Below are 72,089 nucleotides of genomic sequence, written 5' to 3'. Positions count from 1 at the left end.
GCTATGAGAAAAAGGATAGAGAAATGAATTTAGAAAGATCCTTTAAATCCAAATCTGTGGGTTCTTGTTTAACAAGGTTGGCCTTAATCCTATAGGTTGTAACAGTTCTTATGTGTTTCTTTCTTTCTTTTTTTTTTTTTTTGAGACAGAGTCTCTTTCTGTTGCCCAAGCTGGAATGCAGTGGCTTGATCTCGGCGCACTGCAAGCTCCGCCTCCCGGGTTCGCACCATTCTCCTGCCACAGCCTCCCAAGTAGCTGGGACTACAGACGTCCGCCACCACCCCCGGCTAATTTTTTGTATTTTTAGTAGAGAAGGGGTTTCAACGTGTTAGCCAGGATGGTCTCGATCTCCTGACCTTGTGATCCGCTGGCCTTAGCCTCCCAAAGTGCTGGGATTACAGGCGTGAGCCACTGCACCTGGCCTTATGTGTTTCTTAAATAGAGGGTAGATAGCACCAGAGTTGTACTTGAGGAAAATTTATCTGGTAGTGATGAATAAGATAAATTGTCCAAATGAGAGGGGCTATCTTTTTTTACATACAACATGCTCCTACTCCAATTTTTTTTTTCATGGGGAATCCTGTGAATCAGATAGTATCACCACCTTCATCTCCTACACACACATACACAGCAAATTAGTTAAAATCCTTGGCATTTCTTCTTATGAACAAACTACATCAGGCAGTACCTTGCTTATGTTAATTATGTTAGCATTTAATGAATTAATGTACGAATGTTTTTCCATAAGGCCTGGCACATAACAATTGCTCAGTAATGTTTATTACTGCTGTTAACATTTGTTAGTTTTTGAAAATTTTTCTACTCCCCAAAATAAAGCTTAAAACTGTCTGTTCCCTACTTCTGCTACCATAGCCTTGGTTTTGGTTCTTGTTGCCTTTTAGAGGGACTGGTGCACTAGTGTGCCTATCGGTTTTTCTAAGCCTCACCTTGACCTTTCAGCCCATCCTCGACACCAGAGGCTAAGGCCAAGAACTTGGTGTCCTTCACTTCTCTTTTTCTTTCCCACTCTACATCGTATACACCTGAAATATCTTCTGGTTCTATATTCCAAAGTATATCCGGAATCACGCTGTCTCTCACTAACTGAGCCACAACCACCATGATCCATACTGTAGATTTCTCCTTCCAGGATTACTGGGATGTGCTCCTAATAGAACTCCCCACTTTAACCCTTCACCCTCAAAGTCGATTCTCAATACAACAGCCAGAAGGAATGTTTAAATCATAAGTTAGATAACGTCATTACTTCACACAGCACAAAAGACCCCTTTGCATTCATAGGGAAAGTTAAAGTTCCTAAAATAGCCAACAACATCCTAGGACACTCTAACCACCACTATCCCCAACTACACACAAATAACTTCCCAATTTCCTCCTCGTGTTCTCTCCACTGCACTGACACTCTCCAGTCACACAAGCCTCCTTGCTGCTTCTGGAAAGAACAGGCCTTCTCTCCACTTTAAGGCAGTTCTCTCTGCCTGCAATGACCCCCCATATATTGTGACACATCTCCTTGACCTGTACAAGATCTGCTGTGAACACCTTTAAAATTTCAACCTTCCCTGATTCTGTAGCTACTGATCACCTTCACTCTCTTCTATGTTTCACCTTGTGTTACACTGGGATGCTTAAAAATATATTATATTTAACAGTTTGTCTTTTTTTTTTTTTTTTTTTTTTTGAGTCAGAGTCTCTCTCTGTTGCCCAGGCTGGAGTGTAGTGACGTGATCTCGGCTCACTACAAGCTCCGACTCCCGGGTCCACGTCATGCCATTCTCCTGTCTTAGCCTCCCGAGTAGCTGGGACTACAGGCGCCTGCCACCATGCCCGGCTAATTTTTTTTTTTTTTTTTTTTTTTTTTTTTTTTTAGTAGGGACTGGGTCTCACCATGTTAGCCAGTGTGGTCTCGATCTCCTGATCTCATGATCCGCCCACCTCGGCCTTCCAAAGTGCAACAGTTTATCTCTCACTTCTAGAATGTAAGTTCCATCAGAATGAGGATTTTTGTTGTTTTTCTGTTAAATGATACACACCAAATATTTACAGCATTCCCTAGGATATATTGGGTCTTTGCTGAATAAATATTTGTTGGATTAATAAATTAACTTAGGCTTACTCTGTGAAATAAATATACAACGATATTGAAAAGAAAGTCTTTGGGAGGTATTGAATTCCCGTGACAGAAAAATTCAGCCTGGGCTGGTTACTCTAATTGGACAGTTTTGGGTGATGCTAACATTGAAAAGATAATCGGGTTCAATGACTGTGAAGTCTTCCCACTTGTTAATTATGTGATCCTTGAAGTGCAGTCAAGGAGAATTGATGTTGTGAAGATGGGAAAAGCATTCACAGAATAAAATAATTATAAAAATATGTATTCAGTAACTATTATGTGCCGTTCAGGCTGCTGCAATTGGGCTACAGAAGAGGAACAAGACAGACAGATCCTACTCACATAAAGATTAAATCTAGAGAGAAGACAGGCAATAGACAATTAAATGAGCATTTAATTAATATAAGCATGAAATTAAATTATACTTTCAGGTAGTTTTGATTGCTGTTAAAACAGGTAAGATGATGGAAAGCAAATCAACAGTATTGAAGCTAACTAGATAGTGTGGTGAGGAAATACGACTTGAGCTAAATCCTGAATGTGGAGAAGTCACCAGAGCAAATACCGAGGGAGAGACACAGGAGAGAAGAACGGCAAGTACACAAAGGTCCTGAGAGTGGCATGGCCTATTTGGGGTACAAAGAGAACGCCTGTGGCAAGAGTGAGGAACATGGCGAGGGGTTGAGGAGGAGAGCAGGGCTGGGGCTGTGGAGGTCACTGGAGGTGTCTCATTAATTTTGGATCATTATTTTGTTGCATCTATGAAAGAAACACTTCATTTAGACAACTATATATGTTTAATAACACACTTGCAGCCATTATGAAGCTTAGGTATAATTAATATTTTCTTGTTATACTTTTATTTTTGACATGTTTTTCTTCACTTCTGAAATAAAATAGGCTTACTCAACTTTGCATATTTTTTTCTTAAGCTAAATTTACCTCTCTGGGGCTAAAAGGTTCTCCTTCATTTGATATTTTCTGCCTAAATGTAGTAAGAAAGCCAATCCTTTACTGCATGTAACTATTTTTCTGAGGTTTCAAAAGAAGACATTATTCTCTTATACTCTGAAGATTTATTTGTAAAACTTCTACAAGGAAGGAAGGGAAACCACAGAAAATTTTGCAGCAGGAGATGAAAAGTAAACACAGTAGCTTGTTGAAATACGGTTAGCTAATGAAGAGGCAGGCTGTAGAAAAAGAACTAAGAATTCTCTTCAGACCTGGAAAGTTGTTGGAGTTAAGAACCCATGAACTGATAAAGTCAGGGTGAGAATGTTTCAGTTAAAGTCAAATAAATAGATTCCAAGAGAAAAGGAAAATTGTGAATCTATCCAATCATTGAATAATCAAAAACATGTTTTTTTTATCTTTATATTTTGTTTTTTAAAAATATAATTCAAAATTAATTTAAAAACAATATTAAAATTGAGCTTTTGCTCTCTATATTATTAAATTATACAAGATGATCATAATAGTTAAGAGTATTCTGTTGACCCTTTATTTTCTAGAAATATTATCGTGGGTTATAAAACACTTATTTTTATTAAAAAGGACAAGAGAAATGAGACTTCTTTTGTTCTTTTTTAAGAAAAGTAACTGTCTGGCTATTTTATATCTGTAGTTTAGTTCTTCAAAAATAAAGCTGACATTTTAGTTTTTGTTAAAAAAATCTATGTATGGAAGATTTTGAGTCTAATTTTTTATGAAAGTATTTTAGAACATAACTTTAAAAATAAAATAGAAGTACTATATACATCTAGAAATATATTTCAACAACTCATGTATCTGTCTAAGATATATTCATATAAATTAGGGCACAGCAAGACAAACTGTGTGTATCTACATAATAAACCTGGATAATTTATGTAATAATCTCTATTTTGAACAGTTTAAATGCATTTTTTAAAGTAATTTTTTTAAATCCCAGTATCTTTCTCTCATTTGTTCTTAAATTACCGAGCCCAGTAAAAATATTGAAACCTATGTTTGGCACATATATGATGCAAATTTTAGCAGTAGTTACCTTTAGGGCTTGGGAAAGGTGGAGGGAGATTTAAGGGTGGAGGCAGTTGGAGAAGGGGAAACTCTCATATTTTATCCTTTATATTCTAGATTGATTAAATTTATTATTATTTATTAAGTATGTATTAAAATGTTAGATTTTTAAGAACAAGTAAAAATCTTGCTGTAAAGAACTAAGAAACAGAATCTGCCTACAGATGTTTATTGAAGCTTTATTTACAATTGCCCAAACTTGGAAGCATCCTAGATGACCTTTGGTAGGCGAGTGGATAATTAAACTGTAGTACATCCAGACCATGGGAAGAAATGAGCTATCAAGCCATGAAGAAACATGGAGGAAAATTAAGGGCACATTATTAAGCGAAATAAGACATCTAGAAAGGCAACATATTGTATGACTGCAACTATATGACATTACTGAAAGGGCAAAACTTTGCAGACAGTGGAGACAGTGGTTGACAGGGACTTGTGGGGAAGGAGGTATGAATAGGAAGAACACAGATGATCTTTAAAGCAGTGAAAATATTCCATATGATACTATGATAGATACATGTTATTATACGTTTGTTCAAAGCCACAGAATGTACAACACCAACATCAAACCTTAATGTAAACTCTGGGGTTTGGGTGATATATGTTGAGGCAGCTCCATTGATGGTGACTAATGTACCACTCTGCTGAAAGGTGTCGAAAATGCAGAAGGCTATGCATGAATTGGGACAGGGGTGTATGAGAAATATCTGTTCCTCTCAATTTCGCTGTGAACTTAAAACTGCTCCAAAAAATTAAATCTTACAAAAACAGAAACAAAGAATACCTTTAAAAGGAGCTCACAGGATATTTGCAAACTGCTTTAATCTTTGAACATAATATAACTTTTTAAAATGTTAACATAAAGACTTAAAAGCACTCTAACATGGAGAAAAATCATCATTTAACATCTCTTAGAAAAATTTCTACAAAGATGTGCATTTTTCTCAACATACACAATGATTAAATCCCCAAAGAAAAGAAACCTCTTTACTGGGGCTAATTCTTTTTGGAATGTGTGGAAGTACATTATAAGGACTTCATGGTGATTTTGTGACAATAATGATGCAATGATCAAATGAAGCGCAAGATTTTTCCAATAAAACCCACAGTGGATCTGGCCTCTGTACAGAAAATAAATATCTCAGGCATCTACAATTAGCAAGCCCTTTTTTAAAAACATAGAATTAGACCCTGACATACAACCATGACTGGTAAGATAAACTGTAGACACAAGGTTTTTTTTGCTGATAGCGGTAATGTTTTTGAATTCTTGAAATTTGTGTCTGAATTAGAATGCCTCGTGTGTTTACCTATTGATTTTTAAAAGATTTATTAATATCCAATACTTACACTCTGTTATGATTCTAAATACTGAGTAATCATTCTGAAGGGGCTTATAAATCTCTTAACAATTGAAAAAAATCCACTGTATATTTAGTTTTTCCCCACTACAAAATAAAAGACTGTAAATTATTTAAGTTATAATAAGTATTATGGCAGCCTGTAATATTTTACATTCTTTGACTTTAGGTAAATGTGGATTAGTATCTATGTTTCAAGCCATTCCTGTGATCATGAGGCAATATTTATACCTAAGACAATTCTTATCTTTGGAGTTTTGTGGGATGGCCACATGTGGGCAAATAGGATTAGGAAACTTGGTGGCATGTAGTAAAGCTCATGAGGCTTTCCCTTTAACCAATATAAGCTCTCCTACCCACTTTCTGATTACTAGCAGTATCCTAAATGAGTTCAAGTTTGATTAGAAACCCTTAGATCAATGTGTATGCAAATATTCAAACCCATGGTTTCTCTGTCATTGAAGGCAGAGTAAACGTAATCTTAAAAATTTCCCCAAATATGACATGTATTTATTTGAAAATTGTGTGTGGGAGTGTGAGTGTGTGGAGGTGGCAGGGGGGTGAGGAGGGTTAAGGTATCATTCTAAGAAGGAGTAAAAAGAGAAACTAAATTTAATTATTGAATTGTGTTAAAAATGTACATTCTCTGTAAGTGCTACCAAGTACAGTAAAAAAAAATGAAAATTTCCAAATATTATTTTTGCTGATACACTCAAAATGTATTTATTTATTTTAATTTTTATATTATTATGGATACATAATAGGTTAGTATATTGATGCGGTACATGTGATTTTTTTGATACAGGCATAGAAAGTGTAATGATCAAATCAGGGTAGCTGGGAGTATCCATCACCTCAAGCATTTGTCATTCTTTGTGTTAGGAACATTCTAATTCCACTCCTTCAGTTATTTTAAAATATATAATATGTTATTGTTAAGTATGGTCACCCAAGTATTCTTAGGAGTATTTTTCCAAAACCAAGCAGGGAGAGCAAATTTCCATGGCCATTATGATGGTATAAAGATATGAAACTATGAAAGCGTACAAACTTGATAGGAATCATGTAATAAGGGCCATATGGTCACTCGTTTTTAACCAATTAGAGTTAAGAAACAAATGAGATGGTCAGGGTCTATGTATTTTTTCTGTGAACATTTACTCATTCATTTCACAAATATGTGTGAGATGAAAATACAGTGAAGAAGAAAGTTGAGGTTCTGATGCCTGGGAGCTTAGACTCTAGGACTCTAACATAGAGCCAGGTTAATAATATCATTTGTATCGAACTACTGTTTACATTTAGGTGATTTATTTCCAAGACTCTGTGGCAACTTCCACTTTTTAGTAAAGGGACATTTGTTTGGAATTTTTTTTTTTTTTAATTTTTGAAACAGAAGACATTATGGGAAAATCCTAAGTAGAAGCCTCTTCTGCCTCCACTTGGGTTCATCTTCAAGAAGGTACCCTCACATATGATTAAAAGGGCAGGAAACAACTTCCTGAGCACCTTTCATAAGAAACTCTTCCCTAGCTATCAATGGAAGGAGAAGAAGGGATGCAGAACACCAGCAAATCTCTTACTCTGTGATTCCCTAGCTTTATGGGAGCCCATTTTTATTTATATTAAAATATCTTAACAGAGAAGTTAGGATGGGAGATAATTTTCATTTTTTAAGACTCCAAATTATATTAAATTTCTATTCAAAAGTTCATTGCTGAACCACTGCCTGGGAGTCAGAGTATTTGTTCCAAATTATTGATTTGGTTAAAGAGATCCACAAAGATGAGCAATTTATTGATTTCATGAAAATATCTTTGGTTCTAATATTTCATATTTTTTTCACATTGATAGAAAACAGGGACTTGGGACATATGTATGTTTTTCCATCTACCTTTCTGTAAGACTCAAGACTCTCCTAATACATATGCTCTACTTTCTACTTACAATCTTTTTCTTTGGAAAATATCTTTACAATATCAACTAAATGAGATTGGAAACAAGTTATCAAATTCATCAGGAACTCCATACAGAATAGGTAAGAGTCTGCTTTCTTATACCAATAATGTTGGTGCCCAACTCAGTAGAAACAAATAAATAGGGTAAGTGTCCAGTAATTTACTTTTCAATAGTTATTTGTATTTCAGATCTTTACCCTGGCTCTTTCATAAGCAGCTTTCACATCAACATAGCTGAAATTCTTATCTAAAATCCATAAAGCCCCTGGGAGAATGAAGGTTAAGGAAAACGATTTTAAGGGAAACCACATCTTGCTCTTGAACGTGATTGTACTCTTAAGAGTTTTACATAAATAACTCAATCAAAAGTTCGCCTGTTTGAAGGTTTTTTTTTCAAGGCACAAATATAAGATTAATGTCATATGTTTTATTTATTTTCATTTACTTGTTTACCTATCATTTTCTAAGTGCCCCAAATATATTCACCTCTCAAGGCTTGCTGCTTTCTTGCTGCTTGCTACACAGGTATGTACAGAGAAGTCAAACAGTAAGTATATTGCACCTACAAGAAATTGGCTCTTGATTAGCTCTTTGTAACTATATCGTTGGCAACCTCCCAAAAAGGAGAAATGTAAACTCTGTTTTGCTCTATATTTCAATGTATCCTCTAATTAGATGTAATTAGTCAAAAGGCCAAGAAGTTTTAGACCTATCTCCAACATGAATGAACACAACATTTTGAGTACATTATGAATGGAATGCGTGTGTATGAAATGTAGGTAGATGGAACTTATTTTAAAATCGCTAGTCATATTTAAACTTTAAGATAGTAATATTCTCATTATACAACATATTACCTAATAGATGTTACGACTCTTAGTTTTTAGAAGAGGTTACAGAAAATATCAACCAAAGGAAATAGGAAAAAAGTTAATATTTTATGTTTACACTGGTTAGCATACTTGTCCCAGAGAAACAAGGCATATTTGAAGTTCTTCAAGCAGATCAGCAGGCCCAATATTTTAGGAAGGCTGGGTTTTGGCTTGGGGTGCTTTACCTCTCTTGAGACACAGAGCTTCTTGAAATTTACAAGGAGTGTTATTCCCCCTACTCAGGAAAATGTATGTATATATACACAAAGTACTTGACAGACTTCGTGAAACTCAGATTATCTGGTTTAGAAAAAAGATGAAATTGGAATCAGATGCACATAATGCTTTCTAATGCACATGGTCTATTTGTACATCTAAAGACAATGTTAATTTTAATATTAAAATCATGGGATTCGCTAAATATTTACTGTTTTTATATTAATGAAGAAACCTAAAATTTGAAAAACATTTCAAGTTTAAAAATTGATCAACTATTTTGGAAAGCAATTTGCAAATGGGGATCAATAACTTTTGAATGAGCATGCCTGCTTTCAGAAACGTGTTTTAGAAGAATAATCTTAAATGCAGACTCATGTACAAAAATCACAACAGTAGTACATTATATATCAGAGAGTATGTATTTAGTATTTCCTGTATGCTAAGTTCTTTCTTCTCTATGTGTTTTACTCATTTAATCAATAGCAATTGCCATGTAGATGCTATTACCTACTATTTTAAGATAAAAAACCTGACGCTTCAGGTGTTAATAACTAGCCCCACATTTCAAATGCTAATTGTCATAGTTGAGACATGAATCTAGGTCTACCTGTGCTTTTGCTCTTACAGTACACTTTTTAGAACATGGTTTATATTAAAAAAAATCAGAAGCAGCATAATTGTCCAATATTAATGGGAAGTTTAGGCACCATGTAACTGTAGCTATAAAATGGAATACTTTTAAAAAGATAAAATAGATTTAATCAAATATTTTAATGCTATGAAAATTCTTAGGTCATAAAATTAAGCACATTAAAACAAACTCAAAAATATATGTGTACTGTGAACATAGTTTTATGAGACTGACAACATTTGTCAAATAGTAAAAATTGCTTTTGGATTTTTCTTCTTTTTTCCTGTACATCAAATTGTCTATAAAAAAATCATGCAGTGCCCTTCTAATAATAAATATAAACCTTTTAACTATTTTTGTAATTGTTACTGATTTCAAAATTCTTTAACCATCAAAGAGGGCCCTTAAATTTGAAACTGACAGCAGAACTAAGTGCTATGTCCCTGATAAGAAAGCTGAATGTGCCCCCTAGTGGCCAAAAGTTTTCTGCTGCATCTACTCCCTGTGAAGGATTCGTATTTACCTTCATCTGCTATGTGATGGTGGTGGGAAGGAACGGGGCATCACAAGACTGGGATAAACTGTCTTTGTTTTCTAACTAGGAAATAAGTTGTTTGGAGCACTTTATTTGTACATCTCCTTGGGGAAAATTTAAAATCAGATCAATCCATTTATACATAAATATTTAGCAACATTCAAAATTGTACTAACTTCTCTATTTTGTCTGCTTGTATTTTAACACATCTTTGTTTTGAGGACAACTTAGCTTTTTTGCTACACAAACTAAATTCAGTGCTATTTATAGTACTTTATTTCTGAAGCCAATCTATATTTCAGGCTAAAACATGGTTCAATGAAATGATGAAAAGAGCTGTGAAGTGATGATATATAAAAACATATGTAGGCTGGTCATGGTTGTTCACGCCTGTAATCCCAGCACTTTTGAGATGTTGAGGCTGGAGGATGGTTTGAGGCCAGGAGTTCTAGACCAGCCTGGGCAACAGAGTGAGGCCCTGTCTGTACAAAAAGTAACAGTAAAATTAAAATATTAGCCAGGCATGACACCTGTAGTCTTAGTTACCCAGGAGGCTGAGGTAGGGAGATCACTGTTGCATCTATCTTCTGTTCCAAGCTATAGTGAGCTATGATCGCACCACTGCACCCCACCCTGGGTGACAGAGTGAGACCCTGTCTTTAAAAAATAGACACAAATATCTAAATGGTGAGTAAATGCATGTGCATATTATAGAAAACCACAATACTTAATAGCATATATTACATTATGATGAATATAATTATATAATTACTTGAACACAAGAAGAGATACATAGATGTACTCTTGGTTGGGAAGATTTATATTATAAAGCTATTATTATCCCCAAATTCAAATCAAAAGATAATATATGTCTTATTAAAATCAAATAGGAAACAAGGCTTAGGTTTAGGTTGAGGGCTTTGAAGCCTGGCTTGAAGTCTTAGTTTTAATGCCCACTTGCTGTATAACTCTGGAAACATAACAGTTCTGAGTCACAATATTCTTGTTTCTGTAATATTGATAATAACAATATAATGTTTACTTTGGAAAATTATGAGATTTAAATGAATTCCAGGAATACTTGGCACAAAGAAGAAACTCAGTAAACAGTAAAACAATTATTAATTTTAATTCATTTGCATTCAGAATTCTAATAAAGTTAATTTGTTTTCTTGAAAATTAATAGTAAAATTTATCTTGAAGAATAAGTACTTAGAATAGGTAAGATATTCCTTAAAAAGAATGAAAATGGAGGAAACTTGTCCTTCCCAATAAATTTATGTACATAAAGAATCAGTGAATGCATCTTCAAATCTATGAACTAGAGTAATATTTTGCTGATAAAAAGGTAGGTGGAAATGTACAATACAGTTGTATCTTAGCAGAGAGTTAGGTTCTAAAGCCAATGTGTCATTCTAAATTTACTTATAATGAAACTTATCTGTAAAAATCTCTCAGGAATGTGTTGCGTTGGAAACAACAGCTCTGAGTAAATTAATTTCTATATAAGGACAGTGTTTTTACAAAACATACATTCTTCAACTACTAGACCAAACTTAATGTTGGAAGTTTGGCACTAAAAATGGCTCTGAGTGGTCTTATGAACTGAGACCAACAGAGGAAACAAAGAAAATGGAAAGGCATTTATTGTCTACTCTGAGTCAGAAACATTCTGCTGATTGAGCAGAAATGCCAGAGTTGTTTATATATTTTCCTCACTTTTGTTCTTCCAAGTTATGTATATTTCATGTTCAAACAGTTAAATGCATGTATAGTGGAGAGGGATCTTTGAAAAAGATGCAGAACCATATTATAATATGCTCTTTTAAAAATACTGGTAGTGAAGACAAAGGGCATATAATCTTGGGAGTTCTAGGACCTGCCCACTGCTGGTTCCTCCCATACTGCCACAGCTGATGCTCTCTGGAAAGTGCCACCTCCTGGCAGGAGGCCAACCAGAACAAAAATAGAGCATTAAACCGCCAAAGCTAAGAACCCTCACAGAGTCCATTGCACCCACTTCCCTGCCACCTCGACCAGAACAGGCATTGATATCCAAGGCTGAGAGACCCATAGATGGTTCACATCACAGGACTCTGTGCAGACAGCCCCCTGTACCAGCCCAGAGCTGGGTAGACTCTCGGGGTGGCTAGGCCCAGAAGAGAAACAACAATCACTGCAGTTCAGCTCACAGGAAGCCACATCCATAGGAAAAGGGGGAGAGTGCTGCATCAATGGAACACCCTGGGGGACAAAAGAATCTGAACAACAGCCCTTAGCCCTAGACGTTCCCTCTGACAGAGCCTACCCAAATGAGAAGGAACCAGAAAACCAACCCTGGCAATATGACAAAACAAGACTCTTCAACACCCTCAAAAAAATCACACTAGTTCACCAGCAATGGATCCAAACCAAGAAGAAATTCCTGATTTACCTGAAATAGAATTCAGGAGGTTAGTTATTGAGCTAATCAGGGAGGAACCAGAGAAAGGCCAAGCCCAATGCAAGGAAATCCAAAATATAATACAAGAAGTGAAGGGAGAAATATTCAAGGAAATAGATAGCCTAAAGGAAAAACAATCAAAAGTTCAGGTAACTTTGGACACATTTTTAGAAATGTGAAATGCTCTGGAAAGTCTCAGCAATAGAACTGAACAAGTAGGAGAAAGAAATTCAGAGCTCGAAGACAGGGTCTTCGAATTAACCTAATCCAACAAAGACAAAGAATAAAGAATAAAAAAATATGAACAAAGCCTCCAAGAAGTCTGGGATTATGTTAAATGACCAAACCTAAGAAGAATCAGTGTTCCTGAGGAAGAAGAGAATTCTAAAAGCTTGGAAAATATGTTTGGGGGAATAATCAAGGAAAACTTCCCCAGCCTTGCTAGAGACTTAGACATCCACAAAGAATAAGCACAATGAACACCCGGGAAATTCATCACAAAATGATCTTTGCCTAGGCACACTGTCATCAGGTTATCCAAAGTAAAGATGAAGAAAAGAATCTTAATAGCTGTGAGACAGAAGCACCATGTAATCTATAAAGGAAAACCTATCAGATTAACAGCAGATTTCTCAGCAGAAACCCTACAAGCTAGAAAGGATTGGGGCCCTATCTTTAACAAACAAAATAATTATAAGCCAAGAATTTTGTATCCAGTGAAACTAAGCATAATATATGAAGGAAAGATACAGTCTTTTTCAGACAAACAAATGCTGAAATAATTTGCCATTACCAAACCAACAGTACAAGAACTGCTAAAAGAAGCTCTAAATCTTGAAACAAATCCTGGAAACACAACAAAACAGAACCTGTTTAAAGCATAAATCACACAGGACGTATAAAACAAAAATAAAAGTTACAAAACAAAAACAAATAACAAAAAAACCCAAAGTACACAGGCAACAAAGAGCACAATGAATACAAAGGTACATCACATTTCAGTACTAACGTTGAGTGTAAGCGGCCTAAATGCTTACTTAAAAGATACAGAATCGCAGAATGGATAAGAACTCCCCAAGCAACTATCTGGTGCCTTCAGGGGACTCACCTAATACATAAGGACTCACATAAACTTAAAGTAAAGGGGTAGAAAAAGGCATTTCATGCAAATGGACACCAAAAACGAGCTGGGGTAGCTATTCTTATATTAGAAAAAAACAAACTTTAAAGCAACAGCAGTTAAAAGAGACAAAGAGAGACATTATATAATGGTAAAAGGCCTTGTCCAACAGGAAAATACCACAAATCCTAAACATATATGCAGCTAACACTGGAGTTCCCAAATTTATAAAACAATTAGTAATAGAGCTAAGAAATGAGATAGACAGCAACACAATAATAGTGGCGGACTTCAATACTCCACTGACAGCACTAGACAAGTCATCAAGGCAGAAAGTTAAAAAAGAAACAATGGATTTAAACCATACTTGGAACAAATGGACTTAACAGATATATACAGGACATTTCATCCAACAACCACAGAATACACATTCTGTTTAAAGTGCATGGAACTTTCTCCAAGATAGACCATATGATAGGCCATAAAACGAGTCTCAATAAATTTAAGAAAATTGAAATTATATCAATGCTCTCTCAGACCACAGTGGAATATAACTGAAAATCAACTCCAAAGCCATGTAAATACATGGAAATTAAATAACCTGCTCCTAAATGAGCATTGGGTCAAAAATGAAATCAAAATGGAAATTAAAAAATTCTTTGAACTGGACAACAATAATGACACAACCTATCAAAACCTCTGAGATACAGCAAAGGCAGTGCTAACAGGAACGTTCATAGCCCTAAATGCCTACATAGAAAACACTGAAACAAACTGACATTCTAAGGTCACACCTCAAGGAACTAGGGACACAAGAACAAACCAAACCCAAACCCAGCAGAAGAAAGGAAATAACTAAAATCAGAGCAGAGCTAAATGAAATTGAAACAAAAAAGTACAAATGATAAATGAAACAAAAAGATGTTTATTTGAAAAGATAAATAAAACTGATAGACCATTAGCAGGATTAGCCAAGAAAAGAAGAGAGAAAATCCAAATAACCTCACTAAGAAATGAGACAGAAGATATTACAACTGACGCCACTGAAATTCAAAAGATCATTCTAGGCTACTATGACCACGTTTATGAACATAAACTACAAAACCTAGAAAAGATGGATATATTCCTGGAAAAAGACAACCCTCCTAGCTTAAATCAGAAAGAATTAGATACCCTCAAAAGACCAATAACAAGCAGCAAGATTGAAATGGTAATTTAAAAACTACCAACAAAAAAAAGTCCAGGACCAGATGGATTCACAGCAGAATTCTACCAGACATTCAAAAAAGAATTGGTACCAATCCTTTTGACACTATTCCACAAGACCGAGAAAGACAGAACCCTCCCTAATTCATTCTAGCAAGCTTAGCATCACGCTAATACCAAAACCAGGAAAGGACATAACCAAAAAAGAAAACTGCAGACCAATATCCTTGATGAACATAGATGCTAAAATCCTTAACAAAATATTAGCTAACCGAATCCAACAACATATCAAAGAGATAATCCACCATGATCAAGTGGGCTTCATATCAGGGATGCAGGGATGGTTTAACATACACAAGTCAATAATTGTGATATACCACATAAACAGAACTAAAAACAAAAATCACATGATCATTTCAACAGATGCAGAAAAAGCATTTGACAAAATCCAGCATCCCTGTATGATTAAAATTCTCAGCAAAATTGGCATACAAGAGACTTACCTTAATGTAATAAAAGCCATCTATGACAAACCCACAGCCAACATAATACTGAATGGGGAAAAGATGAAAGCATTCCCACTGAAAATTGGAACAAAACAAGGATGCCCACTCTCACCACTCCTCTTCAACGTAGTACTAGAAGTCCTAGCCAGAGCAAGGCGAGAGAAAGAAATAAAGGGCATCCAAATCAGTAAAGAGGAAGTCAAATTGTCACTGTTTGCTTACAATATGTTCGCTTACCTTGAAAACCCTAAGGACTCCTCCAGAAAGCTCCTAGAACTGATAAAAGAATTCATCAGACTTTCCAGATACAGGATTAATGTACACATATCAGTAGCTCTTCTATACACAAACAGCAACCAAGCAGAGAATCAAATCAAGAACTCCACCCCTTTTAAAATAGAATCAATATTGTGAAAATGACCATACTGCCAAAAGCAATCTACAAATTCAATACAATCCCCACCAAAATACCGCCATCATTCTTCACAGACTTATGCAAAACAATTCTAAAATTCATACAGAACCAGAAAACATCCCACATAGCCAAAGCAAGACTAAGCAAAAAGAACAAATCTGGAGACATCACACTACGTGATTTCAAACTATACTAGTTTGTCACCAAAACAGCATGCTACTGGTATAAAAGTAGGTACATAGACTAATGGAACAAAATAGAGAACCCAGAAATAAACCCAAATGCTTACAGCCAACTGACCTTTGACAAAGCAAACAAAAACATAAAGTGGAGAAAGGACACCCTTTTCAACGAATGGTGCTGCTGTAAGTGACTAGCCACATGTAGGAGAATGAAACTGAATAGAACATGAATAGACAGTTCTCAAAAGAACATATACAAATGGCCAACAAACATATGAAAAAATGGTCAACATCACTAATGATCAGGGAAATGCAAATAAAAACCACAATGCAATATCACCTTTCTACTGCAAGAATGACCATATTCAAAAAATCAAAAAACAGATGTTGTCATGGATATGGTGAACAGAGGACATTTCTACATGCTGGTGTGAATGCAAACTAGTACAACCACTATGGAAAACAGTGTGGTGGTTCCTTAAAGAACTAAAAGTAGAACTACTACTTGATCCAGCAATCCCATTACTGGGTATCTACCCAGAGGGGAAGAAAAGTCATTATTTGAAAAAGATACTTTCACACGCGTGTTTATAGCAGCACAATTCACAATTGCAAAATTATGGAACCAACCCAAATGCCCATCAATCAATGAGTGGATAAAGAAACTGTGGTGTATATATATGATAGAATACTACTCAGCCATAAAAAAGAATGAATTAACAGCATTTGCCATGACCTGGATGAGATTGGAGACTATTATTCTAAGTGAAGTAACACAGGAATGGAAAACAAAACATCGTAGGTTCTTACTGATATATGGGATCTAAGTTATGAGGATGCAAAGGCATAAGAATGATAAAATGGACTTTGGGAATTTAGGGTTAAGAGTTTGGGGGGCAAGAGATAAAATACTACAAGTATGGTGCAGTGTATACTGCTCGGGTGATGGGTGCACCAAAATCTCACAAATCATCACTAAAGAATTTACCCATGTAACCAAACACCACCTGAACCCCAATAACTTATGGAAAAACAAACTTAGAAAAAATAAATTAATTAATAAAAAAATACACATACACACACTCATACAATGTTTTCACCTTTATAAAAATAGAGCAACCATATACAAAACAGTATAATGCATCTATTTATATATTTAATGGGTTTAAAGTTTATAAATGATAATTTGAAATGATATAAACCAAGCTCCTAATTGTGGTTATTTCCATGGAAAAAAATTTGGGTAGAAGGAGAGATTTTCTTTATATCTTTAAATGGTCAAGGAGCATGAATTACTTTTGTAATAAAGGAACATATATTAACATATATATGTTAAATGAATAGAATAAAGAGAGAGACCACCATTAAAATAAAACTTTAGGAACATTTTTTAAAATATGTGGCTTAAAACAAATTAGGGAGTAGGTAAAGATGGAATAACAAGGCAGAAAAATTGCCATTGCTCAGACGAACAACTGCATTCAAATATTGCATAACGAAAGCTATAAATGTATATTTCTGTGCCTCTCTGTGTATATATCACAGTTGTTCATTTCTATCCAATTTGCTTCCCAGTTGTTTCTGGAATCCACCGCTGCCTCTCCACCATTGCTGTCATTACCCTAGTTGAGTCAAGGAAAAACAAATTGATTGTCTTTGAGAAAGATCAAATGTACAGGCATAATTTGTCTAAACCAGATATAGCTTTTAAATTTTTAAATTAACTACCAATTCATATAATTGTAAGATTATTATTTTGGGCTCCTACTATAGGATTAGAAGATCTAGAATATTGCCACATTCCTACAAAGCAATGAGCTTCAGGAACTGAGTAGATGCCATCTCCTTTAGATATGATATATGCCCTCAGTTTTCCATAGTTCTTATCAGTCCTGTTTCATTAAGTAAACTGCCTGACCATTGATATTAACTGGCATAAATATGTCTCTCCAAAGTATTATGATGGCCTCTGTGATGGTTAATATTGAGGGTCAACTTGATTGAAGGATGCAAAGTTTTGTTCCTGGTGTGTCTGTGAGGGTGTTGCCAAAGGAGATTAATATTTGAGTCAATGGGCTGGGAGAGACAGACCTACCTTCAATGAGGTGTGTGTGTGGGGCGGGGGGGGTGGGTGGGCACCATCTAATCAGCTGCCAGCATGGCCAGAATAAAGCAGGTAGAACAAAGTGGAATGAACAGACTTACTGAGTCTTTCAGCCTTCATCTTTCTCCCGTGCTGGATGATTTCTGCCCTCGAACATCTCACTCCAAGGTTCTTCAGCTTTTGGACTCTTGGTATTACATCAGTGGTTTTCCAGGTGCTCTTGGGCCTTTGGCCACAGACTGAAGGCTGCACTGTTGGCATCCTGTCTTTTGAGGTTTTAGGAATGCGCGTGGCTTCCTTGCTCCTCAGCTTGCAGATGGCTTATGGTGGGGCTTCACCTTGTGATCATGTGAGTCAGTACTCCTTAGTAAACTCTCCTTCATATACATGTCTATCCTATCCTATTAGATCTGTCAGTCTAGAGAACTCTGACTAATACAGCCTCAAAACTGGTCTGGAATTACTCCAAGCTGCCAATTCTATTTCTGTTAACCAAAGATAATGTCACTCTTGGGTGTAAATGAGGCACTTACAAACCTGCCATCATTCCTTCATCACTTTACTTTCTGTCTTTTTTCTTAGTCTCTCTCTGTCACCCAATAGTCTCTCTCTGTCACCCAAGCTGGAGTGCACTGGCATGATCTCGGCTTACTGCAACCTCTGCCCCCTGAATTCAAGCAATTCTCATGCCTCGACCTCCCCAGTAGCTGGGACTACAGGCTCATGCCACCATGCCTGGCTAATCTTTTGTATTTTTAGTGGAGACGGAATCTCACCATGTTGGGCGGGCTGATCTTAAACTCCTGATCTCAAGTGATCACCCTCCTTGGCTTCCCAAAGTGCTGGGATTACAGGCATGAGCCACCGCGCCCGGCCCCTTCATCACTTTACTTTCCTTGCATTTCCTTTGCTTTATTTAGAGTTCCTGGTTTCTTTCATTGCTCTTACCTAGACTCCAAATACACATCTCTTATTCAATGAAGTTAGTGTTTACTGAGTACAAGCCGCATGCCAGGCTCTGTGTCAGGGTCTATGGATATAAAGTTCAGAGGCCAGCAGGATAGAAAATTAAATTATCAATTTCAATAATTGATGAAAATAGATCACTGAAAAAGACCAACTAGCTTTGCCTCTAGAAGGGTAAGTCAAAGAAAGCTTAATTGTTGGAGATAAGTTGGGATATGAGCTGAGTATACGATATTCATAATATATGGATTGACTTTCTCTTGAGTGATACCTAGTCAGGTAAATACTAGGTGTACTTAAAAAATTCATAGTAAAACAACCATTGGATATTTTTAAATGTGTTTCATTTTCAAAATGTACAACATAGTAATATTAACATCATTAAGGCACAAATGTTGTTGAAATTGATAAAGATTCTTTGCTTGACCAAACTTTAGTCAGGCTTCTAGACCTTTTCTTAGCCCCGTATGTGCACTTACTTCCTTGTAAAATCCAGTTTTAGCAAGAACCCTGTTAAGTCATTTTAGCAAGAATACCCTGCCTTTAGTATCCGATCACCCTCAATGTCTAATCAGATTCCTCATCCTTCACCATCCTCCAGGTAAGTTCTAATCACCTTGGCCTATAATCAGCAAGAATCCTGTTAGATTAGTTTCAAGAATCCCCCTTGCCCCTGATATTTCCTCTTGGAAATTTTCCTTCCCCTGACTCCCACACAGCTCCTTGGCCATAAATTCCCACTTGCTCATACTGTATCCAGAGTAGAGCCCAATTTCTTCTCCCCCACTACAAAATCCCATTGCAATGATTCCTATACCTGTCGCATAGATCCTGAATAAAGTTGTCCTTGCTGTGCTGTAACAAATGTCATTGATTTTTATTTTTAATAAGATATATGTAATCACTAATAATCTCTGTTTACTAATAATGCAGTTTTTTAAAAAAAGATTGAATATAACCTATGCATTAATTTGGAAATGACAGATTCCTATGTTGCATGCATAATACACTTATATAAGTTGAAGTTTCAGGAAATAGGAAAAATATGTGTTTGTGTATCTGGAATCCCCAATTACTTCAAAGGCAGCAATAGAAAGTGCCTGAAGAAGGAAGAGTAATGAATACTAATAAGTTCTATACCTCCATCTGCTGCTTCATCTTATTATTGCATATTATTAATACTTTTTATAAATACTATGAATTTTATGAAATTCCAATTTTGCATGGAAAAAAGTCCTAATTCTACTAAATATTTCATAGAATGTTTAATACCAAGGTAGTAATATGTGGTTAAATATTCTCAAATAATAAGGTAAATCAAGGAAACTGGCACTCATCAGTTATCAGAACCTTCTCAAATATAAAATATATTTTAAACTAAATTAAGATTATATGTATTATATATTGTCATTGATAAAATATTTATATATTTCATTATATATTATAGATTTATATATAGATGAAACCTATATATTTCATAAATATATGTGCATACATAAATAAGTATATGTACACATTATTTTCTAAGTCAATACATATTGTTGTTTTCAAATTCTATATTATGCCATGCTTTCGAAATGAGAAGAGTAGCTCAAAGAATGAAGAAGGATTTTGTTTTTTCTTTTGAGACACGGGCTTGTTCTGTCACCCAGCCTGGAGTACTGTGGTGTGATCATGGTTTACTGCAGCCTCAGCCTCTGGAGTAGAGTAGCTGGGACCACAGGCGTGTACCACCACACCTGGTTAATTTTTGTGTTTTTTGTAGAGATAGGGTTTCACCATGTTGCCTAGACTGATCACCAACTTGTGGTCTCAAGAGATCTGCCTGCCTCGACCTCCCAAAGTGCTGGGACTACAGGTGTGAGCCACCATGCCAGCCAGGGATTCTTTACACCTTGAGAATCAACAATAGCCTAAGGAGAAAAATAGGAGGAAACATACCAGGCAAAGAGAATTGATTAGGCAAGATATGGAAAGTGGGCATACAAAATATAATTGCAGTAAGTAATTTAGAGCATCTGAAGCATCATTTTCATGTAAAAATGTAGGGAGAAAAAGAGAGCAATGAAGTGACAGTGTGTATCTGATGGGTCCTACATATCTAACCAAGGAGTTAGTTCATGTCTATGTGGGAAAAAAAGTACTCATAAAAACTTTTAGGTGCTGTAATGGATTATGTGCATATAATATTATTGGGAGTAGGCTTTCTAGAGGCAGTGAGTCCAATTTGTAGGCTATTGAAGGGGCAAATGGAGAAATTATAATATCTAAATGGAGTGGGGTAGCAATGGCCATGAAAATGGAAAAAAGTGCTGGATGTTGTGAATTTAAGGTCTGTTTCTGCTATTTTTTTTTCTTCTGTGACACTTCTCCTTCCCTCAGGGATTGTCCAATTCGATTTTTAGAGAGGTTGTGGGTGGGGGAATGAAATAATGCATTGTTATACACAGTACATTACATATGTGTAAGGCATGACATCTTTCATGTTGGCGGATGATATGCTACAGCTGAAAGAACAAGTTCACTGGAGCTAAGCACACCTGAATTTGAATCCTCAATATAACTTGGGCATGTTTGTTGATTTTCTGAGGCTCAGTCTCTTGTCTAGGGAAGGTTTAAGTCTCTACCATTTCCCTACATACATCTACAAGTCAGGGCTTCCAGACCTTCCCTGTTATCACTAGCTGCTCCCCAAGCAGACTTGGTAGCCAGGATGCTGGGCTCGGTCCTCCCCACTGGAGGCTACCTCACTCTTCAGAATGTGTCCCACTATGCAATCTCTCCCTCCACATGCACCATCCATGTCTTCTTTCTGTTAGAATCTCTCTTATATACTTTGTTCTTACATAGATATTTCAGAATTTATGTCTAGGTCTGCACATCATGTTTCTCAATGTATGAGTACTTGATTTATATTAGTTTTTCTATTTATTTATACACTATTATTTATGATTGCATCCTCACCATAAACAATGATGAAACTAATATATTGTCTTTCCCCTCCACCTCTTCCCTCTCTGAACATTCCAATTTTAGTTAATTATGTTGATTGCTTGGTCACCTTTTTAACTTCAATTGTCTCATATATGACTTAATTGATGTTTAACCCTTGCAATAAAACATAAGGGAAATCATCTCATTCCACTTCTACCTTCCTTCCTTTCCTTCCTTTATTTCTTATTTATATAATTTGTACATAATCTGGGCTTATAACATTTACAGTCTGTTCTGTATGTATAATCCTAACTTATGTTAGGAAATTGCTATAGTTAAAAAGACGTCAATTCTCAATTCACTTCTCTCCATGAAGGAGTAGCCAGGACTTGTGTTGCATACCTATCTTGAAAAAAAATAAAAGAATCAGCTGAAATATACAATCTAATTTTTGGTCTGACACATTGGACAACAGACAGCACAGAATAGTGATCCTTGAGAGAAGGGGAGCAAGGTCAACCCTGGGATTGCCACAGCTCACTGTCTGGAACTTCTGTCCATGGTACAGACAGGTGGAACCTAAACAAAACCTGGTGATCTGGGTTGAAGAGATACCCAGAGTGGAGGTCAGTGTGGCTAGAATTTACAGGGCAGGGAAACAGGAGAGAGCAACCAGAAAAAGGCAGAGCTAAACACCCTTTTTTGAGATTATTTCAACACAGAACATCATGCTTAGTGGAGGAGTCCTTCAAGCTCATTAAACTATTGCAGAAGTTTTATTAGACTGTTATATAATGATATGTTTGCAAATGCCAGAGCATTTAAATTAGACTTAACATTTAATTTCCTTCCTCTTCTTAATACAATGTTTTATTGAAGGGCTCTAATCAGACAGCTGCAACGATAGAAAGAGATTGTATTTTCTGGGAGAATAGACAGTGTGGTAGTGGCAGATAAGGATAGGAAGAGGAAGTAGAGTTTGAGCACCCGATGGCCAGATGTGGGTACACTGTGTTAATAAGCCATTTCGTCAACATTAACAGCCTTCTGTTATAGAGCAGAAGATTTTTTGAGGTTAAGGAAGTTTCCTCCAAACACTGAAGCGGATGGAAAGCTGCTTGAATATAACTTCACCAGCTGCACACAGTTGGACATCCTCATTTGGGCAGAAGAAAAGGGACAAGGAGAACAAATGCAAGTAAGATGATTTTGCTGCTTGCTGCATTATGCCTAAATAAAGTCTTCTGTCTGACACTGGAATCGTGTGTCTTCCGCAAGCATCCACAACACAGTAACAAGCTAACTTAGTTGGTAAGCAGGATAAAACCCAAGACTCTGACCATTTTGACAAGGATGAAATGTTGGCACAGACAGAACTTTCTGGGAGGGGAAAGACAAGAGCTGACCTAGACTGGGTTTGAAGCTATAAGACTCCCTAGAATCAGTTAATAAATACTTTTGCCTCAGAGGTGGGTGAGGAATACTAGTAAAACCGCCTGCTCTTATATCTGTGAATGAATCTGAGCAGCAAGAAATGGGATTGAAATGTCACTTAAATGGCTCATGCTTTTCCAGGCAGGAGGAAGAAGGATGTTTTCACAACAGGGAAGTGGACCTATGGCTAAAGGAAATGGTTTCAGCAAGTTGGACTTAGAACTTTAAATGCACAGAAAATATTAAAAGACTGTTGATCCTGGGAGACCAAGGGTACAGTTCCTTAAAACTGTAAGTAAATGCTAAGTCTAGTCAAGTCTGGAGCAAAGCTGCTTTCCCCTTCCATGCACCCTTACATGTCCCTTTCTCTCCTTTGTACTGACCTCTCCTGCTTCAGGAAAAATGCTGAGTATGCTAAGGAACACTGGGAAGAAGAAGCACTCACAATTTTAAAGCAATTTTGAATACACGCACACAAGTCACTATTCTAGTTGAGTTCCTCGAGAGGGTGTGCTAAACATAGAGGTGGCCATAGGGCCAAGAACTTTGGGGAGGAACCATAAAGGGTGGAAAGTGAAGTGGCAGAAAAGGATCCCCAGACCCAAGTTTGGAGGTACGCTTAAGAGGAGAAAATGCTTAACCTGAAGCTAGGCACTGTAGGGAAGAAAACATCACTTCTTTCCTTTCCCTTTTTAGATTCTTAGTTGAGACACTCTCCTAAAAACAAACATCAAATTAATAAATGAAAAACAAGCAGAAGCTTATTCACAAATGCTGTACCCATGATTTGGAGAAGCTTCAGTTCAAACGTATTTCTCTCTGAAAGCACTGGCTTGGGCCTTGGTTAAATAGCATTTCAACAAAGAGGCGTAAATCCTATAGAGTGACAAGACAAAAAAAAAAAAAAAAGAGAGAGCAGTTGTAGTCTTTCAAAAAGTGAAAAAATGTGGGAAGACAGTAAATCTGTTTCCAGATTTTTCTGGTGCCTGCTGGTGCCTTCTCTGGCCTGATAAGTGCTGTCTGCAGTAAGGAAGGACTGATGTCTGGCCATCAGGCAAACAGAGGTTGAGGCAGAGTGCTTTCTTGTGTCCTTAATGTTTTTAACTTAACAATCCTCAATATTTCAGGGGAAAATACTTGTATTTCCTTCAGGACAGAGAAAGAAAAATAGTTTCCTCTATGACCTCTTCCCACATCTTAGTCCCTCATGGCCTTACTTCCCTGATTCCTATACTTCTGTGTTAGAGGATAGTATAATCTCCCAGTGGCTATGGCTATAGCCCCTGACCAGTATAGTTAAACACTTTGGTCTATGCGCTTGAGGAGTAAAAATGTACTTGGACTCAACTAATAGATTTAGGAAAATTGCAGTGGAAAAGGAAAATTAAAGCGACCTCAGGGAGGGGAGGGGGCAGCCTTTGGGGCTATTCAATGTACGTTGTAGTTTCCACTATTGGATGTATAATTGGAATTAATGTGCTATGTGCTTGTACTGTAAGTGCTCATAAAATCTAGAGTTAATTTTTCTATGCAGGTACTGTGCCATGTAGAGTGGTGATTCCTGTCTCCCCCTATGTGGTCCAACAAAAACAAAATAGAATCTAGGAGGGAGAAGAAAAGAGGAAAATCACAGCCTTCATGATCATTTAGCTGACAGTTGCTGTGGGAACACTAGGAGTGGCAATTTCCCAGTACAAGGGCGCCACCTGCTTGAAGCAAGTAAATTCCTTCTAAATAGAAGAGAGCGTTTGTCCTAATGAAACTGAGCAGCAGCAAGCTGGAGGGGCTGAGCCCTCCCATATTAGGGTGGATCAATCAGACTCCATGACTGACAAGAAAAGAGACCAGCAATCCTTGCGAATCAAATGTAAATGATATAGCTGGCTTGGCCCTCGTGGCATCTCGGTTTTACATGAAGTGGTTGCACCTACCCTTTTAGGGGAAATTTCATTTCTCATCCTGCTGTCTGGATCAAAGCTGCAAGCTCAATGGGGGCCTTGATTTATGGAGTTTCCTTTAAAGGCTTGGACCTGATTCCTTGATGATTCAGCTGAGTTAATAGCTGATGGTGTCCACTTGGCGGCATCCCCAGTCTTTCCCCAACAATAACTCTGGAAGACCAACTGCAGTAAGTTTCAGAACGCAGGACTGAATTGAAAGCCATCACATCACCCTTGCCTTAGATAATACTTTTAAAGACTATATAATACTTTAAAATAATAATTTTAAAGTCAAAATGTTTGATTTTGACTTTCTCTTAGACAATTGCCAATAGCATACCCATCTCCACTGCCACTTGGAGAACTGGCGAACTGTGGCAATAAACCACAGCTGCCTATCGGATGTATGAGTTAGTTAAATACCCATACTAATAACCTGTTCTCTGATAAGACCAGCTGAAATCCAGCTCCTAATCAAACCTGCACTGCCTAGACTACCGTGACTGCCAACTAGCTGCAGCATTAAACAGCACATGACAATTCATCCAACATTAGAGACTGGGCACAAAAGAAGACTTTATGTTTTGATATGTTACTGTTGCTTATCAGACTTTCGACTCCTGCTGAAAGATAGCCATTGGTCCAGTGGTAAAGAAGGCCACAGGATGTACAGCCTACAGTGACCCCACCTGCTCCTGACAGATTGACTACATTGGACTTTGACCTCCTCTCAGGGTTATCAATGATGCCTCACTCATTGCTGTTGACACTTTATCAAGTTACATTATTGCTCTTCTAGTCCAATTGGCCAATTCCAGCCACACTACTACGGCCCTTGAAACTAATCTGTGTCACCTTTTCAGGTTTCTGGGCCATTTGCATCAGAAAATACAGTGTATTTTATCATAAAAGCCAGTTAACAATGGACCAGTAGTCAAGAAATGTCACAGATATTCCATATTCCCTACCTTCCATAGACATCTGATATTACCAGGTGTGGAAACAGCCTCCTCAAAATCCAGCTCAAAAATTTCTGACTCTATCTCCTTCTTCCCCTATGAGTCCATATACTTAGTAAGGCAGTTTGGGCATAAAATAGTCATCTTTTTCAATGGATCATCTCCTCTTAGCTATTTCGTGAGTAATGCTCAGGACAAATGGGGTGGACGGTTATACAGACCTATATTAAAGATTCAGGTTCTGCACTGACAGTACTTGGGTTTGATGCCTTCTTCATTCCCTTGACAACCACCTCTTAAGGTTGGTAAATCTCTGGGTGGGAGCTGAGCCAAAACGGGGTTTGAGCACTCAAACTTAATTCTAATTGAGCTATTTCGATTCTTGGAACAAAATAAATATCATGACCACTTTCGTGAGCAACCTCGTCTTCCTGCATTCAGTCTCCCTTAGTGACCCATGCAGGCCAACGTGGGAGATAAAATAGATACAATGCCCTTGTCCTTTATGTGCCTGACCCTTCTAGATAAAGATCTGGGTGTGAATAGGAGATGACTGGAGAAAAGTTGAATGTATAGCCATTGAAATGGGCCATGTGGATTTTTTAGTAGTGGAGGAAGAAAAATCCTGGCACATAGGGAACACCTGAGCTCCAGGAGATTCAGGAAAGAGCAGAACAATTAATGGTCCCTTTTCCCCATAGGTCTACCACCACCGTGTGGTTAATCAAGAGGCAACTACACCTGACAATCTGACTCACTTCTGTGTTTGTCCGGGGCATCCATGTGCTCTGAAAACAGAAAAACTCACGTGTATATGGTTTGTCCTCTACCACTCTGCTGTTCTTGATGCCCTAATAGCAGCTCTGGAGCATGGAGCCTCATTATCTATACACAAACCTATGGATCTGCACAAACTTGTCTTAATCTGAATGCTACAAAACCGTATGTTTCTCCTGAGGCCCAACCAGCCCTGCATAACACCATGTATGATCATCAAGACTGAAGCTTCTTGGTGATTCTGCCTATTTACTTACCCAAATCAAGGTTATGTGATCCAAGTCAAGTTTAACAACAAATCCTGAAATGGAATAACCAGTGTCCCTTTATGGCCCATCTATTGCTTGCTGTAATTATTGACAATGACAGCAAAGATCAACAAATCAATCTTAAGTCCCCTGCAGGGCTCTCCATGTGTTGAAATTTATATCATATTCTGTAACCCTTCTTCTAAGGCTTTACAGTAAGAGCCTTTTTGTTTCCAGGTGTAACATTTGTATCAAAAAAAAAAAAAAATGATACAAGTTCAAATCTACTCTTTTCAGAAATCTAATTTGAAAATCATAGTTGAACATTTAATTTTTTGTTCTATCACAGTATTCCCTGTCCTGGGAAATTAAGCAAACCTTTCAAGAAGTAAATTAGTGCATCACATCACTGATTCATTGATGGAGCACTGCAGGGCAAAATGATTTACCGAGATTTTTGTTTTAAGGCGTGAGTTTTCTCCCTTCTGTCAGTATTGCTGATTAGATTTTCAGAGGGAACCTCTCCTTCAGAACAACTGAGACAGGCTTTTTGAGCCACTGCTATCTTCAAGCAACCCATTAAAAGGATTAGGGGAGATAACTGTAGGGATCTGGGGACTGGGTAATAGGATAACACTCAGGGTATATGTGCCCAGAAGCACAACTACCAAGGTGCTGGTGTCCTGGACCCTGCCCCAGCAGTAAAAATGGAGCACAGTATCCACTCTGTGCAGCATAACAAATCAAATTCAGTAGATAAAATTACTTTGGGAAAACTGATTAACAATATGATGACAAATAAAGTTGCTTGTTTACCCTCTTACCTTTGAGAAAGTTATTCCAAGATTGTTTAAAATCAAATGAGAGATAAATGATAAGTAAAATAAATAAAAGAGGAAGTATTTTTTAAACATGTCAGAAACCACCAACCAGGCCAGGTGCGGTGGCTCACATCTGTAGTCCCAGCACTTTGGGAGGCCAAGGTAGGCAGATTGCTTGAGGCCAGGATTTCAAGAACAGCCTGGCAAAAAAAAAAAAAAAACAAAAAAAAACATATATATATATATATATATATATATATATATATATATATATATAAATTAGCTGGGCATGGTGATGTGTGCCTGTAATCCCAGTTACCTGAGAGGCTGAGGCACGGGAATCACTTGAACCCGGGAGGCGGAGGTTGCAGTGAGCCAAGACTGTGCCACTGCACTCCAGCCCAGAGGACAGAGTGAGACTCTGTCTCAAAAAAAAAAAAAAAAAAAAAAAAAGATTATTGCCAGAATCGAGTTAATTCAACATGGGTATCTAGCATATAAGGTGAAGTACTGAAAATCAATATAAAAATTTAAAAACCTATTTGGAAAAATATAGATAAAAATATAAATCTATTTTTCATGGAAGAGAAAATAAGGATTGCCAAGAAGTATGTTTAGGGTGCTCAACTTCACTGGTAATGATAAAAATGAAAGTAAAGAAACAAGGAAAAATCACCTGACACACATTATGTAGGCAAAGAATACAATACTGGTTAAGCCAATGTTTATGAGGATGAAGTGTAAACTTGGGAACATTCTAGAGTGCAGTCTTGAACTAAAGTTGTGTATATCCCATGGTCCTATAATATCTCTTCTAAAAAAGATTTCACCAGAGAAATATTTGGATAGATGCATTAAAAGACATGTATAGACACTTTATTCAGTATGGTGTGTGTTTAATTGCAGGATCTGTTGCTGTCTATTGCCAGGCATTTATGAATACAATTTGGTGAATGCATAAGAAAGAATATTATATAGCCACAATATTAAAAGCATCAATGTGGGTATACATAAAGCAATATGGATGGCTCTTAGAAGAATTTTGAGTCTGAAAATAGCAACAGAATATGATTCATAACTATTTATGGAAATTGAAACATATACACAATACATCATTGTTTCTTTTTCAGGGTTAGTACTATATCAATCACATTATAATGAGCCCCTATTGCAGGAAGAAGAGAAGGCATGAGCAATGGGAGGAAATGAAATAATATAAAATAAGAAAAAGGCCCAGTACAGACCAACAATAATTGCTTTTTATGAACCAATGAGTTGTGAACTAAATTCAACTCTACTTGAGACCCAGCTATGGGTGGCGATAGGTCCCCATCCAAAAGCCTCTCCAAAATTCTTAAATTTTTAAGAGATATGTTAACAGAAGCATTCAATGAGTTAATTCAAATGGTTGACTAATTTGGGGACTTTAGGATACTAAAGTGAACCAAGCGAGGAAGTCTTTTTGTTTGTTTGTTTGTTTGTTGAGACAGAGTCTCGCTCTGTTGCCCAGGCTGGAGTGCAGTGGTGCCATCTTGGCTCACTGCAACCTCTGCCTCCCGGGTTCAAGCCATTCTCCTGCCTCAGTTTCTAGAGTAGCTGGTATCACAGGCATCCACCACTATGCCTGGCTAATTTTTGTATTTTTAGTAGAGACAGGATTTCACCAAGTTGTCCAGGTTGGTCTCGAACTCCTGACCTCTGGTCATCCACCCACTTCTGCCTCCCAAAGTGCTGGGATTACAGGCATGAGCCACCACGCCTGGCCAGGAGGAAATTTTTTAGTGTTTTCAAGCATATAACTCTCTCAGAGCTGACAAATCAATACTCATTAAGTGGCAAGTTCTGTTCCAGTGAGCTCTGGAATATTTTAAAAGATGCCTTAGAGGCTAAGTGAATGAAGCTTTGGTCTCCTCTTTCAAGAAAGCAATTTTTTATATATTTGCTTTAGTAACATTTAATTTGGCACAAGAATCTATCATAAAAAATTATTTCCATTTTATATTTCATTAAAAACAACCTTGAACCATAACTGAATTTAATACTCTGACTGGATTACATATAATGCTTTTGCTATACATAAATGTTACCTTTATAATATCTTCCTATTTTATTTCATCAAGAAAATAATGGCAGATGTCAGCAGTTATTCTTTGATTTGTGCTAAAAATGGAACACAACTTAGTACTACTTATTTTAAAAAGCAAAGAATTATGCAAGGAAGTTATGTTTGAATATTATGATAATTTTGTTTTAATGTTTTAGCATTTCATGCAGAAATATGAATCATCTGATCTGATTAAAAACATAGTTAAAATCATTACATTTTAAAATCATTTTTAGATTTTTAATATGGCAAATAACAAATTTAGATAGTAATTCAATTTTATTACATTATTTCCTTTTAGTACATGTACTATAACTCTTATCATGTCTTTCTTTTCTTTGATGATAATACTGAAATTGGAAAAGTTGTTTCAATAGGAATATAGTGAAAGATATATAAAAACTTTAAAAATTAAATTATTAAATTTAAGATATAGATGGTGGGGATGATCAATTTTATCAGATATTGAGAATGGGGAGTATTCATTAAACTGACCCAGCAAAATTCTTGCTAAAACTGGACTAAGTGTGCCAAGGACAGAGGCCAAGGTTGAAACCTCGTTGAGAAGAGGGCTCAGAGGAACCTGACTCGAGTTTGGTCAAGGATAGAATCTTTGTCAGTGATAAGTGATTAGAAACTGATTTGTTTTATGGTGTCCAGGTAAAATGGAACAGTGACTCATTCATGCAAAGAAAGTTTTCTGCTTAGAAAACAGAAACTTAATGCTGCAGTCTTCGCAAGACAGTCTTGGTGCCAGCATGGTCAAGCGTGAGGACCCTTTTCTGGGTTGCGGACTGCCAGCTTCTTGTTCCTCGTGTGGTGGGCAGCAGAGCACATCAAGCTCTTTCCTGACTCTAATGTGGGCATAATACCATTTCTGGCGTGTCTGCCCTCAAGATCTCATCTAATACTAACGATCATCCAAAGGCCCTACCTCCTAATATCATCACATTGGGAGAAGAGTTTGAACTATGAATTTTGGGGAGACACAAATATTCAGTCCATAACAGAAATGAAATATACTGTAGCTCCTACAACACAGGTCCTGCTGCTTTGGATAACATAGTCCTCATATATTAATTCCTTTTCTGGTTCTGGCAAATCACTTCTATGTTCATCTATCAAAAAGACAATTTCCATTGAGGTTTTTTTAGCTAAAAAAATTTAGGTAGAAAACATTAGATTGAACCCTATGAAGTTTCCAGTAATTGACACATTTTGGCCTATATATAACAAGAAATTTTATAGGTTTCAATTTAATACACATGTCCATTGTATAAAACTGGGAAAATAAGGACATGTGGACAACAATATTTTTCAGTAATTTTATCTTTTGGTTATAATCACTAAAAATATTTAAGTATATCTCTTCAGACTCTTTTTATAGATTTGAGATTATAAGTTACATTATAAACTACTTTTTCTAGTTCATAAATATCTTACATATCTTTTTAAAAGTGTCCCTGAATGCTTCTAGATAGTGAGAAAATATTCCACTGATAGATGTAATGTTGGAGGTTTAGGTTGTTTCCAATATTTTTGCCATTGTCAATGATGCTTCTATAAATCATTTTTATATAAACTGCTTAATGATTATCCATATTATTGATCAAATTACTTTTTATATGGTGTCAATTTAAGCTCTCAGGAACAAGATTTCAGAAAATTCAACTTATTGTACTTATACAACATGAAATGCTACTTGTAACTTGGTAAAATGTTAAGTGATATTAGAACCTAATTGATGCTTGAATATGCATTGTCATAATTTCTAATGAAAATAAACTTTTGCCGGGAACGGTGGCTCACGCCTGTAATCCCAGCACTTTGAGAGGCAAGGCTGAGGTGGGCGGATCATGAAGTCAGGAGATTGAGACCATTCTGTCCAACATAGTGAAACCCTGCCTCTCCTGAAAATACAAAAATTAGCTGGGCATGGTGACACAAGCCTGTAGTCCCAGCTACTTGGGAGGCTGAGGCAGGAGAATCACATGAACCCAGGAGGTGGAGGTTACAGTGAGCCGAGATTGTGCCACTGCACTCCAGCTTGGTGACAGAGTGAGACTCCATCTCAAAAAATAAAAAATAAAGAGCAATATGGTATAGTAGAGGGAAAGAAAATAGATTTTGGAATTAAACTGGCCTATGTTTAAACTGGTCGTATGACCTCAAGTAAGTTAATGAAGGTCTTTAAGATTCAATTTTATGTATCCATAAAATCCTGTCTCCAGGATTGTTATGAAAATTTTTAGAACAATGTAAACTTTATACCAATAATTATTAATTAAAGAAGTTCAAGCCTTTCTATGTAAATATCCTGCTCACTTTATCCTAGAGTGCTCACAGCAACATTTTTCCCCCAGTTTATGCTTGTTCAAAGTGTTAAGGTGTCCAAGTGCGTGCTGAAGTTAGAAAGACAAAAGCATGAAAATACAGTGGGTGAACCTAGGGGAAGACTGCCAAGACTGTGCTGGCTTCATGTTATCCCACGCTCTGAGATCTGGCCCTTGGCCTCCCAGTCCAGCAATAACTTCATTGCAACACTCAGAAATGGGGAGACATGTAGTAATGAACTCCTATGAAGTTCACATGCAACTGGGACATGAAGTGAATGTTAATGTGTTTTTTTCTTGAAGGTGGGTATAGATCTCCAGCTGGAACTATTTACATCCTTAAACCAAGGCAACTCATTCTCAATATCAGAGGGTTCAAGAAACTGCAGACATCTCATTTGGCCTCCCTTGTGCTACATCTGGTTGATTATAGTTTTTAATTGCTTTAAATTTTTAAAAAATATATGTATACCTTTGTGAAGGAAAAAATAAAAACAAGAAGAAAAAAATAAAAATAAATAAAAAATAAACTTCAAACAATGTGCTTACATTTACTGAAATCTTTGAACATTTATGTTTTCGGTTATGATTTTTAAATATCCAAATGGTAAAACAGGACATTTTTATCAGTTTCTGTATTCTGTGTTTTAAAATTATATTCGTTAAAATAATAATTCATATCATCCAAGTCCAAATTTATTTCTTTAATTGCTAACAAAAATACAAGAAATATCTGTACAAGTCCATTATAGTGTGGGAGAAAACACTGTTTTGGCTTTTCCTAAATGCTGTCTTCTCTGACACTGTCATTTGGTTCTGGTTATAATCAGCAACCATTCCTTGAGTGTCTGCTACCTGCAAAGCACATCTTCTGACTGCAGCTCCATGAGATAAATGTAGGGTAAATGGACAACAAAATTTCAACTGCAATTCCAATTTTGAAGTATCACAAAATAAGCATACCTCTAACTACCTATTAAAAAGTAATTGAGGGACTGAGTGCAGTGGCTCATGCTTGTAATCCCAGAACTTTGGGAGGCTGAGGTGGGTGGATCACCTTGAGTCCAGGAATTAGACAGCCTGGGCAACATGGTGAAACCCATCTCTACAGAAATACAAAAACTAGCTGGGTGTGGTGGCGGGCACCTGTAATCCCAGCTACTCAGGAGGCTGAGGCAGGAGAATCACTTCAACGGGGTAGGCAGAGGTTGCAGTGAGCCGAGATCGTGCCACTGCACTACATCCTGGGTGACAGAGTGAGACTCCATCTCAAAAAAAACAAAACAAACAACAACAAAAAAAAACAAAACAAAAAACGTAGGGGTTGCTTCCAAGATGGCTGAACAGGAACAGCTCTGATCTACAGCTCCCAGCAAGATGGACACAGAAGACGGGTGATTTCTGCATTTCCAACTGAAACTGAGGTACCTGGTTCATCTGAGGTACCTGGTTTTCCAAACTGAGGTACCTGGTTCATCTCATTGGGACTGGTTGGACAGTGGGTGCAGCCCACAGAAGGCAAGCCAAAGCAGGGCAGGGTGTCGCCTCACCCAGGAAGCACAACAGGCCAGGGGATTTCCCTTTCCTAGCCAAGGGAAGCTGTGAGTCACTGTACCTGGAAGAATGGTACACTGCTGCCCAAATATTACACTATTCCCACAGCCTTCGCAACCAGTAGACCAGGAGATTCCCTCCCGTGCTTGGCTCCACAGGTCCCACGCATATGGAGCCTTGCTTGCTGCTAGTTCAGCAGTCTGAGATAGACCTGGGAAGTTGGAGCTTGGCGGGGCGAGGGACTTCTGCCATTGCTGAGGCTTGAGTAGGTGGTTCTATGCTCACAGTGTAAACAAAGCGGCAGGGAAGCTTGAACTGAGCAGAACCCACGGCAGCTCAGCAAGGCCTACTGCCTCTCTACATTCCACCCCTGGGGGCAGGGCATATCTGAACAAAAGGCAGCAGACAGCTTCTGTAGACTTAAACGCCTCTGCCTGACAGCTCTGAAGAGAGCAGTGGTTCTCCCAGCACAGTGTTTGAGCTCTGATAACGGACGGACTGCCTCCTCAAGTGGATCCCTGATCCCCATGTAGCCTGACTGGGAGACACCTCCCAGTAGCTTCCAGAAAGAAGTAAGCTTCCAGAGGAAGGATCAGGCAGCAATAACTGCTGTTCTACAGTCTCTGCTGGTGATACCCAGGCAAACAAGGTCTGGAGTGGACCTCCAGCAAACTCCAACAGATCTCCAGCTGCTCCTGAATGACTACTGGCTAAATAACGAAATGAAGGCAGAAATAAAGACGTTCTTTGAAACCAATGAGAACGAAGATGTAACATACTAAATATCTCTAGGACACATGTAAAGCAGTGTATAGAGGGAAATTTATAGCACTAAATGCCCACAAGAGAAAGCAGGAAAAATCTAAAATCGACACCCTAATATGACAATTAAAAGAACTACAGAAGCAAGAGCAAACAAATTCAAAAGCTATCAGAAGACAAGAAATAACTAAGATCAGAGCAGAAATGGAGGAGATAGAGGCACATGCAAAAAAAGTAAATCACAAATTCACAATTTCTTTTTTCTTTTCTTTATTTTTTGGCTAACTGCAAGCTCCGCCTCCCAGGTTCACGCCCTCCTTTCTTCTGCCTCAGCCTCCCGAGTAGCTGGGACTACAGGTGCCCGCCACCACGCCCTGCTAATGTTTTGTATTTTTAGTAGAGACGAGGTTTCACCATGTTAACCAAGATAGTTTTGATCTCCTGACCTTGTGATCCGCCTGCCTTGGCCTCCCAACACAATTTCTTTAGCACCAGTCTTTAGAAATGACTGTGGGAATAGTACAATTTATTGAGAAGTACCTTTACCCTCTTGCTTTATTTGGTGTTGTAACTCCTTCTTCTACTTTAGTTATTTCTATGCGGAGGTAATTTTCTAGTTGTAGAGTTAGTGACTGATGGATGCCACCTGATAATAGCAAGGGAAGGACTAGAATCATCATGTTCACTAGCACGAGGTTCTGGTGTCAGAGCACAGGACCAGGTTTCTGGAGGCTTCTATTCTGCCAGCAGAGCACAACATTTTCAGTCACCAATGTGAGGTACAAAGAACGGGGATAATCAATGCCTTAATTCAAAGGTGTGATACATGTTAGGCAATTAACAATGTATAGGTTGGAAAAAAAAAGACGTGGCAAGAAGTTCCATGTAATGAAACTTGAAAGCTTTTAAACATGCTACTTTATAAAAACAGAAACATGAATCATGTATAAACTGAACTAGTTTTAGATATTTCTTAATATAAAATTTTCAAGATTATTTAGTGCATCAGTCTAAGTGTATATTTACATTAACATATAGAAAAAAGGGGATCGGGCTTGATCATCTTGTAAAGACTTATGTTGGTGGTTGGAGGCGTGGAATTCAGACAAATGGATTACATTATGATTTAATAACAACTTGTTACTTTTCTGATGACACTTTATGCATAAAAATATGCATTATAAAAAATGTATGAAAAACCAGGGGACTTCATTTCAACAGAATTTCTCCCTTAGGGTGGCATATATAAAGATTCATAAGCATAAACAAAAGTATAGTATACTAAGAAATGGAGAATGTTATGAAGTTGTAAGTGAAGTTTCTTTAGTGCCACTAGATGGCATATGTTAGCTGTAAATCTCACTTGAATAAAGTTTAAGATTTAACGTGACTTGTTTCCTCAGAGTATCCAACACATTTTATTTTAAATATTAATGGATTTTTATATGTTTTCTCAAATATATAAAACTCAATACAATTAATAAATAATTGGAAAAATATCACATTTTTCATATCAACTTAAAGAAGAATTATGTCATTTGCAAACAGTTTCGTGTCTTCCTTTCTAATTTGAATGTATTTTAGTTCTTTTTCTTGCCTAATGGTTCTAGCTAGGATTTCCAGGACTATGCTGAATAGAGGTGGTGTGAAGAAGCATTTTTGTTTTGTTTCTGGTGGTAGAGGAAAAGCTTTCAATTTTTAACCATTGAGTATGATGTTAGCTATGGGTTTGTCACATATAGCCTTTATTAGGTTGAGGCAAATTCCTTCTATACCTAGTCTGTTAAGGGTTTTTATCATCATGAGGATGGCTGTAATATGGTGGAGTAAAGTCTCTACTACACACACTCCCCCAATCCCTTGAAAGTTTATCTAGCAACTATCCATAGACAAGAACATCTTCTTCAAAAGCCCAATATTGGAAACGAGCCTGAGACACCATGTGGTATATATACCTGAGTGAAAACTGAGTGAGAAGGGTCAGAAGAATGGTCTCCCCCTTCCCCCTACACACCAAGTTGGCGCAACACTGGTTGAAGAGCACTACCCTGGACCCACAGTTTCTACAGTGATGAAAGAGAACTGGAGGCAGTCATTCAGCTTCCCTAGCATTTTGAGATGCTTTCTTTCCAGGAATCTCACCTGTCTCACCTCATGGGGAAAGAAAAGGGTAAAGGCATGGCTAGACCACCTGTGGTCAAGTAGAAACAAAGAAAGAAGGCAGAGCCCAAGTGACTAGCATATGGATCTGTGTGGTACCTCTGTGTTCACACCAGATGCGGTGCCCAATCAGAGTTACCAGTCAACTTCATAGCCCACCCACAAAGCTGAACTGATCTTTTTCAGAAGCACAGTTGGAAGTTCAAGCTGGCTTGAGTCCCTAGATGTCTAGTCTCCATGCCCAGGCACACAGCCTACTCCAGCAACCCCGCCCTCATAGGGCAATGCCCACCTCTGCCCATTTTGAGAATCACAGGGGCTAGATATCTTGGGTCAAGCAGCGGCTCCACTCAGCCAAAAAGCTTGCCTTATAATCCTGTTGAGGCAGGGAGACATCCACCTGCATACATTTCTGAGAGGCACAAGGGTTAGACTTGTAAGACCTAGCAGTCCAAAGACTAAGTAGCTTAGCTCAGCCAAAAAGCCTGTCCAACAACCTGCCATGTGCATTTTGCAGAAGTGTAGGGACTAAACCTGCTTGACCTCGGAGGTCAAGTAGTGTCTTGACTCAGGCAAAAGTCCACCCTACAGCTCTGACCTAACGGAGGCAACCCTTAATCATACATTTTTAAGGAGCATAGCCTCTTGTCTTGCCCATCCCAAGCAGCAACTTTCAGAGCCCAGCCTGAAGCCCTGCCCCAGTGCAGATTCCGAATAGCAAAACTGCCCAGCCAGGGAATACATCACGTGACTAGCCTGACCAGAGAGCATCACAGTACCAAGCCTTCAACACTTCCTAATAGTGGAGCCCAACCAGTAGCTTCCTCTAATAGCAGAGCCCAACCATTGGTCTCTCTGGACAGCAGAGCCCAGCCATCAGAGCAAAGGCAGTGTGGCCCAGCCAACTAGAGAAACCACAGCAAGTTCTCCCTGGAGCTGTCAGCCCTTTCAGAATCACAGGCTAGACTATTAGTGAAGGTCTGTTCCTACAATGAACACCTGAAAGGCTGAAAGAGTGAACCATTTCTTCAAATGCACAGAAAATGCAAGGACACAAGTATTATAAAGAATCAAGGAAACATGACAACTCTACAGAAACTAATAAAACTGCAACAGCCAGAGGACAGAAAAAGCTAAGCTCGAGTCCAGGACATGTAAGTATAGTGGAGCTCCATTGAAAATTTAATTCTCATGCAGGTCAGCTCCACCATGGTCAGGACCTTCATTACAAAGAAGTAAATCCTGGAATCGAGACATCTGAAATGACACACTTGATAAACTTGAAACTCAGACTTCTCTGAACTTTGTGGGCCTACAGAAGTGGCCTATTCCTCCCTGTTAAGAACTAGTGCTACCCACTGGCTTGAAGACAATCTCTTGCAATTTTACTTTCAGGTCATTCAGGGTGAACCTCCAACTCCTCTCCTGGATATCAGACCAATAACTCGGATCAAGTCAAAACATAACCCAACTGACAAAGAGCTGATTCTATGGGGGAAGGAGAGCCGTCCACCAAAGAAGCTGCAAAACTTAGCTAGGGTGTACCAGCAGAAGCTGGGAGAGTACATATGGGACTAAATCCTAAGGGTGTCCAGGTTGTGGGATCTAGAGTTCTGGAACATAAAATTAATAAGGAAGAGTTTATCAATATGAATATTGATTAATACCCTAGCACTAACCACAAGAAACATTGGAATCTTGGAAAAACGAAAAGGCCACACTAAATGAAGAATTATAGAATTTTCATAGCAGGTGGTCAAGAAGAGATCAAACAGCTCACAAAAAATGAGATGCTAGAGTAAATACACCATATAAGGGTAGAATACGCACCTCCAAGCTGTGCTCCCCAAGAGGACCCAGGGAACACTGCACTTACTAAATCAATAAGAAATTCATTGGTGAGAGTGGCATCACCATTGAGAACCTCAGTGGTCGCTGTTTTCTGTAGGCCAGGGCTGATAGTAGGAGGGGTCATTATAGAAACTGGGCACAATGATTACAATGGGGATATTAAGATGCTAAAATGAGAGAAGCCATGCACTTAAGAGTCATAAATAAGAAACATCATAATGAGAAACATGGTCAGAGTAGCAGGTGGAAGTGCCTGATCCAGAGTTATGGAGATTGTTACTAGGACATGTTGTTCTGTGTACGAGATTGATGGACATCCAGTTAGCATATTTCATAATTATTACAACCAAAAAGTAACTCAAAGATTCATGCTCTAAAGTTTTAGGACAGCCACTCCAATAAAAAGCCATACCCAATAAAATCCCATGCCCAGTACCCACAGCTGAGATAATTTGCAGACCAAGAGCCCACTAACTGAATGAGCAACTTCCTCGTGAGGAAGAAAAATATCCTTCACCATCACAGCGTGTGTATAAAGCAGTAATTGCCCCAGTGTTTCTTTCTTTCTCCAAGGGAATCAGAGGCCATTTAATTCTATAAGCGATCAGTGTAAAAGGGGAATACCAAACATTTTAAGAACTATTGGACACAGTGCTCAAATTGACATTGATTCCTATGGTCTGAAGCATCACCCTGGCCTCAGATTTAGGGCTCATGGAAGCCAGGTAAAATAAACGGAGTCCCAGCCCAAATCTAGTTCACTGCTGGCCTTCTCAGCTCATTCCCCATCTGATGAATATCTCCGTAGTGCCCAGATGTGTAATTACATATGTGCATGTGGATATACTTGATTGTTGGCAAAATCATGTTAACTCCTTGGCCTGTGGCAAAGATCAAATGTACATCTTCAAAACTGCCCCCTCCATGGAAAAGATAGTACATCTAATACAATATCACATTCTGGGGGTAGGTGGTGCATAACAGAGATTTGTGCTGCCTGTAGTATGTAAAGAATGATGGTGGTGCCCGTTCAAGCCCCATTTAAACTGCAAGTCTTTCCTCTACAAAAATTAAATGGCTCCTAGTGGATGAGAGTGCACTACCTCTCACTCAACCAAAAGGTAGCCCAAATTTTAGTTGTTGAGCAGAGTATAGGAACTCTGCTAGAGATAGCATCAATATCAATATTGATGAAGTTGCTATCGATATCAATACTGCCTCAGGTAAATGGTATAATTATGGACATTGATTTTGTGAGTGCATTATTTTTATCCATGTGAAAAATGCATTCACATTCATGGAATAAACAATAATACATATTTGTGATCTTGCTCAAGTTTGGGGTTAATTCTCTCACCTTCTGTCACAATGTAGTCCAAAGGGACCACGATTGGACATAACATCACATTGTTCCATTATATCTATGCCATCAAATTAATTGTAGAGATGAGCAAAAGGTAATAAGAAAGTTGGAGGCTTTGGTAAGACATACGCACATCAGAGGGTGGGAGATGAATCCTACAAATATTCAGGGGTCTGCCACCTTCGGATGCTTCTTATTGTCATTCCCATAGTTTGGAATATGCTGTGTGACATACCCTCTATAGTAAAGGAAATTTTTACTTTATACTTCCCACCCACTAAGATGGAAACATGACACCTTGTAATCTTACACTGTATTTGTCTGTTCTCACACTGCTATAAAGATACTGAGACGGAGTAATTTATAATGGAAAGAGTTTTAATTGACTCACAGTTCTACATGGCTGGGGAGGCCTCAGGAAACTTATAATCATGGTGGAAGGGGAAGCAGGCACTTCTTACATGATGGCAGGCAAGAGAGAAGTGAACGAAGGAGGAACTTGCCAAACACTTATAAAACAATCAGATTTCCTGAGAACTCACTCACTATCACAAGAACAGCATGGGGGAAACTGTCCCCATGATCCAATCACATCCCACTATGTTCCTCCCTCAACACGTGGGGATTACAATTCAAGATGAGATTTGGGTAGGGACACAAAGCCAAACTATATCATGCACTCATCTATTTACCAGGTGACATTAAAAGCTAACAACTTTGAGCAGGGCTTAGAGCAAGAAAGGGCTCTGTACTAGGTCTAGACTGTAGAGTACGCATTCCTACCTCCTGGACCATATGACCCAGCAGGATTCTATACCACTATACGAATCCACGGCAAAAAAAAAAGAATTGTGAAGTTTACAAAAAACCTTAATAAAAGAATGACCATGTAAACCCATAAAGCTTAAAGGTAATGGCAAGTCCATGCAATCTGCAGCAGAAAGCCCTCCACCACTGAAAATAAATTTTAATGTTTTTTTAAATCCCAGTGTGCTAAAAATAAGGAATTTAATCTTATCATAGAATATTAAGTGACCATCTGGCCACAGCTACCTATCATGAGCTGCATTCTATCAGAACAACTAAGTCAAAAGTTGGGTGAAGCCAACAACAACTCATGGTAAAACGGAAGTACATCTGGGATCAGGCCTGAGCAGAGCCAGAGGGCACACGCCAGCTGCATGCTCTTATGGCTCACACCTCCAGGTTTGCACTAACACCTCTCCCTCAACCTAAGGTTACATTGGGTGTCCCAGCTAACAGAGGAGGGAAAAGACTGAGTCTGTTTAATGGGTGAGCTAGCTCAGTATATGGAATACAAACATAAAAAGGACTTTTGCTGCTATAGCTACGCTGGAAAATCACGACAACTATTTAGTATCTCCCTCCATTAGTCTGCTTTGGATTACTTATACTCTAGGCTAGAACCTCTGATAAGTCCTCTTTGCCACTATACCACAGTTCTACTTCTGCCCAATCCTGCTTCTCTCACAGCCTAGATGTTATTACACCAAACAGACTTCCAGTAAACCTCCTGCAAGCAAGTGTCTGCCTAAGCACTGCATTTTCAGAGACGCTGACTTAAGATACTATCTGACTTGAGATGTACACTTAGGAAAAATTTGAGCAAGTTTGTTCTTTTTTTTCAATATTGCTACTCAAAGTAGCACCAATTTTGCAGCAGAACTCTAAAGTTTCTGAGGTATGTTGGGAAATTGGAATTAAGTAAGCACATGATAGTTTCAAAATTTATCAAAGGTCATCATTAAAATGGTACAGAATTGTTTATCACTGACTGTGCCTTTCGAAAATGAGAATCAAATCCAGTTTCTGAGTGGTCTAATAAAAAAATCAATCATTTTATATCATATTTTTATTTTATAAATTATTTTATATGACTATCTATTTAAATACCTTAATTTAATATTAGTTATTGAAATACAATCACAATCTAAACACAGTTGGAATCCTCAATTTATTTTCTGTTGGTGATTGTCTAGCACCGTAAATGTTTTAACCAAAACAAGAACATCTCTGCGGCATATAAACCTTAGCATAATTGCAGCAGTAAAATTCAGACCCATCAAAATATGTGACATATTACACAAAAATATTCAGCTATGTGAAAAAAATTGATATAGTTTTATTGTTAAAAGCTGTGGTTTTAAAAGACCTTTTCAAAGAAAGCAAGTGACATGAAGATATGGTGACCTTTATGCTGCTTAAAGTCAAATGTCTTCCATTGGCATCACATTCTTTTCTTAATTGTTCAACATCTTGACTTCTCCTGTCTTACTGTTAAACAGCTATTGTATTTCTGTCACTGAAGAAAAAAATATAATTTTTTCTATGTTATAAAATTTATTAAAACATATTTATTAAAAGTTAAAATGTTTAAAATATTTTAAAACTGTCAAAATTTAAATATTTAAAGTTAAATATTTTTATAAATATGAAATATTTATAAATTAATGTAATTAATTATATTAAATTAAAATATTTATAACAACTTGAATGTCTGTTAAGTATTAGAAGTATAAAGTTCACCAATCAAAAGTAACCGAAATTAAAATATTTCATAATGGTAATATTTTGGGCAGATAAATTTTATACTTAATCATTAAGTGTAAAAGCAGTATATATGCTTCAAAGAAACCTGATTATGATAAAAACCAGAATCAATCTTTGGCACCACTTTCATCAATAATTAACAATATCACAAATTCTTTATAACACATGAACAAGGAGAGAGGGTGCTTATCATTCTACTGTACTAATGAATTTTCTTGACTCTCCCCCAAGAAATCTGACAATGTTACCCCATGCTCTTGAAGGCGTAGCTTATTATTATTAGTTATTATTATTATTTTTTGAGAAATTCCTCTCTACTGTCAGTAGCATCTGCCGACTCCATCTCCCAAGACCTTGCAGAATTTTCTCATTCAAAGATTAGGAAAGAGGTGAAATCTTCAAGATGATACAAAGCATACACATAGTAGATACACCCAAACAATGTGATGAATCATTAAAAATAGCTTAATCCCTGTTCTGTCATTCATTCAACATATAGCTATTGAAAACATTCAACATATCCAACAATCTCTGAGTAGCTGGGATTTCAAAGTTCTGGAGTCAAACTACTGAAATTTGAATTGTCTCTATATTTGCCATCCAGGTAACCTCATTCAAGTTACTAGACTTTGCTCTGTCTCAAATCCTTACAGGCAAAATGGTACTGGTAAATACATTACTTATCTCCCAGGATGGAAGTGATCATTAAATGAGTTTATGCATATGCCTAGCAAGTTAAATTTGCTCAGTAGTCGAGAAATGTTTGTCAACTGCTGATAGAAGAGAAGGAGAGAACTTGTGTATAATGCCTCTCGGGTATAATGCAACATGAAAAAATATTATGTAGGAATGGAATTGACATTTTGATGAATTTTCTGTGGCATACATGATGTTTCTCTAGGTTTGTTTGGTAGCATGTAATAATAGTAAGATGATGTTTTTAATTATACATATTTATATTCAAAGTATACCATAAATAATGAGCAGATATACTTTATGTGCTTTATTTTGTTTTATTTACATTTTATTTCTAAACTCATCCAATGTAATGCTTCTCTTCATCTACATAATCAACTTTTTGATGTTTTACTTCAGCTATCTTTCCACTCAAGGAACAAAAAACTCATTCTTCCTATTGGATCCTTCACTCTCATCCTTTCTATTAGCTCCTGCTTCACTAATTTTATCTGTACCTTTTAGAGTTCCTCTCACTTGTACCTTCTGATGGGTTCCATCTATGCCAATGATAAACCTATTATCGGCACTTGAAAAGGAAGGACATTAACAGAGTCAATCCCTCTGCATAGTGCAGTGTTTCTCAAGCCTGCTTGCATATTAGAGTCACCTGCAGGGAAAATGGTCTTTTTAACACATCCCAGTCCCACTCAATAAATACGTCTGTTAGTAGTACACAGGCATCAGTATTTCTTAATAACACTCATACATCCCATTTACATATGAGGAAACTGAGGTTCAGTCAGACTAAATGGATACCTCATGATTATGTAGAAATTAAAGGATGAGCTATGACTCCAATTGAGCTCTATCTTATTCTTAAACCCTAATTGTTAGCTCTGCACGTTTATGCCTAAAACAAACCTTATCTATTGTTTACTTCATCTATGGTTCCAGTAAAATTTTCCCCTTAGCTTATTGTACACACATGTGCACACACTCACACATGTACATGCGAGAGATACCACATCTCTCCTCTACTCTAGAGCAAAAAATATTTTTATAACTACTGCTTAAAATTATATTGTATCATCCTACTGTCCCGTATCTTCCTTCCCTTCTGCAAGAAACTCTCTGGAAAGGACAACTTACAGCTGATTACTTATTTCCATTAAGTCATTAATCCCTTGTACCATGATATTTACCTTCTTAAAGGTTATTAGCAAGCTCTTAAACAGCAAGTCCTCTCTTAAATAAACATGATTTGAGTGCCTAGTATTTTCTTTGCACTGGAGCTAAACATTCAATTAATATATCTTACTGTCTTCCAAGAAGTTTACAGTAAGAATGACAAAGAGGCCAATGATATTACAGATGGTGATAAGTGTTTGAGGAGTACAGTGGAGACATGCCCATTCAAGTAAGCTTATACAGGGGATGTGATGTCTGAGGCACCTTGCTTTGCAAGTAGAAGTTAGCTATTTAAAGAAGAGTGAAAGAGGTCAGAGACGATATAAAGAAAACATATGCAATAAAGTTCTATGCAAAAGAATACAGGCATGGCATTGTGACAAGCTTTGTAAGCTACAAATGGTGCTATATTCCCAGGATTAATGTATCTGTGATTGTATAGGTCTTAGGGATAATAAAGAACATGCTTGTTTTCATCAGCTAAGAATTTGGAATTTGGGCAATGGGAAGTTGGCCCAACTATCTATTTTCTTATAGGTAAAAATTGGAATAATATTACCTTCCTCCTCATGGTTTCATGAGTATTACATGTTAGGGTGCTTTTTGCTCATGGGCACTTAGCACCTACTCACACAGTGTGGCTCATAAATATTTTGTGTCATTACATAGGAGCAGTGTAGGCACTATTTGAAGCTTTTTAAGAAAATGTAGAACAGAAACCCTGAGGTCAATTAGGAGCCTACTGCCTTGGCAGGCAAAAGTGATTAATGAGGGCTATTCAAGTGGTAATGGAGATTAATGGGAGATAACAGAATGCAGTTAAATCTACTTAGGAGGGGGTTTGTGAACTTTCAGAATATAGTTTCAAGAAAAAGTATTTCAAGAATTTATGAATTATTGTGATTAAGAAAAATTAAATAATGGATTTTTGAATAGTAGAACTTATTAGACCTTTAAATGAAAGTATTTATAATTCCTTTAATTAGGCATCTTTCATGTAACTAAAACTGAACAATACATTAATTAATCACACCATAATTCTTCTCTCAGTATGGTGAAACTTTTTCCATGCTTTGGGGATACTTTTTTAGACATAAGAACATTGATATTATAATGTGCTTCTTACCAGGGTCAGTTGTGCATCCATCACGAACTATTCATGGCTAGAGGAAATACTTTACGATTATTATTCCATTTTAAATTTGTTTTCCTATATAGAGAGGCTGACATTATCAATGACTTTACAATTCCTAATAGGATTACCACTTTGATATTCACAGGCCCACTATACTAGAATCATTTACATAACAAGAAATCTGACAACTGATCCAAATGATTGTCTTGTTTACTCCCATTACTCATGTTTTAAGTAAATACACTTACAACATAGAGGATGTTTCCTCATAGTTTCATAGCAATTTACTTGTTGATATTAAAGCTTTACTCACACCATATCCAAGACACTCGTCACTATTATACTGTGTCTCCAGGGCAGCTAAGAAACATGCGCACTGTTACCTTTTTATTGACTCCATAAAAATAGATTTAGAGAAATCAGGCTTGGGCCATATCTCCCCTAAATTGTAGGTCATTGCAGATATGGATAAGGTCTTTTCAATGAAATGTTGGATCATAACTCCCTTTGGAGTGGGATGAATAGCTATTAGAAGGCAAAACAAATTGTATATAACTAGTCTAGACAATTCTTTTAAAGGGTATTTGCTACAAAAATAACAGAAATGGGTTGGTTGCTGAAGGAAGGAATGGGACAGAGAAGGTATTTTGAAAGTAGGATATTTTAAGTCATGTCAAGCAATGTGAATAATCCCGTAGAGAGAGTAGAATTTTCCATGAGAAGATCAGAGGGATGGGTGCCCAAAGCATAACCAGAGAGAACAACCTTAGAAAGGAGCAAGGAGTCTTCTGGAATGAGAAAGGTCAGGCTTTGTAGTACTGATGCAGACATGTTTGTAGAGTTGGTTTTAGGAGTCAGGGAGAGTTTGTGAAGCCAACTGTGTCTTTTTTGTTTAGGAAATGTGTGGAGATACCGCAGATCAGAGTGAGAAGAGATGGAAGTGTTAGAAAGCTGTGAAATTGTTATTACTGTAAGGGGTAAAGTGAATTTATGAAGGACATAAGGTTAGGTGTGTCTGTATTGAGCTGCCAGTTGAAGCCATGGTCATCAATCTGAAATGAGTTCAGAAGGCATAACCATGTTATGTTCAACAGGAACACACTGATGCTTGGGTGCAGTCATAGAGCAGACTGCACCTAGCTGGATTTCATCAGGATTGAGATTTTTTTCTTAAGTTTTAAGGAGGCTGTTGGGACAAACTAGTTAAGTGTTTGCAGAGAGTAATTTTGCTGGACAATGGAATCCAAACCATGTAAGAAAGGTGACACATGAAAGAAGTAATGGATAAAGAAAAAGTAATAGGGTCATCAGCTTAGATCCTTAAATAAGCACAGAAATATTTTGGATTAAGTTGGGTAATAGAGAATGGGCTCCTTTGTAATCTAGATTTGTTGACAGTGTTGCAATTACTGATGATGACAAAGTCTTGAGTGAGACCATGCAAATGGATGTTTGGAATAGGGAGAAGGACCAAAGAGTAGGAACAAAGGAGTTAAAAGAACTGATCGGCCATTATATTGGTTGGTAGTTTTTGTGGAGGTTCAACATGCCAAAAAAACATGCCAGGAAAAGTAGTAGCAAAAAATCCCTGTGAGCCAGAAATTAAAGTTATTGATGATTTTGAGGATAACAGTAATAGCAATTAATGGCTGTTAAAATCTGATGATAGACACAAAAGGCAACAATTTGTGAAGGAAGAAAGAGACATATTCCAGAAGAGGATGAAATGGGGAATAATTAAGTCACTTATTCCATCTTTAGACTCTGTGACATTGGGATGTGTGTGCAAGTATGAACACCTCCACAGCAGTGTCCTTCAAGGTAAAAAAAAAATCATTAGTGTAAGAAGTGAAAGGAATAGTATGGTGGGAAACACATGTATACACATATGTATGTACATATATATGTATGTGCATAATGTATATTAATATGGTTTGATAAATGCAATTATGAAGCATGTGTGAGTTTCTATAGATATATCTAACTTGGTCCAGGTGTGGGATTGGAGAGGGTGGCAGTACACATAACTGAATTTAGTTCCAAAATATGACAACGGCAAAGAAGGAGAGAAAGCTAGGTGAAATGGAAGGGAAGCTTGCTTGTAAAAAGTCTAGGAGTTTGCATACAGCGCTTAATGCCAGGACTGTGCAACCTCTTTCCCACTGTTCTCCATCTAGAAAAAGACATATATTCTTCATGTGACCCTCTGGACTAATTATTGTACAAACTTTCCTCTGACTGGTCTAGCTCACTTGTTCTCTGAATTCCTATGGAGTGTATTATATGTTGGCATGCACAGTTGTCAGGAATTAATAAACCACCACACATTATTCCCTACAATATTTTTCATATCTTTTCCCAACTAAAATATGGGTTCTTAAAGAGTAAAGACCATATTTTATACTTCTCTAAATTTCTTAAGTAATCCATAGATAACTGTAGAGCTCTACAGTTAAGTGTTGCATAAATACCTGTTGAATTAACCTTATAGATCAAATTGGGTACAAATTATTTTGATACTAACTGGAAAATACCAACGCAAAGACATTGAGTCAAATATAATTTTACATAAAAACTAATTCTGTAATTGAGCAAAACTATGTGGTTTGGGGTTGATTTGAAAGAAATATATGTTAAATGAATGTTTCAGTGAAAGAACTCCTATAAGACAATTTGGCATACAGTAAATATTTGTTAAATATCTGAGTGTTATAAGGATGAATGGGCATCATAGGTGTCCTTAGCTACACCCCAACTAGATTATGTATGTAATTTAATTTCACCTAATGTTTTTCAGACTTCAATAGGGAGAAAATACAGAACAATAAAATTGAATGCCATCTCACTAATATACATCATCCATATATCTACAGATATATCAACATTACTATATTATTTTCCTCATCACTGATGTCACAAAATGTCAATCACTTAAAATTGAATTCGCTCTTTCTTTCTTAATTTCCACCTCAATTGAAATGTCTAAATTCTCTCATTTTCATTGAAGAGTTACCATTCAGTATGACATATTTGCAAGTGCTTTTTATTGTCTGGACACTGTGAAAAATAAGAGTAGCTATTGTAATAGCTATGACATGTTTTTTCTCTTTGTCCTTACCTGACGATTTCCAGGAAGCAAGTTTGGTCTCATGTTTGGTTTGGGATCACTACTCAGTAAGTTTCCATGCCCATAAAAAAAAAATAAAGACATAATGGAAGTATTTATTTTATCCTTTAAAACAAATAATATATTTTAGTGATTTTCTGCATAAGTACTAAATAATTCCATAGTTTAGTTTTTTATAAAGAAGTAGGTAAGCAAATACTACATAATGCTATATTTAAATAGCCCTTACATTAACTGTTGATAAACTTCTATATATAACAAATCAATAATTTTGTGTTCTTAGGTTCAAATCTTTCTACTATTATTAATAATTCCAGTTAATATCTTTTCTAGACAGAGATAATGGATCTTGATGCTGCTCTAAGTAATAAATTTATATATTTCATCTTAGATTCTTGAAAAACAAACTGTATTTGTTCTAATTTCTGTGGCAGTTATCACCCCTAATCATTATATAAATAACTTCACTTGAAAATAGTAACAACCCTGTAGAATTGGTAGAATACCAGTAGCAGATCCCAGTGTTCATCTGTAAATCTGATTTTGCTCTCTGCTATTTCCCCATGCCTAGAAGAATATTATGTAGTCAGTAGGTATTGTTGAATGAACATAAGAGTCATTTTTGAAAATTCCTCTTTTAAAGAATTTAGGAGCAAAATTTAAACTTCTAAAACACTAATTGCTGTGATCTGAATGTCTGTGTCCCCTAAAATTGATATGTTTAAATTGACCCCTAAGGTAATGACATTAGGAGCTGGGGCCTTTTGAGAGATATGTCATGAGGGCAGAGCCCTTGTGAATGGAATTAGTGTCCCTTATAAAGGAGGTCCCTGAGAAACCTCTCGCCCCTTCAGCATGTGAGGTTGTAGTAAGAAGGCTCTGTCTGTGAGGAAGCAGGCCCTCACCAGACAACAGATCTGCTCCTGCCTTGATGTTGGACTTCCCAGCCTCTGAAACTGTAAAAAAACAAATGTTTTCTGCTTATAAACCACCTATCTTATGGTATTTTTGTTATGGCAGCCAGAATGGACTAACATACCAATCACTATTTTGTGGCTCTATATTTGAAAATTAATAAAGCATTAAGGAACACATCTTATTGCCTAAAATTTCTTTCCTTAAAGCATCAGCCCTACTTTTACCTTGGTACCAGTCCAGTCCCTTTGGGTGTGAGACTTGGTTGACTCTGGTGATGTTTGTGACAGTGGGGAAATAATCTTGAACAAACGGGAGAACTACAGTAAAAGAACAAAAAACAGGGGTGCAGTATGTTTGAAAAAAGAAACTGAATGCTTATTTTTTGATCAAAATTGTCAAAATTTATCAAAATCAGCTCCCTGCTTTGATCTTAACCAAATAGCCTTAAACTTCTAGTTAACCCTCCACATGCAAAAAATAAAACAGTTGCACATAATGCCAATAATATTTCTTTTGAATGTGAAAGTAAAAATAATGTCCTTAAACTGTTTTAACAAAATCAAATAAAAACACCAGCTCCTTCAACATAAAAATATTTCAGATTACTCTGCCATTTCTACGTTCAGAAAAAAAAGTATGAACATGGTAGATGACATTGAAATATTTGGGGAGAAGTTTCCAGTGTAATAGATTCCATTCTAGTGGAATATCTGGGAAGAAGTTTCTAGTGTATATGGTAGCACTATTATTCTGTTATATTCTTCCATGATACATCTGAATCAGATTTCATTCAGGAGTTAGTTATAGGGAAAAGGAGGAAATGGGTGCAACACTTACTTTTAAACCTACTTATTACACTTTAATTCACTGTATTTTTTGGACAATTGGTTCCTTTTTAAAATTCAGTAATAAATTGCTTATTTATTCAGGCACTTGATATCACCATTATAAATCCAAATATTGTGCTAAGGTATATATCACCTTCAAAACAAAAATTCAAATTTACTATACTATCTCCATTTTACATAAAAGTGGTAGCTTCTCAGTTGTCCTTAATACATTTTTACTTTCATGCTAATACAACTATTATCTTTAGGTTTTATTACTTTACCTTGTAGAATCTATACTCCATATTCCAGGATAAAAGTCAGACTTTTGTTAGTGAGGAAATATAGTAGTGTTCATATAATCCTGTTTCCATTTTTATGCCTCTCAAAAGAAAAATCACCCTTAAATATAAACTAAACTATATTTTATGTATTTCCTTTATATTTTCCTCCATTCATTCTTCTACTGCCAGTTTCAGTGGCATGTTCTCTGTGAAACATTCCCTGCCCAATCTCTCCGAGTCAGAGTTAAGTATGCCATAGAAAGATATTTAAATTTCAATTACCCTCTCTTTTTACTCTCTCTTTTAATCTATTGCAACCATTCATTCTCCTGAGCCCTTTCTAGTCAAGGCTGTGCTCCTGGAGGGCGGGTACTGCTTGTTATCATCTCTGTATTCTGCTCACCTGGCACAATCTGAGCTGTGAAAGCTCAGGAGATATTTCCTGAATTAATTCACTCCTTCTATAATTACTGTTGAAATTCTTTCATCTTACCTTTTTGAGACTTCTGTCTATCCTTTGACAGGAAAATACAGGCAGAGGACTTGATCTTATTTAAATATGTACCAACTAAATTTCATCTGTTCCTTTTCTATGGGAAATTTAAAAATCTCATTTCCTTTTTTTTTTTTCAGACGAATGGTTTTAGCTTGAATCATTTGATTGATCACTTAGCGAAAGAACAGTAGCTTTAGAACCAAAAGATCTTGGTTAAAATCATTTATGTAAATCTAAAACACTGATGCTGTTACCTATCTCTCAGCATTGTTGTGATTATCAGCAAGGATAACATCTGTAAAGCACTTAAAGTAATAGATGCTCAATGACATTTTCTCCAATTTCTTCTTTCTACTTTCATCCTGCTCTTTTTAAGCCATTGCTGATGGACTTTATGAGCAATGAACAAATTCAAATAGAAACAGCAATTAAAATCTTACTCTTTAAAGAGGCACCATGCAACAGCGTAGAGGCACATCACAAAAAGAGCTCCTGTTAGAGTTAATAACGCAGGAATCCAGTTATCAGGGATCCAATAATACGAAATCTTTATTAAGACAGAAGTAGTAATCTGAGAAATATAATAAATATGAAGTATTAATAGCAGTTCAATGGACAAAACTATAAAGATGTATATGCTGTGTAGAATATCTCACACATTTCACTTTACTTCTTCTCTTTGAATAATTAAAAATAAATATAGCAAGTAACAAGGCATAATAACATCTCTTAATGCCACAAAAAACAAATATCATTTTTTCTAGAAACAAATGTCTTTGTTTATAATATTTCTTCTGGCCAGAATTCTTTCTCCTGTCTTGCCTTCTTGGTGAATATTTGTTCATTATCATGGTTATCCTCTACCATCGCTCTTGCAAAAAGCCTGACTTTGGGGTAGAAATTACCATACCCACACCCTCTTTTCTCATGTTTCTACTGTAATATCTAGAATACTTTGCCACATTTACTTCCTTTGTGATTCTTCCTACTAGGAAATAAACTCCTATTAAACAGAACCATTTCTTGCTCATCTTTGTGGATTCTCTGTAGTTCTTGGCACAGAAGACAATAATTAGTGTTGGCTAAATGACAGATAGAATGAATCAGCAAGTTTTTTATAGGGCAAAGCATTATTTCAAAAATGGGTCAGATCACTGTTGCCCTTTCCTGCTTCCTATTGTAAAAGCACAAAAAGTTTTTACCCAAGTAATTTTCCATTACTATCTAAAGTATGACCATTTAAGAAGCTAGCAATACAAAGTTCAACACAGATTTTAATGTAAAGTCCATGACCAAGCAACATTACCTTCCCAGCAGATGGCAGCATATGACAGGATAAGTTTTGTGAACACTCAAGTATTAAGGTGTCTTTTTTTCTTCTTCTTCTTCTTCTTCTTCTTTTTTTTTTTTTGTTGAGACGAAGTCTCGTTCTGTCACCCAGGCTGGAGTTCAGTGGCAGGATCTCTGCTCACTGCAACCTCCGCCTCCCGGGTTCAAGCGATTCTCCTGCCTCAGCCTCCCGAGTAGCTGGGATTACAGGCATATACCTCCACACTCAGCTAATTTTTTGTATTTTTGGTAGAGACGGAGTTTCACCATGTTGGCCAGCCTGGTCTAGAACTCCAGACCTCAGGTGATCCGCCCACCTCAGCCTCCCAAAGCTTTGTCATTTCTTAAGGCAATATAATTCATGAGGCTGATTTCACAGAAATAATAAAAGGAGAAAGCAGACCTCTGCAAAGAAGATCAGTCCACAATGGTAGTAACAGAAATAACACTACTTATACAATTGAGTGAGAGGACTCCTGGTTACTTTGTTGAATTTCGATAGTTGCAGAGATCAAGTATTATAGGACTGAACATTCTGCTTTATACAACAACAACAAGGGCATGTCTGGACAAAGAAAGAACAAGAAAGGTTCCAGTAGTGTCAGCTGAAGTATTGTGGCATTGTTTTCTTAAATAAATACTATGCTGTATTTCCAGATCATAGACTAAAAGAATGACAGACAATTTGATTACCACACTTAATCACCTAGCTCTATTTACAACTCGTTAAGAAATAATACCTGTGCTAAGCACCGGTATGGGGAAGAATGTCGCAACTAATGTAAGTAAAGATACCACAGCCCACACCTGTTTAACTTGCTTTCTCATTCCTTCTTCCATCCTTCCTTATCTCCCTCCCGACTTCCTTCCTTCCTTTTTTTCCTTCTTCCCTTCCTTTCTCTTTAACAAATGTTTATTGAGCAGTTACCATATTTCAAGAATCGCCATATGAAGGAAATATAGAGCCTGACAAAAGTGTTTGTGAGAAAACATTGAAAACATATTCTTAGAACATGTTTCTTTCTTTATTGGGCACATTTGGTGACAGCATGGCAGATTAAAACAAAAAGGGTAGGGGTAGCATTAATTTAAAAGCAACTGTTTGTCATGGTTGGTGCTGAGCCTTTTAGCTATATTATTTAGTTATATTATTAGCATAGCCTTTAAAAACTATATTACTTGCCCATTCTAAGAGAGATGTGTTCAGAACCACCAATTTACGAAGGAGGAACTAAAGCTCTGTATGTTAACAAAAGTTCCATAGCTACTAAGTGGCAGAATTTGTATTCAGATAAAAATTCATGTGTCTCCACTAAGTGGCAGAATTGGTATTCAGATAAAAATTCATATATCTCCAAGACCATGTTCTTTTCAATGGACTAGGCAACGTCCCCCAAAATGAGGATATGAGAGCTCTGAGAAAACAATCCAATTCCTATACCAAGGCGTGTAGGCATCATTTTGTAAATCACAATTATATTCATATAAAAGTAATTACAAATTTTCATCCATGAGAACTTAACTGTATAGAGCCAGTTCGAGGCATCTGAAAATTGTGTAGAGGTTAGTTGAAGGAATCATCCTAACTTTCTACACTTTCCTGGCCTGACAAAAAAGAGTAGATTTCCTGATTTCTGTTTTCTCTGTCTTTTATTTCCCCCTCTCTCTCATATATGCACACAAAGAAACTACTAAAGCTTTTATATTAAATAATTCACATTTTTTCATATTTCAAAATCTAAGATAAGTAGGAATATTACTTTTTTCACTAGCAATGTAAAAGCAAAATCTTTGTATAGGGATTAAATATAATAGTAATGGTTTATATATACATAACATTTATTACAAGAGCTTTCATATCCCTTGTTTCATTTAATCCTCACAAAATTCTTTGTACAATACATATAGCTATTCTAATCTAATAGCCATAGTAATCCATGTACACAGAGTAAATATTGAAGTGTATATTATGTGCAAGCTGGACCCTGTCAGCAATATCCTTTTTCAATTGGTGAGTCAAAACATTTTTAAAGAGCCAAATTTGGGGATTAGTATTTGATCCTCTCAGCACTTCCATAGCTTATTCCTTTATCCCCTTATGTTTTCATTGTTTGTAAACTCTTTGGAGGCCCCAGTAGGTAGTAACCATGAGGGTAAAGGCAAATGCCTGGTCTTATTTCTGGCAACTGCATTCTGCCTGAACCTGCTGCCTCCAGTCTTCTCTTCTGCATTCTATCTTTCACTCGGCTGGTTTAGTTTCAATGATTCATTTGCACTTCCTAGGAATCTAACATGGCTTTGTATTAACTACAAAACAAAGTCTAAAACCCATAGCATTGACTCTAGGCCTTTGTCAGTCTCCCTACTATCTACCTTTCTGGCCTTGCCTCTGGCCAGTGCTCCTCACATGCTCCAGACATGCTTGGTTTCTCTCCTTTCAAGAAAAGACTGTGCAATCCCATATCCATACTCCTCAATTTCCACCATTTTGAAATGTCTTTGCTTCTCATTCTATCCATCAAAGACCTACATAAAATACAAATATCTCTTCTGGGAGTTTCTCAATATTCTTCAAGTCAGAATTTGCCATGTTATCTGTCCTCCATTTATTTACACTTCCTTTATAGCACTTGTCAAAATAACTTGTAATTTGATTAATTGGAAATCAATCTCTATACTTACTATGGCTTTTAAGTCTTTGCATAATACGATCCCTGTCAATCTCTTCACCTCATTTCATTATCTTTTGTCCAAGTCACTTGCCTTACAAGCCAGGAGATTCCTCAAGCCTTGACCATTTCTCTCTTTGCCAGTCTTTCTGGTTCTACCACTCACTATGTCTGTGACCTTGATAAAGTTATTTAAACTTCTGGTGTCTTCATTTTCCCCTTTCTAACATGTACAAAAACAGCTGACACTAAATATGATTTAATCAAATGATTTTTTTATGTGGAAATTTTACATATAAATAGATTATAAAGATCCTTTCCATGACTAGGAAGTTTTTGTCAGATATTAATTAAATTAAAATAATAAAATTTGATTTGATTATTGCATCTTAAAATTTCTGAAAATTATTTTAGATTATGTATATATAATTGTGCAAAGTGTACCTTTTTATATTTACTTTTAAAATGTAACTTAAAACTTTTTTTCCACAGTTTACAGTTTTGCCTAAGCAGAAAATATGAAGATACTTATACTTGGACAATTGACCAGTTACTCCTCCCTGTCAGGAACATGATGAGTGATGAAATAAATGGCTGAGGATTGACAGGACCCTGGTTTTTGTATGTCATCGCACATTTATCTCACCATTAGGTAAATCACGAGTGAAAACAAAAGAATTTCTCATCTGTCATGTGGTCATGCACTAAGCTTCTTACAGCTGTGCACAGTTAATTTGGTTTGATTCATAACCTTAATTACTTAACTTGTTATATTTTACAGAAAAGACAATAATAATAATCTTCCCTATCATGAAATCTTTCGTCAATGGGCATTATAGTCTCAGCATATGTGCAAGGTGACCTAGATGAGTAAAATTTATACTATTTCTACTGGCTTTCAAATTATTTCATTTAATGCTCACTGGAAGAAGATTATTTAAAAGGTTGCAATTCAGAAATTCTCATTCAGTGTGTCTAATGGATGCTTCTTATGATCTGTTTCTTTTTTTTTTTTTTTTTAGAATAATGTAACTTTTTTTTTTTCTTTTTTTTTTTAATTTATTTATTATTATTATACTTTAAGTTGTAGGGTACATGTGCATAACGTGCAGGTTTGTTACATATGTATACTTGGGCCATGTTGGTGTGCTGCACCCATCAACTCGTCATTTACATCAGGTATAACTCCCAGTGCAATCCCTCCCCCCTCCCCCCTCCCCATGATAGGCCCCTGTGTGTGATGTTCCCCTTCCTGAGTCCAAGTGATCTCATTGTTCAGTTCCCACCTATGAGTGAGAACATGCAGTGTTTGGTTTTCTGTTGGTTTTCTGTTCTTGTGATAGTTTGCTAAGAATGATGGTTTCCAGCTGCATCCATGTCCCTACAAAGGACACAAACTCATCCTTTTTGATGGCTGCATAGTATTCCATGGTGTATATGTGCCACATTTTCTTAATCCAATCTGTCACTGATGGACATTTGGGTTGATTCCAAGTCTTTGCTATTGTGAATAGTGCTGCAATAAACATACGTGTGCATGTGTCTTTATAGCAGCATAATTTATAATCCTTTGTGTATATACCCAGTAATGGGATGGCTGGGTCATATGGTACATCTAGTTCTAGATCCTTGAGGAATCGCCATGCTGTTTTCCATAATGGTTGAACTAGTTTACAATCCCACCAACAGTGTAAAAGTGTTCCTATTTCTCCACATCCTCTCCAGCACCTGTTGTTTCCTGACTTTTTAATGCTCGCCATTCTAACTGGTGTGAGATGGTATCTCATTGTGGTTTTGATTTGCATTTCTCTGATTGCGAGTGATGATGAGCATTTTTTCATGTGTCTGTTGGCTGTATGAATGTCTTCTTTTGAGAAATGTCTGTTCATATCCTTTGCCCACTTTTTGATGGGGTTGTTTGTTTTTTTCTTGTAAATTTGTTTGAGTTCTTTGTAGGTTCTGGATATTAGCCCTTTGTCAGATGAATAGATTGCAAAAATTTTCTCCCATTCTGAAGGTTGTCTGTTCACTCTGATGGTAGTTTCTTTTGCTGTGCAGAAGCTCTTTAGTTTAATGAGATCCCATTTGTCAATTTTGGTTTTTGCTGCCGTTGCTTTTGGTGTTTTAGACATGAAGTCTTTGCCCATGCCTATGTCCTGAATGGTACTACCTAGGTTTTCCTCTAGGATTTTTATGGTATTAGGTCTAACATTTAAGTCTCTAATCCATCTTGAATTAATTTTCGTATAAGGAGTAAGGAAAGGATCCAGTTTCAGCTTTCTACTTATGGCTAGCCAATTTTCCCAGCACCATTTATTAAATAGGGAATCCTTTCCCCATTTCTTGTTTTTCTCAGCTTTGTCAAAGATCAGATGGCTGTAGATGTGTGGTGTTATTTCTGAGGACTCTGTTCTGTTCCATTGGTCTATATCTCTGTTTTGGTACCAGTACCATGCTGTTTTGGTTACTGTAGCCTTGTAGTATAGTTTGAAGTCAGGTAGCGCGATGCCTCCAGCTTTGTTCTTTTGACTTAGGATTGTCTTGGAGATGCAGGCTCTTTTTTGGTTCCATATGAACTTTAAAGCAGTTTTTTCCAATTCTGTGAAGAAACTCATTGGTAGCTTGATGGGGATGGCATTGAATCTATAAATTACCTTGGGCAGTATGGCCATTTTCACGATATTGATTCTTCCTATCCATGAGCATGGTATGTTCTTCCATTTGTTTGTGTCCTCTTTTATTTCACTGAGCAGTGGTTTGTAGTTCTCCTTGAAGAGGTCCTTTACATCCCTTGTCAGTTGGATTCCTAGGTATTTTATTCTCTTTGAAGCAATTGTGAATGGAAGTTCATTTCTGATTTGGCTCTCTGTTTGTCTGTTACTGATGTATAAGAATGCTTGTGATTTTTGCACATAAATTTTGTATCCTGAGACTTTGCTGAAGTTGCTTATCTGCCTAAGGAGATTTTGGGCTGAGACAATGGGGTTTTCTAAATATACAATCATGTCATCTGCAAACAGGGACAGTTTGACTTCTTCTTTTCCTAACTGAATACCCTTGATTTCTTTCTCTTGCCTAATTGCCCTAGCCAGAACTTCCAACACTATGTTGAATAGGAGTGGTGAGAGAGGGCATCCCTGTCTTGTGCCAGTTTTCAAAGGGAATTTTTCCAGTTTTTGCCCATTCAGTATGATATTGGCTGTGGGTTTGTCATAGATAGCTCTTATTATTTTGAGATACTTTCCATCAATACTGAATTTATTGAGCGTTTTTAGCATGAAGGGCTGTTGAATTTTGTCAAAAGCCTTTTCTACATCTATTGAGATAATCATGTGGTTCTTGTCTTTGGTTCTGTTTATATGCTGGATTATGTTTATTGATTTGCGAATGTTGAACCAGCCTTGCATCCCAGGGATGAAGCCCACTTGATCGTGGTGGATAAGCTTTTTGATGTGTTGCTGAATCCGGTTTACCAGTATTTTATTGAGGATTTTTGCATCGATGTTCATCAGGGATATTGGTCTAAAATTCTCTTTTTTTGTTTTGTCTCTGCCAGGCTTTGGTATCAGGATGATGTTGGCCTCATAAAATGAGTTAGGGAGGATTCCCTCTTTTTCTATTGATTGGAATAGTTTCAGAAGGAATGGTACCAACTCCTCCTTGTACCTCTGGTAGAATTCAGCTGTGAATCCATCTGGTCCTGGACTTTTTTTGGTTGGTAGGCTATTAATTATTGCCTCAATTTCAGAGCCTGCTATTGGTCTATTCAGGGATTCAACTTCTTCCTGGTTTAGTCTTGGAAGAGTGTAAGTGTCCAGGAAATTATCCATTTCTTCTAGATTTTCCAGTTTATTTGCGTAGAGGTGTTTATAGTATTCTCTGATGGTAGTTTGTATTTCTGTGGGGTCGGTGGTGATATCCCCTTTATCATTTTTAATTGCGTCGATTTGATTCTTCTCTCTTTTCTTCTTTATTAGTCTTGCTAGTGGTCTGTCAATTTTGTTGATCTTTTCAAAAAACCAACTCCTGGATTCATTGATTTTTTGGAGAGTTTTTTGTGTCTCTATCTCCTTCAGTTCTGCTCCGATCTTAGTTATTTCTTGCCTTCTGCTAGCTTTCGAATGTGTTTGCTCTTGCTTCTCTAGTTCTTTTAATTGCGATGTTAGAGTGTCAATTTTAGATCTTTCCTGCTTTCTCTTGTGGGCATTTAGTGCTATAAATTTCCTTCTATACACTGCTTTAAATGTGTCCCAGAGATTCTGGTATGTTGTATCTTTGTTCTCATTGGTTTCAAAGAACATCTTTATTTCTGCCTTCATTTCATTATGTACCCAGTAGTCATTCAGGAGCAGGTTGTTCAGTTTCCATGTAGTTGAGCGGTTTTGATTGAGTTTCTTAGTCCTGAGTTCTAGTTTGATTGCACTGTGGTCTGAGAGACAGTTTGTTATAATTTCTGTTCTTGTACATTTGCTGAGGAGTGCTTTACTTCCAATTACGTGGTCAATTTTGGAGTAAGTACGATGTGGTGCTGAGAAGAATGTATATTCTGTTGATTTGGGGTGGAGAGTTCTATAGATGTCTATTAGGTCTGCTTGCTGCAGAGATGAGTTCAATTCCTGGATATCCTTGTTAACTTTCTGTCTCGTTGATCTGTCTAATGTTGACAGTGGAGTGTTGAAGTCTCCCATTATTATTGTATGGGAGTCTAAGTCTCTTTGTAAGTCTCTAAGGACTTGCTTGATGAATCTGGGTGCTCCTGTATTGGGTGCATATATATTTAGGATAGTTAGCTCTTCCTGTTGAATTGATCCCTTTACCATTATGTAATGGCCTTCTTTGTCTCTTTTGATCTTTGATGGTTTAAAGTCTGTTTTATCAGAGACGAGTATTGCAACCCCCACTTTTTTTTGTTCTCCATTTGCTTGGTAAATCTTCCTCCATCCCTTTATTTTGAGCCTATGTATGTCTCTGCGTGTGAGATGGGTCTCCTGAATACAGCAGACTGATGGGTCTTGACTCTTTATCCAGTTTGCCAGTCTGTGTCTTTTAATTGGGGCATTTAGTCCATTTACATTTAAGGTTAAGATTGTTATGTGTGAACTTGATCCTGCCATTATGATATTAACTGGTTATTTTGCTCGTTAGTTGATGCAGTTTCTTCCTAGCCTCGATGGTCTTTACATTTTGGCATGTTTTTGCAATGGCTGGTACCGGTTGTTCCTTTCCATGTTGAGTGCTTCCTTCAGGGTCTCTTGTAAGGCAGGCCTAGTGGTGACAAAATCTCTAAGCATTTGCTTATCTGTAAAGGATTTTATTTCTCCTTCACTTATGAAACTTAGTTTGGCTGGATATGAAATTCTGGGTTTAAAATTCTTTTCTTTAAGAATGTTGAATATTGGCCCCCACTCTCTTCTGGCTTGGAGAGTTTCTGCCGAGAGATCTGCTGTTAGTCTGATGGGCTTCCCTTTGTGGGTAACCCGACCTTTCTCTCTGGCTGCCCTTAAGATTTTTTCCTTCATTTCAACTTTGGTGAATCTGGCAATTATGTGTCTTGGAGTTGCTCTTCTCGAGGAGTATCTTTGTGGCATTCTCTGTATTTCCTGGATTTGAATGTTGGCCTGCCCTACTAGGTTGGGGAGTTCTCCTGGATGATATCCTGAAGAGTGTTTTCCAACTTGGTTCCATTTTCCCCCTCACTTTCAGGCACCCCAATCAGACGTAGATTTGGTCTTTTTACATAATCCCATACTTCTTGCAGGCTTTGTTCATTTCTTTTTCTTCTTTTTTCTTTTGGTTTCTCTTCTCGCTTCATTTCATTCATTTGATCCTCAATCGCAGATACTCTTTCTTCCAGTTGATCGAGTCGGTTACTGAAGCTTGTGCATTTGTCACGTATTTCTCGTATCATGGTTTTCATCTCTTTCATTTCGTTTAGGACCTTCTCTGCATTAATTACTCTAGCCATCAATTCTTCCACTTTTTTTTCAAGATTTTTAGTTTCTTTGCGCTGGGTACATAATTCCTCCTTTAGCTCTGAGAAATTTGATGGACTGAAGCCTTCTCTCATCTCGTCAAAGTCATTCTCCGTCCAGCTTTGATCTGTTGCTGGCAATGAGCTGCGCTCCTTTGCCGGGGGAGATGCACTCTTATTTTTTGAATTTCCAGCTTCTCTGCCCTGCTTTTTCCCCATCTTTGTGGTTTTATCTGCCTCTGGTCTTTGATGATGGTGATGTACTGATGGGGTTTTGGTGTAGGTGTCCTTCCTGTTTGATAGTTTTCCTTCTAACAGTCAGGACCCTCAGCTGTAGGTCTGTTGGAGATTGCTTGAGGTCCACTCCAGACCCTGTTTGCCTGGGTATCAGCAGCAGAGGCTGCAGAAGATAGAATATTTCTGAACAGCGAGTGTACCTGTCTGATTCTTGCTTTGGAAGCTTCCTCTCAGGGGTGTACTCCACCCTGTGAGGTGTGGGGTGTCAGACTGCCCCTAGTGGGGGATGTCTCCCAGTTAGGCTACTCAGGGGTCAGGGACCCACTTGAGCAGGGAATCTGTCCCTTCTCAGATCTCAACCTCCGTGTTGGGAGATCCACTGCTCTCTTCAAAGCTGTCAGACAGAGTCCTTTGCGTCTGCAGAGGTTTCAGCTGTGTTTGTTATTGCCCTGTCCCCCGAGGTGGAGTCTACAGAGACAGGCAGGTTTCCTTGAGCTGCTGTGAGCTCCACCCAGTTCGAGCTTCCCAGCAGCTTTGTTTACCTACTTAAGCCTCAGCAATGGTGGGTGCCCCTCCCCCAGCCTCGCTGCTGCCTTGCCGGTAGATCACAGACTGCTGTGCTAGCAATGAGAGAGGCTCCGTGGGTGTGGGACCCTCCCGGCCAGGTGTGGGACATGATCTCCTGGTGTGCCTGTTTGCTTAAAGCGCAGTATTGGGGTGGGAGTTACCCGATTTTCCAGGTGTTGTGTGTCTCAGTTCCCCTGGCTAGGAAAAGGGATTCCCTTCCCCCTTGCGCTTCCCAGGTGAGGCAATGCCTCGCCCTGCTTCAGCTCTCGCTGGTCGGGCTGCAGCAGCTGACCAGCACCGATCGTCCGGCACTCCCCAGTGAGATGAACCCAGTACCTCAGTTGAAAATGCAGAAATCACCGGTCTTCTGTGTCGCTCGCGCTGGGAGTTGGAGACTAGAGCTGTTCCTATTCGGCCATCTTGCTCCGCCCCCTGATCTATTTCAAATAGTGGTAAAACTCCCAATTTAAGAAGAAATGCTGGTCCTGCCCATTTCCTAAGAAAATTACTATAAAATTTAATAAATATTAGAAAATACTTTTTAAAATATCAGTATAAATAATATATAAATATAAAGTAAATAAGTAAAATAATAAAATAAATACAATTATAAAATAAAATATAACATTTTTTTTCCTTAAAGAGAACTGTAAATGAGAACTGGCGGTTTGGTAACTATATCGGCAATCACTTACACTTGATGTTTGCAAACAATCTTTCTGTGTTTATAATCAATTAATACACATTTATAAAATAATTAATAAACATTAATATAATGCTACTAGCTATTAATGACTTTCTATATTCCAGGCACACTGCACCAGGAGAGGCTTCTAAAATAATTTAATAATTTCTATTGAAAATTGGAAATGGGGGTTCAAAGGTGGTAAATAACTCAACCCAGTTTTACAGGATGATCTAGTCAAAGAGCTGGAATTCAAACCAAAACCTGTCTTATTCCTAAGGCCATACTCTTTCTATTGCACTATTTGCACCTTAGGATTGCTCACTATAAATGTAAAAACTGTTTGGATACAATCTATGTGAAATTATGTTGTTTACATTTAATTTCAAAATTTCATTTGAAAACTTTACTTCCCTTTGATGAGAAGGCCTGGTCATATTATAAATTATTAAATATGATTAAAATTTAAAAATTAGTGTTGTCAAAATTGTTTTCTGAGCCTTGTTAGTATAAAAAAGTTAAGTGCTTTTTTCTTTTACTATAATATTACTTCTTGAGCTTCTTATTCATTCTTAATCCTAGGTACTAATTCAATTAATATATGTCATACAAATTAGAATACATGAAAAGAAAAAAAGGAAAAAGTATTTAAAAATATAAAGACAGAAATTTTAAGGGATTGACTGCACAATTATTATTTTTCTTGAGTGAAAGGTCATTATTTAGGAGATCAAAACAAAATGATCCAAACCTAAAAAATTGTTTAAATCTCTTTAATCAGTGACTTGTCTCACTTTGACTATCCATATCATTACACAGGAATGCCATGTGGCTTCCTTTATATTGTGTAAAATATTAAGTACAATATTAGCTTCTAGCTCATAGGTAATCTTTAAAAATAAGTCAACTATGCTAATAAAAACTAGCGTATGTAGTGTTCTCTTTTTAATAAGGTAAGACATTATTTTCCTTAAAAATAAACTTTAGCTCTTATGTTGAATGGCCTAGGAAGACTTCATTGAGCATCTTTAGGCAGCAGAGTCATCAAGTGGAATCAGAAAAGGAAATGTATATCAATTGTACAGGATGTAATCTGCTTATGGAATGACAGGCAGATATATGTCATGCTGGTTTTCCTTAACTGTGTCTACACCCTTTTAAATAGCTCCTTCCACAACTTTTCTCATTTTTTTGTTTCCTTTTGAGAGTCAGATGGACACAAAGACCAATAAATAAATTAATGTAAAATGTGATTCTCACTATTTATTCATGCAGTTTGTTTTTTTTATAGAGTGATTAAATGTGAAATAATACATACAGAAATAGTAAAACAGTTGCATAACTTATGTCCCTTATCAAATAGCAGAAAGTGAAATGTTTTGAGGGTCACCAAGAGACTTTGCTCCAAATCCACAAATAGAAGGGTGACTGAGCCCCTTAGTTCCCATATTCATAATTTAAGAAGAATAATTACATAGTTTGTAGGTTGACTATCAGAGTGTTCCAAGATAAGCAGCAAAAATTTCCATTGTCCCCCAGTAGGTCTAAGGGATCTTTTATTGTTGTTTCACACAGGGGTAAATACATACATTGTATCTCATCATGCATCTGTCCTGTAAGCTTGGCCAGACCAGATAAAAATGGGCATGCTTTCTTTTTAATATGTTTTGCCACAGCCTCTCCAATTTCTGGCATACCATAAAGGTATTATTTTCATCGTCATCAACTCATTACATCAATGCTTCTTTACTAGTTCTTTCTTAGAAACAATTTGAGGTAAGAGATGCAGATTTGTTATAATTCTCCCACTGCATTTAAAGGTATATAATCTAATAGATATATTTTTGTCCCTCTTACAAAAATAATATAAATCAATATTGGATGTCTAGGGGATTCATTTTTATTTAAAAAGCATGCATAAATTAATCAAATTTGAAAAATATAGCAATACTAGTATAATGGAGCAAACACGTTCTCTGGAAATAGACATATCTGGGCTAAAATTATTACTTTCACTTAATTTGAGCAAGTTAATTTTTTTGTTTGGAACAATGTTGCCTAGTTTGTAGAGTTTCTATGGGGAAGAAAATACCTTATGGAAGTTTATAGCATTCAGTAGGCAAACAATTTGTGACCATTATTACCACTACTATTATTTTGCAATTTAAGTCTTCATATTAGGAGAAGACAAAGAACAAGAAAACCTTAGTTGATGGGTTAGAGACATCAGGTGATCATTGAAATATCACAGTGAGCTCCACTTCCTAGGATGATAAGGCAGGGTGGATATTAAAGCATAGGTGACAGCAAGTAATATATATCTCTAATCTCTACAGGCATTTTGGATAGAGTCTAGTGAATATTAGACTCAGGCTAGCAGATAGTGCTGGTGGCTTCCTTGGGTACTCTGGCTTCAAAAAAATATCCATATCATATACAAACATTGCTAATTTCTCTTAAACTTTCTTCCTATTCACCATAAATTTTTCTGCCTTTCTATGTCTACTAAAGAATAAAATAGGTCCAATAATGTGCTGGTAAACCAACTTTTAAAAGGTAAAACAAAACCAAAAACATGGTATGCATTTGCCAATTTTTGTGATATAAATATTCCCACCATTACCTATTTCAGGCTACCAAATGCTTAGCAACAAGACTACAAAATTTCTGCATGCTTAACAATGGGCTGTCTCAGCTGGGATAAGCCAGCTCCAGCATATGACTGTTTCAAACTATCAGCTGAAAACAAAGTTCCAAGAGTATTTGGTTGTAAATTATCTTATGAGGTGTATGTAGTAAGGGTTTGGTCTTTGACGAGTCAAATCAGCCTTGGAAAAGTAATGTGCCTGTGCAATGAGCACAATAGAAGAAAAAACACATGAGATTACAAAGATATAAGTCTCCGGTGTGTCTAAGCAGCCATAATATCCCCAGGATTCATCTTTAATGTCCAAATTAAGTGAAAAGCACTGAAAAATTCCAGTTTTGTCACTCTATGCAGCTCTTAAATTTTTTTAGTTCTTCACTGATTGTTTAAAACATTTTCATTACTGATTTGCATCATGAAATATGAATGGTTGAAATGATGAAAATATTGGACAGAGTTATTTATAGACCTTCTCCTTCCTAGTCTTCTGTTTATACACTGTTTATGTTGAAATCAGATTAAATAACATAGTTATAAATTTTGATGATTTAAATCTACCTTTCTTTCATTTTGTCAAAGTAGACATTAGTTCTGGAATTTTTATTATGGGCTCAATTTGCTACATGCAGATAGTTTCAGAAAGTTTGATTCATAATTCCTTGGGGATCAGATTTGCAGGAAATGGTGTCTAGCCAGTTACCTCATTGTCTCTTTAGCCAATCTGGACTCAAATTGGAAGGGTTTAATTCAGTTCATGAAACATGGCTTAATGCCTTCTCTACCTGCCCTGAGAGAGACCTCTGAATAATCAGGTATGGGTTCAAAGACTAAGGTGAATCAGAAGACAATATACAACAATTTTGTTTATTTTATTTAATTTAGGGTTGGGTTTATTTATCATTACCTTATTTAACTAAGTTATTCTACACTTAAGATAAAAGGATTTCTTTCTATTCTCCTTCCTAAGTTTCAAGGTATTATTTTACTCATTCTAATGTCTATAAGTGCACACCAAATATTGATATATTTAAGGAATATATTATGTAAAATTTCCCTGTAGCTATGTTAGTGACTTCTACTGTATACTAATAGAAACATATTTTGCTCATGAAAACATTTTTTTTTACAAATTAAAAAGCACAGATAAACTCTTGTTTTTAGTATTTTGTAACCTGGATTCCATGGATGGGTTTTACAGGCTCTAAAACTGAATATAAAATTGTGTACACACATGTATATATGTATGTGTTATTCTGGAGAGAGGAGCCATAAGATTTCATCAGATTCTAACATGGTTCATGAACCTCCCCTCCTCCCAATTATGAACTATCACATACCTTTCTGATAACGTATGGCATTGGTCTTTGATTTATCAAGTACCATATTTGGCACTGTAAAAGATGCAAAGATCTTTACTGAATGCTTTCAGTAGATTACAGTTTATGGGATGTTCTAATTTTTTTCTAAAGAACATAGAATGAAGTTTTCCTTTAAAAATCTGCATTTATAATGAATTTCATGCTGAAAGGGTCTCCTATAATATTTGTAATGTAATTGAATTTGTTCTTAATTACTTTGAACTTTTTATCATTAGGCCTTTTTGTTCCTCTAAAATTCATAGACATTGTTAGCAATCTGGCTTTAAGAATGTTCTATTTCTGAAATAGACTTTTATAGTTACATTTTAGAAGCAGATAAAATTCTGGCATTATATTCTAACCACTTAGAAATGTTTTTAAGTTTTCATATCTCATCCAATATTCTAAATAGAAAGATCTGCTTTGTATTAATAATAATAAAATATATAGTCTATAATAATAATGGCTAGGTCCTAAGAGAAATTCTCTTTCCCATGATATATCATAATATATATATTCTAATGCACAAACTTTAAATACAATAGATGGTGAATTCTACTAATTATGTATATTTTAGATGTAGCGGTTCATCTTCACATAAAGTACTATTGCCTTGGTTTAGAGCCTAATTCTTTCATCTGGATTATTAAAAGAAGCTTCTAGCTGGTTTTGTGAGTACTTTATCTGCATCCACCAATCTTCCTTTCATATTTTTGCATCCTTAGTCTAAAATCATTCATACTTAGAAATATCTGATACCGTCACCCTCTCTGGTATGTTTCTTTAGATCCTCTATGATTGGAAGACAAAGTCCATCTTCCTTAGGATGTTGTACAGGTATCTTCAAATTTACGCTGTAATAATCCTCCACTTTCTGAACATGAATGTTTATTACTTAAACCAGTTATAGTTTTATATTCCACCATTTATAGTAAAAAGGATTTCTCTGACTTTCTTAACTTTGTTCACCAATACCTGGCACAAGGTTTGACCATACAGTTGGGAAATAGACAGATAGTTGGCAATACAGGTGACCTTTATAACATACTGATATGGTTTGGCGGTGTCCCCACCCAAATCTCAACTTCATATGTTTTGTATCTCCCAGAAGTCCCACATATTGTGGGGAGGACCCAGGGGGTGCTAACTGAATCTTGGGGTCCCGTCTTTCCCGTACTATTCCCCTGATAGTGAATAAGTCTCACGAAATCTGATGGGTTTATCAGGGGTTTCCACTTTTGCTTCTTCCTTGTTTTCTCTTGCCACTGCCATGTAAGAAGTGGCCATGACTCTGAGTCCTCTCCAGTCATGTGGAACTGTAGGTCCAACTAAAACCCTTTTTCTTCCCAGTCTAGGGTATGTCTTTATACCCTAGCAGCATGGAAACGGACTAATAGAGTAAATTGGTACCACTAGAGTAGGGCATTGCTGATAAATACCCGAAAATGTGGAAGCGACTTTCGAAGTGGGTAATAGGGCAGAGGTTGGAACAGTTTGGAGGGCTCAGAAGAAAACAGGTAAATGAGGGAAGGTTTGGAACTTCATAGAGACTTGGTGAATGGCTTTGCCCAAAATGCTGATAGTGATATGGACAATAAGGTCCAGGCTGAGGTGGTCTCAGATGGAGATGAGGAACTTGTTGGTAAATGGAGTAAAGGTGACTCTTGTTATGTGTTAGCAAAGAGACTGGCGTCATTTTGGCCCTGCCCTAACGATTTGTGGAACTTTGAACTTGAGAAAGATGATTTAGGGTATAAGGCGGAAGAAATTTCTAAGCAGAAACGCATCCAAGGGGTGACTTAGGTACTGTTAAAGGCATTCAGTTTTATAAGGGAAGCAGAGCATAAAAGTTTGGAAAATTTGCAGCCTGACTATGCCATGGAAAAGAAAATCCCATTTTCTGGGGAGAGATTCAAGCTGGCTACAGAAATTTGCATAAGTAGCAAGGAGCCTAATGTTAACCTCCAAGACCAAGGGGGAAAAAAGCTCCAGGCCTTGTTGGAGACGTTCACGGCAGCCCCTCCCATCACAGGCCAGGAGGCCCAGGAAGAAAACGTGGTTTTGTGGGCTGTGCCCAGGGATCCTGTGCTGTGTGCAGCCTAGGGATCCGGTGCCCTGTGTCCCAGCTGCTGCAGCCGTGGCGGAAAGAGGTCAATATAGAGCTCGGACTGTGGCTTCCGTGGGTGGAAGCCCCAAGCCTTGGCAGCTTTCACCTGTTGTTGAGCCTGCAGGTACACAGAAGTCAAAAATTGAGATTTGAGAGCCTCTGCCTAGATTTCAGAAAATGTATGGAAATGCCTGGATGCCTAGGCAAAAGTTTGCTGCAGTGGCAGGGCCCTCACGGAGAACCTCTGCTAAGGCAGTGCAGAAGGAAAATGTGGAGTCAGAGCCCCCACACAGAGTCTCTGCTGGGGCACTGCCTAGTGGAGCTGTGAGAAGAGGGCCACCATCCTCCAGACCCCAGAATGTTAGATCCACAGACAACTTGCACTGTGCACCTGGAAAAGGCACAGACACTCAATACCAGCCCGTGAAAACAGCCAGGATGGAGGCTGTACCCAGCAAAATCACAGGGGTGGAGCTGCCAAAGACCATGAGAACCCACCTCTTGGATCAGTGTGACTTGGACGTGAGACCTGGAGTCAAAAGAGATCATTTTGGAGCTTTAAAATTTGACTGCCCCAAGGCCGGGCGCAGTGGCTCACGCCTGTAATCCCAGTACTTTGGGAGGCCGAGGCAGGCGGATCATGAGGTCAGGAGATCGAGACCACTCTGGCTAACACGGTGAAACCCCGTCTCTACTAAAAATACAAACAATTAGCGGGGCGTGCTGGTGGGCGCCTGTAGTCCAAGCTACTCGGGAGGCTGAGGCAGGAGAATGGCATGAACCCAGGAGGCGGAGCTTGCAGTGAGCTGAGATCGCGTCACTGCACTCCAGCCTGGGTGACAGAACGAGACTCTGTCCCCCCTCCAAAAAAAAAAATTGACTGCCCCACTGGATTTCGGACTTGGATGGGCCTTGTAACCCCTTTGTTTTGGCCAATTTCTCCCATGTGGAATGGCTGTATTTACCCAGTACCTATACCCCCATTATATCTAGGAAGTAACTAGCTTGCTTTTGATTTTACAGGCTCATAGGCTGAAAGGGACTTGCTTTGTCTCAGATGAGACTTTGGACTATGGAATTTTGGGTTAATGCTGAAATGAGCTAAGACTTTAGGGGACAGTTGGGAAGGCATGATTGGTTTTGAAATGTGAAAAGATGAGATTTGGTGGGTCCAGGGGCAGAATTATATGGTTTGGCTCTGTTGCCACCCAAATCTCAACTTGAATTGTATCTCCCAGAATTCCCACTTGTTGTGGGAGGAGCCCAGGGGGAGATAATTGAATCATGGGGCCTGGTCTTTCCTGTGCTATTCTTGTGATAGTGAATAATTCTCACGATATCTGATGGGTTTATCAGGGGCTTCCGCTTTTGCTGCCCACACGTAAGAAGTGCCTTTCACCTCCTGCCATGATTCTGAGACCTCCACAGCCACGCGGAACTGTAAGTCCAAATAAACCTCTTTTTCTTCCCAGTCTGCGGTATGTCTTTATCAGCAGCATGAAAACAGACTAATACACGTACCCAAATATAAATAATGGCTAGTCAGTGCTGCATTTAACAAATGTTTAGAAATATTAGTTTTTTAAAGGCTATTATAAAATATACAGGTGTGTTTGTATATTTACTCACTCTCAAGCAAATGTAAGTGACAACCTATCTGCATATCATTTTCCCTTCTTACACAATGAATTAGTTGAAACACAGAATTTCGAAGGTTACTTCTGGTTTGGTTACACGTTTTGCACATATGTCTCCCTGCAGAGATGTGTGTATTACATTAGTACACATATAAATATAAAAGCTGATACTGGTTATGGAGAAAAGATGGGCCATTTGCTACAGTCTGTGGCAATAAATTCATAAGTCACAGGTTGGTAATCATTTGAGGACAGTATTAATTGGTTTGCCTCTTTTAGCAAGCCTAATGTAGATTACCAAAGGAAGTACATAGATTAGAATACCCCTTAGCTCAACTACAAATTTTAAAATCCTTTCCCACCTTGCTGCAAAATTTGTCTATTATGTTTTATTACAATGTCTTCTGCTTTGCTAGATTTTGCTTTACTAATTGGGAAACTGAATGGTGGAAAACCATGTGTTAACATAAATTAGGAGCTTTTTTTTCTTCGATGATACAGGCTAAATATGATCTCTCCCAAAGAAGCAAGATTTTAGCAGAGAAAATTGACTCAGAATTAAAGAGGTGAGTTTCATGTTGAGCCAGAAATGAAAAACAACACTTTTTAACTGTTTGAAATTCTACCATAATACCTTGCAATATCACTGACAATATAACTTAGTCTTAGGCAATATTTACCTGACTTATCAAACAATTTTAATATATATTTGTGGAATATGAAAGAAAGTTCTATTGTCATATGCCATGGAGTGGGGAGAGGGACTCAGAAGCAATTTGCTGATGACCAGGAGAATATTCATGATTTAAATAATAAATTATAGAGTTTAACTATATAAAATATATGACTAAAAGCTCTAAAGCAGATAACAAAGTTTTAATGAAGCGCTAAATAAGTGAGAGTATTTTATCTGTGAGGGTAATTTGAGGAGCACTTTGCCATGTTAAATACTAATAGTTTAGCAAAATTCATGGGCATCTCAGATTATTTTCCTTTCCATTATTTTACAGCTACTTTATATGATACTTAACACATACACAAAAGTATAAAAATATTACAATAATCCACCAGGTACCCATCATACAATACCAATAATTGTTAATGTATACTGTTTTATTTAATCTTTTTTCTTTCTTACTTCTCTCCATCCCAACTTATTTTAATCCAAAAGGTAGACATCCTATCCTTTCATCTATAAGAAGTTCTTAATTCTAAAGTATTCAATTTTCTCAATTTTTTTCTTATTCTAGTTTTGTTTTATTTATGAAATCTTTCCCTATTACAAAGTTAATAAGGTAGTCTCTTAAATTCTTTCTAAAGTATAGTTATTTTATTTATTATTGCCATTTTATGTCTATAATGCATTTAGACTTGATTTATAGGGGATTGTTTCTACTCCGTCTATATGCATATCAGTTGCCCAGTATAATTTCTTGAAACTGTCATCCTTTTACTATTGCCTTGTAGTTTTATTTTGATAAACATCATATGACCACATGAACATTTACAAAACTGGATCATATATCAGACTGTAAAGCAATTCCCCATCTATTTCAGTTGACTGAAGTCAAGAAGGTTATAATCTCTGATCCTAAATAATTATACTACAAATTGAAACAGATAACTAGAAAATTCTCCATATCTTTAGAAGTTAAGGGAATAGAGAATATTTTGGAATGAATGAATAAAAATACTATGAGATCCAGTT

General features: G+C 37.0%; 1 long non-coding RNA gene across 1 annotated transcript; it reads right to left on the bottom strand.

Annotated features, from left to right (window-relative positions):
- Positions 1-41,993: 41,993 nt before the first annotated feature.
- On the bottom strand, positions 41,994-48,705 carry LOC135969911 (uncharacterized). Its single transcript, XR_010585266.1, has 3 exons — positions 48,641-48,705; positions 45,514-45,550; positions 41,994-42,273 (listed from the first exon to the last, which is right to left on the bottom strand). It is a non-coding gene; the product is annotated as an uncharacterized lncRNA (long non-coding RNA).
- Between the last annotated feature and the right edge of the window lie 23,384 nt (positions 48,706-72,089).

This window comes from Macaca fascicularis, chromosome 3 (genome assembly GCF_037993035.2).
Source record: "Macaca fascicularis isolate 582-1 chromosome 3, T2T-MFA8v1.1".
Classification (NCBI taxonomy): Eukaryota; Metazoa; Chordata; class Mammalia; order Primates; family Cercopithecidae; genus Macaca; species Macaca fascicularis.
Note: the sequence above shows the minus strand (reverse complement) of the source record. Positions and strands in the feature narration are given on the sequence as shown.